The sequence below is a fragment of the Hakea prostrata genome, chromosome 9, assembly GCF_041222555.1.
Source record: "Hakea prostrata isolate BN-2017 chromosome 9, UWA_Hpros_2, whole genome shotgun sequence".
In the NCBI taxonomy this organism is placed as follows: domain Eukaryota; kingdom Viridiplantae; phylum Streptophyta; class Magnoliopsida; order Proteales; family Proteaceae; genus Hakea; species Hakea prostrata.
This window is the reverse complement of record NC_142608.1, coordinates 42803980-42876068: the sequence shown is the minus strand read 5'-3', so window position 1 is coordinate 42876068 and position 72089 is coordinate 42803980. Positions and strand designations below refer to the sequence as shown.

Genomic DNA, 72089 nt, shown 5'->3' with positions numbered 1-72089 from the left:
GGCTGACAACAAGCCTTAGTCAGGGACTTCAAGGCCCAAAGTTCTACCAATTCAAATGGGCTTCTCCCAACTCAAAAAATGGCTCACCTAGCATACAGGAATGCCTTCAAACCATGTCCAACTAGGCTTTAGGTCCATCAACCAAGCTCTTCTTCATCAAGGTGCAATTTCGTCTCTAACACTGCCAAAGTTTCCAAGTATGGACACCATCATCAATTTCCTTGGGTTCTGGGTCAAACACCATGTCTTCCATTGAGATGACCCATAATTTCCTTCTTCCTTCACTTCGGGTCTTCGGACCTACAAACAACAGGGTTTCCGGGTTAAGGTTAGGGCTGGATTTCACATCTTGGGTTCTTTGGTGGTAATTTTGTCACATCCACCCAGGGGGTACCTTATCTGGATCACCCAGTGGAGTGATCCACAGCCCAAAAGATCATGTTTAGGAACGATCATAGTCACTTAGCACAATAACATAATCAAAAGCAAGAACAAATCTTTGTATTCAATTATTTTAATAATAAAAGTCAATAAAGGATCTCAGAAGGATCACAAGGAACATCAGAGTGCAGAAATGATACAAATAGGATAAATAGTCAAAGTGTGAAAAGGAGGGGGGAAACCCATCCTATAATAATAGTGGAAGGTAGATCGACTAAAAAAATAAGGATTTACAACCGGTTCCCAAAGTGACAAGGGAACAAACTAAACTATGGTCTCAATGAATTAAATAAAAGGTTAAAAAGGGAATGAGATGATATCCCATCCCTAGCACCCAAGTGCAAAACCGAACTGCTCCAAATAAGTCCCAATCTTTGACTACTAGTCTTTATCAACTTGTTCACCGTAACCAGTGTGGTGTGAGTCACCAACTTGGTCTTCAGAGTGTTGACTGTCATAGTCAACAGTAGTAGTACCAGCAATAGAGTCTAACAAAAGATGTTACAAAAAGGAGTGAGTTCAAAAGAACTCAGCAAGGCAGTTATTCCATAAAACATAAGCCATATGATACAAACCATAACATGATGCAATATGATATGAAACAGATGATGCAAGTATGATTCTAACTCTATGAATGCTAGTCTCTAAGGTAGACATGCTTTAAGTCATAGCACCATACTTCTTTGGGTAAGTCTCAGTCACTCAAGACAAGGGGGAATTGGGTCCTGCATCCCTCTCGGACAATCCATGGCTGGGGTTTCGGTCACCGCTCTCTCACATCACCATTTGGTCTAAGTATTGGCGCATGTCAAGGTAAAGCCTAGCCCAATGCAAGTCATCTACTTAGTCATATCATGTCAGATCTAGATACGTCCATTCCTCCCATCCCAGGATCCTTTCCAGTATCCTTCACACTAGAGTCATGGATATTACCCACTAGACTCACCAACCCTATAGGTCATCAACAAATAGTAGACGGGAAGCTCTCACGTCCTCTCACAGATATGACCCATCGATCTTCGATCACCCGTGAGCCCAAGTCTATCCATTTGCAACCCTACCAATAAATGGCCCCTTTCGAGTATCCGTAGTATGGTTTATGTCCTCTCACGGGTTGGTTACCAATCTTGACTGCCCATCAAACCATACCCTACCACGGTTCGTTCGGTCTCAATGCCCTTCCGATTCGGGTCTGATACGATAGGGACATCCTATCAAAAAACCACTAGACAAGCCCTATATATGTCATCCAATAATCCGGAAAAGTGTCAATGGGCACCTTCAGAGAACATCCCATACTATTCCCTCCGATGTCCAAGGACAGAAGCGTCAATAGGACACTTCCCAATTCCAAATTATACCCAAACAATCACATGCTCGAGTCCACCATACCATAAATAATTCATACATCATCATAATAGAAGTTAAGTCATAACATCAAAATGATTCATCATATATATAAGTAACAAGAATGACTAATCATTATAACAAGAACATATATAAACACAATGTTACTGTTCTAAAGCATGTACAACAGTTCTATGATATCCAAAGAAATAAAGAAACTATGTTCGCTAAGTTATGAATATCAAGGCATAAGTACATAGCCTATGTATTTATGGCGATAACCATCCTTACCTTAAGTTGAGTTGATGATGATCCAATAGTCACAAAAGAATGATCCAATAATAGTGTTAAGACCCTAAACAAACATAAATGAAAGATTAGAGAAGAAATCGGGAAAATCGGAGGTCGATCGGGTCAAAACGGCGAAGGATACAGTTCAAAAGCATGTTTGGTCGATGCTCTTGGTCTATGGGATCGACCAAGGAGGATCAACCAAGGCAGTCTCAGGCTGCATATTGGATTTTGGTGATTTGGTCCGAAATCGGTCTTTCGGGGCTCGAATCAATCCGAAACTTGGAGGGATGATTAATAACAATGTAAGAACACTACCTAGCAAGTATCATCATATTACAATTGTCACGCCCTCCCAGCCGGTACCCTATCTGGCATACCCGAGAGTGTGATCCACAGCCCGAAGATCAGGTATCGAGTGATCAACCTCCCACATAAACAATAACATAATCATGAACAACCATAACAAGAGTGCGGAAGATAAATCATAGATTCAATAAAGAAAGAATGAATCGTAAACGAAACGGAATAAAAGATATAATCAGAGTGTCAACAGATAAGTAAAGTGAAGCAAAAATCCCACTTTACATCCAGCGGAAAAGTAGCTCGAAAGAATAAACTAGATAAAAGCTAATCCCAGTAGCTAGTACATTGGGTAACTAAATTATTCTCCACTTTGTAGACGACATCCTTGTAAGTATAGATCTCATAAATAGCACAAGGACGCTTCCACTCAATGGTCGGACTAAGCATCGTACGGAGCATAACCACCCGTGGGATCTTCGAGTAATTGTGGTAACCGCAATCACCTTCCCCGGAGATATGTCTCTTCGCCTTGCGCTTCCTCATAGGGACCGTCATAGTATTCCGTACTGCAGGGATAGTCTAACAACATTGTACAATAAAGGAATGAGTTTCAAAGAAACTCGGTAAGGCGCTTAAAATCCATAATAACATAAATGGCAGAATTCAGAACAAACATAAATGCAATATGATATGAGACAAACAATGAATGAATGATTCTAACTCTATGTATGCTGGTCTCTATTGGCAGACATGCTTTAAGTCATAGCACCGTACTTCTTTAGGAAAGTCCACTCACATCCTCAACCATTTAAGATATCTTGGATTCCCTCCAACCATTTAAGATATCTCGGGCGACCGATTGGTAATGGGTCCTTCATCCCTCGGGACAAACCTTGGCGGGGGTTAAGTCAACACACTCTCTCACAACCATTTGGTATAAATCTTGGCGCATGTCGGGGTAATACCTAGCCAAATGCAAGTCTTCTACTTGGTTACATCAAGTCAGATCCAGATACTTCCATTCCTCGTCCCCCGACGATCCTTTCCGGTATCCTTCACACTAGAGTCCTCATAGTCCCTGACTACGGACTCACCAACCCTATCGATCATCCACATATGGTAAACGGGAAGCTCTCACATCCTTTCACGGGTTGGTTACCGGTCTTAAGCGCCCGTGAGCCCAAGTCTAACCATATGCAACCCTACCAATAAATGGCCCCCACAATGTGATTCCTGTCCTCTCACGGGTTGGTTACCGGTCTTGAGCGCCCATGAATCCCCATTGCTACCACGGGTCGTTCGGTCTCAATACCCCTCCGATTAGGGTCTGACATAACAGGACATCCTAGCCAAACACTACTAGACAATCCTATATATGTCATCCAACAGTTTAGGAAGGTGTCCAGAGGGCATCTCCGGAAACATCCCATAATATTCCCGTAGTAGTCCAAGGACAGAAGTGTCAAAAGGACACCTCTCCTTTCCAAACCATACGTAAGCATACACATGCATCAATTCATATCATCACATATATGGTAACTCCATATATGGAAAGAAATCAATATTTACAATCATTTGTATAACATTGGTAAGTAAATCATACATGAATCAATTCAATATGAATAAGTAATGCTACTGTAATCAAAGTTATGCAACAGTAGTATATCATTGTAAGAATCTTATTTAAGAAACATATTAATGATATTCAAATATGGAAACTAGATTCATGCTATCTATGTAATTAAGGAAATAACCATCCTTACCTTTTATAACTCGCAAAGAATCCTAAGAAATCAAGTAAGATCTTGGCAAACTTGAGAAGAAGGTCCTAAACAAGTATATACCACATATTAGGAAAGATCCCTAACAGAAAATATAGCAAAACATCCGAAACGGACCAATTCTGGAGTTGCTGTACTCATTGGTCGAGTGGATTGGTCGAATGGTCCAGTCGACCAATCGGTCGACCAATGCAGACAGTAGCTTATAAAATCAGAGTTTTGAGATATGAAATCCGAATTTGGTGGTTCAAAAGGGTACTAATCAAGGGGTAGACTACATCAGTAGTATTCTAGCATATAGGGGACCTCAAAACACTAATCAAATCAAGGTATCAAGATCCAAATTAGGAAACAAAAAGTTACCATAAATAAATCAAACATGGATCTTGATGAATTTTGAAATAGAAAACAAGGACAAGAACAATAGGAGGATGGATCATTGCTTTCGGTAATGAAAACATGAAAACATGCATAGGTCTTCATGGAATAAGGCTTAGAAGCATAAATCTAAATAAGGAAATAAAACCTACCATATATGTACTATCATGCATCATGAAGAAGACATAGTAAGGTAGAAGAGAACAACTAGAATTCTATGGATTATGGATCATAGAAAGAAAACACAACCATTAACCACTAACATGATCAATGAAAGAAGATCCAAAGAGATCAGAATTCAGATTAGGAAATTAACAGAGATTAAATCATGGTTTGATCATGAATCCTTCAAAAGCTTGCAATGATCATGGTTAAGATCATTGTTCTAGCCTTAAATCCTTAGGATGATCATGAGAACATGTTCCGAGATGTTTGCAACAGAGGATGCAGCATCTCTTCTACTGTCTCAACTCAAAAAGGAAAGAAAAACAAAGATGGAGGAGAAGAAGAGAGAGTAGACATACCTTTTGATGCAAAAAGAAGAGTTCCGACAAAGATCCGCCAAGAAAACTCCAAGGATGCAAGAGAGATGACTTGCAGAGGTCTTTGGTTCGTTCGGAGGGTTTGGAGGCAGCAAATACGAAGTGGACTCGAGGTTAGACTTAAATAGAGCAAGAATCAACCTAATTGCCAAAGACAGCACCCATTGGTCGAGTGGATTGGTCGACTGGCCCGATCGACCAATCGGTCGACCAATGCAGACAGCAAGGCCAAAACAGGGAATTGAAGGCCCAGATCAAATCCAAACCTAAAGAGGTTTTGCACACAAGTCAAGTGACTCACATAGTAGGTAGAAATGCCTTCAAACCAAGATAGAGATCACTCCAAGTCCATCAACTAATTGGATCTTCATCAGGATTCTGTTTCCATAAATAGAACCTCATCATCAACCTTCATGGATTCAAAGCCAGACACCAAGTCCTCTACTGGGATGGCCCAAAGCTGACTTCTTACTTTACTTCGGGTCATCGGACCTACAAATAACAAGGTTTCCGGGTCAAGGTTAGGGCTGGGTTTCACAACAATGGCCCAATTGAAAACCCCCAATTTGAAATCCTATGTTCTATATGCTAAACATCAAGTTTCATAATGAAATCAATGCAATTGTAAGGGAAATCAGGGATTCAATTAAGAGAATGATAAGCGATAGATTAGGAATGATTACTAACATATAATCAGACCTAGCATACAATAGGAATCAGTTTAGGAGATGAAATCATGTTTCTATGAAGGAATTTCATAAGGAAGACAAGGTTAAGAATCGATATGAGATGCATAGTATTGATAGAATGAATGGGGGTTTATAGGAATCAAAAGAACACTAGAAGAGGTGGTTGCAAGGTTGCAACACCTTTTTCGTAGCCCCAACAGCAAGAATAAGATGAGGTAGAATTAGATTAGAGAGAGAGTGAGAGATTACATACCTTGGAGGAGAGATTAGAGAAGAGAGACAATGATTCTTGTAGAAGATCATCACCCAAGCCAAGGAGGAGCTTTCCCACATTCTCGGGTTTTGAAATGAGTAAAATAGGGTTCTAGGTTTGAGGTTTCACTTAAAAAGAGGAAAGGATATCCAAAAAGCAACTTTTTTCTCGAATCTGGGCTGCCTTGGTCGATTCTCCTTGGTTGATGGGATCGACCAAAGAGATCGACCAAAGACAGTTCAGCAGAAAACTCAGAAATAGTTCAGCAACTTTGGACAGGGATTCGGAGGGCTATACGAGGTCAAATTGAGTGGGGTTTTCTCCTACAAGTTAATCAAGAAGTCTAATTTCCAGAAATACTTTCGTATTGGGCACGGGAGTTCATTAGATACTCCAACTAACTCATCCCTCTTACATGTGCAAGCAGGATTCGCCAGACATAGTTCAGCAACTTTGGACAGGGATTTGGAGGGCTATACGGGGTCAAATTGAGTGGGGTTTTCTCCTACAAGTCCATTAAGAAGTCTAGTTTCGGGAAATACCTTTGTATTATGCACAGGAGTCCATTATGTACTTCAACTAACTCATCCCTCTTTGATGCGCAGATTCTCACTAAACACCGACAATTTACTCAAGGGGTATCATCGTCAATGTCCATGGGCTCGGACTCCGACACAAAATCATCAACCAATAGGGTCCACAAGGACAAATTCCATCACTTCGGGACTTGGATCTACACTAAGGGAAAGGTCAGACATGACTTCCTAAGGCTTTCAAAGATAATAACACTGAAATTAAGGTCCAACTTCAAGGTCTAACATCAAACAAGTCTTTCTTTATCCCAAAACAAATAGGGTGTCCTGGTTAGGTTTGGGCTGGATTTCACAAATTGGGTCTTGCATTCCTCTCGGACATTCCATGGCTGGGGTTTAGGTCACCGCTCTCTCACATCACCATTGGTCTTAGTATTGGCACATGTCAAGGTAAATCTTATCCCAATGCAAGTCATCTACTTAGTTACATCAAGTCAAGGTTAGATACTTCCATTCCTCACCTCTCCCGATCCTTTCCGGTATCCTTCCCACTAAAGTCATTGTATCCTATGGCTACAACCAACTCAGACTACGGACTCATTAACCCTATTGGTCATCCACAAATAGTAAATAGGAAGCTCTCATGTCCTCTCACGGGTTGGTTACCGGTCTTAAGTGCCCATGAACCCAAGTCTAGACAATCCCTAGGTATGTCAACCAGTAATCAGGGAAAGAGTCAAGGGCCACCATAGGAAAACGGCCCACACCACCTCCACAGGTGTCCATAGACAGAAATGTCAAAAGGACATTCCCCAATTACAACTTAAGCACAACTGATAAACCATTAATGAGAAAATAACCAATCATTCATAATCAAAATAACAAGTGAATCACATGAGTAAAGTCCTACTGTAGTTACAGTAATTACAGCAGTAATGTAACTATAAGTAAATCATGAAAACAGTAGTATGATCATGCAATTCGAATCTAATATATGCAATCATGAATTTTGGATTATTTGAGAACAACCTTAGTTAATCTCGAAAAACTCCGGAGAAAAGGATGAGGATAGGTCCAAAGTTACCAAAGAAGTCCTAAACCAAGCATAGGTTAAGCATTAGGAACAAACCCTCGAAGATTGGAAGTGAAAGGGATCAAAACAGAGTCACCTTACTGTCACTGACTCCGTTGGTCGGTCAGGCTTGGTCCCTCTAATCGACCAAGGTGATTGACCAAGCAAGTTCTGTATAGATAGAACCCCTAGTTTTTTATCCGAAACTCAACTTTCGGGATTCGAAACACTCCAAAAGTTCAAGGAAAATTCTAAAATAGTAAACTAATATTATCTAGCATAGATTAGGCATCAAGAATGATCATTAGAGTAGGATTCTAATTTAATCAAACTAGGCCTTTTTCAAAATTAATCCGTGAATTCTACAGAAAGGACTAAAGAGAAGAGAATTCACTCTAGGAAGAAAAGAATGGTAAAAATCATAGATAACAATAATCATAGGAATGAATATAGCATGCTTCAGGAATCAAAAACTTAGAATTAATATTCATCCATGAAGATCACATTTGATTTCCCTTCGAAATCATCATGTGTTGATTCACAAAGTAATAGAGTGTATGGATATTCACTCTAGAACTATAGAGATTGGAGGATCAGTCATGGGAATTACATAAGATCATCCTCCTAAATTAATAGGAGAGTAGATCTAATGAGAGGAGTGATTACCAACCTTAAGGAAGAAGATTCACTGAAAAACTTTGAGAATTGGTTGAAGATCATCCAAAACTCCAGTGTGAGTGCTTGAGAGAGGCTTCCCACATTTTCTAAAGGCTTTAGAACATTATGGGGAAGTTTACCACAAAGTTATAATATATAGAGCTTCAAAAACCTAAAAATTCAGAGATGTACCAAACAGTCCCTGTCACTGTTGGTCGGTCATGGTTGGTCGGTCAGATGATCGACCAACACTGACACTAAGGCCCAAAAATCAGGTTTTCTAACTCCAAACTTCAAAATTCCAAAGGGGCTTCTCCCAACTCAATCAAGAGACTTACCTATCATTGAAGGACCTTCCAAAATATGTCAAACTATGGCTCAAGTCCATCAACCAAGCTCTTCTCCAAGAATTTGCAGTTTTCTTCGCAAGTCAAGTAAGGTTTCCATATAGGGAACTCCATCATCAATCTCCATGGGTTCTGGGTCAAACACCATGTCTTCCACTGAGATGGCCCACAATTGTCTTCTACCTTCACTTCGGGTCTTTGGACCTACAAACAAATGGATTTCCAGGTTAGGGTTTGGGCTGGATTTCACAACAACGTTCTAGTCAACTCTTGGTGGCTTCATGCTTTCCCCGCTTCTTTTGTCTCCTTCCAAAACCTAGTAGTTTCTGATCATACGCTGATGGTGGTGGTTTGTGGCTGTGAAATCCCCTATAATCATTACCTGAAAATCCTTATTGTAGGTGTAAAAACCCAGAGTGCAGAAAGAAGGCAACTTTGGGCCATCTAGGTAGAGAGCATTGGGTTGGATTCCGAACCAATGGAATTAGATGGAGATGATGCTGAGTTGGGAGTTTTGTCAAAGTTTGGATGGAGATCTAACTCAAACATTGACGAACTTGGTAGATGGATCAATTATACTATAATGATTTGTGTAAAAGGTCCCAAAAATTAGGTACGACCCTTCTATAGTATAGAATAGGACTAGGGCTGAGCATGGGCTTTCAAGGCCTTGATTTTGCTCTTGGAACAAAAGCTTTAGGGGCTAGTTGATTGCCCTAGGCGACCAACTTGGTTTCAGGTGAAATTGGGCAATTTCAGAATTTTAGTTTTTGAAGCCCTTTTTAATGTGTTTTTGTTCTAAAACATGTCATTATGATTTGAAGTCGTCAAAGAAGACTCCACGAAGGTGAAAGATAGTGTGGAGAGCATCTGACGAACTTTGCAAATGGCGACTTACTTTCTTAAAGATTAGTATTCATCTTCTTCTTTCTAATTATCTTCTATGATTGATTTCTCCTACTGTCTAGACCTAGTTTAAGGCTTCTAGTTACTGTACCAACCTAATTCTTGTACCCTCTAGAGTGAATCCCCATTCACTCTGGCTTTTTCGTAAATCTTCCGGATGGATTTTGGAGAAGACCTAATATGGGATTCATTAGGTTTTCTTTCCTTTTGCTTTGTTTGATGTCTAAACTATGATAGATCATGTTCTAGTATTATTTCAAAATTTTCTAAGTATTTTCGGAGTCTTAGGATCCAATCGAAAAGCCTTGAGACGATTCGAGTTAATTTTGTTTGTACTTGTCACATTCACCAAGCTGGTACCCTATCTGGCATACCCGAGTGTGTGATCCACAGCCCTGAAGATCAGTATCGAGGAAACCAACCTCCCACATTTACAATAATATAATCAAGAACAAAACTAAATCAATGTTAACTATATTAACGGAAAGATCAAGACAATATTCAAAAGAATAACAATATAATCAGAGTGCAGAAAATGATACCAATAAAATAATCAAATGTAGAGTGTCGCAGAAAAATCACTCCACAGTCACAGTGGAAAAGTAGATTGAAAGTCAAAGAAAGATTACAACTGATTCCAAAAATAAAAGGATTAGAAAAGAAGTAATCAAAACTAAACTAGTGTCTCTTCAAGCCTATAGAGAACACTTCTAAAAGTAAAAGTCTTAGAATCCAAATAACACGTAACAAGCACATGGGTATGACTAATCTTGACGCGATACGTCTTTATCTAAGAATTCTTCACATTCGTAATCACCGTAGTCAACACCTTGGGAGTAGTATGCGTCATCCGCTTGTGCTTCATAGTACTGTCCTTCATAGTCGTCAATACATGCAAGATAGTCTAACAAAGATATTGCGAAAAGAAGTGAGTTCAAAAGAACTCAACAAGGCAGTTCATTTCATAACAACATTGTAAACATGATAGCATAACATAACAGATGCAGTATGATATGAGACAATTATTCATGTATGAATCTAACTCTATGTATGCTGGTCTCTATTGGTAGACATGCTTTAAGTCATAGCACCATACTCCTCTGGGTAGGTCTCAAATAACTCTCCCTCAACCATCTCAGTATCTTGGGTTCTCCAATGGTAATTGGGTCCTGCATCCCTCTCAAACATTCCATGGCTGGGGTTTAGGTCACCGCTCTCTCACGCCACCATTTGGTCTGAGTATTAGCGCATGTCAGGGTTAAGCCTAGCCCAATGCAAGTCTTCTACTTAGTTATATCAAGTCAAAGTCAGATACTTCCATTCCTCGCCTCTCGCGATCCTTTTTGGTATCTTTCTCACTAGAGTCAGTGTATCCTATGGCTACAACCAACTCGGACTACGGACTCATCAACCCTATTGGTCATCCACAAATAGTAAACGGGAAGCTCTCATGTCCTCTCACGCATTGGATACCGGTCTTGAACGCCCATGAGCCCAAGTCTACTACTGCAACTCTACCAATGAATGGCCCCCACAATGTGATCCATGTCCTCTTACGGGTTGGCTACGGGTCTTGAGTGCCCACAAACCCACATTGCTACCACAGGTTACTCAGTCTCAATACCCTTCCGAATCGGGTCTAATATAACAGGGACATCCTACCCAAACACTGCTAGACAAGCCCTAGGTATGACAACCAATAATCCGGAAAAGAGTCAAAGGGCACCATAGGAAATGTCCCATACCATTTCCATTGATGTCCAAGGACAAAAACATCAAAAGGACATTCGCCATTCCCAAATCATACCTATACAATCACAACCCCAATTCAGTCACTACATACACAAGCGATATTTCAATATATACAAGAATAAGTATTCATACATGATCAATGTAATAAGAAAAATACATGAACAAGGTCCTACTATACTTAAAGTACTTATAGCAGTAATATCATGATAAGAAACCATAAGAACAGCAATGATCTCATGAAATTCCTAAATTAGAAACTAAAATCATGCAATCTAGGTTATTATGGAAATAACTATCCTCACCTTAAATAGCTTCGAAGAAAATATGGAGGAACAAGAGAATAAGTCCAAGGTTAGCAAACAAACCCTAAACAAGCATAAATACTTCAGTAGAAATAATCCCTAGAAGATTATAGGTCAAACGAATTAAATCGGACGAAGAAATCCATTACTGTCAGATTGGCAACTTGATGGGCAGCTTGGTCCAATTGACCCAGTGAACAGTATGCAACAGAAATTAGATTTTGATCCGAAACTCATCTTCCAAGATTCAAAACACTCCTAAAATTCAAAGGAATATTAGGAACAGCAATCTCAGACTAACTAGCATAGATTAGACACCAAGAATGATCAAAATCATGACTTTCTAAATTGATCAAATAAAGGTTTTCATAGCATATAGTTCATAGACTCAATGGAGAAGCTAGAGAGAATAAGGATTCAATCTAGATGAATATCAACAATAGATCAAGGATAGGAACTAACATGAGAATGGATCTAACATGCTAGAGAAATCAAAACAATAAGATTAGTCATACATTCATGAAGATATCAATGATCCCTTGTATAATCAATTGTAGAGATCATAGAAACATTGAAAAGAATGGAGATTCATTCACAACTGTAGAGATTGAAGAAGAGGTGTTTTCAAGGATGCATAACCATTCTTTACAATCACAAATATGAGAGTAGATCATAGTAAGAGTAAATCGAAAGAGTAGATGAGAGAGTACAATACCTAAATTGAAGAGCAATCAATGAAGAACTTGAGAAATTGCAAGAGTTCTTCAACAACACCAAGGAGAGGCTTTGAGAGAGGCTTCCCACGTTCATCAGAGCTTTTAGAAACTAAAGTGGCTGAAAATCACGTAGTCCTTATTAAATAGAGCATCAAAACCCTAAACAGAAGATCTTATCTAGATTCTGTCACTATGGATTGATTGGTTGGTCGACTAGCCCAATCGACACACCAGTCGACCCAGGTTGACAGCAAGCCTAAGTCAGGGAAATAAAGGTCCAATCCTCATCAAATTCAAATGGGCTTCTCCCAACTCAACAAATAGCTCACCTAGCATAGAGGAATGCCTTCAAACCATGTCCAACTAGGCTTTAGGTCCATCAACCAAGCTCTTCTTCATCAAGGTGCAGTTTCTTCTCCAACTTTGCAAAAGTTTCCAAGTATGGAACACCATCAATTTTAATGGGTTCTAGGTCAAACACCATGTCTTCTACTAAGATGGCCCATAGTTGCCTTCTTCCTTCACTTCGGGTCTTCAGACCTACAAACAATAGGGTTTTCGGGTTAAGGTTAGGGTTGGATTTCATAGTACTCGTAGGCTGGTTGATTGGCTAGGTCACCTCGGGCAACCAGCCTTGCTTTGGTCACCTGCTTTGGTTTTCCCAAGCAACCACTCCAACCAACCACCCTCTACAACTTAGTCTTTGTTTTCCTTATCGATATAGAACCTCTAAGGTTATTTCTAACTTTGAACCAACATGTTAATAGGACTTTTTGGGAAGTGTGAACACTCTTTTACTTCTTTTCAAAGTAGAAAATCATAAGCAAGGTGAGGACATTTGAATTTTTTTTAAAGAACAATTCGATTTACCTAAGAATGAGAAAAATAAAATGGATAACACCCCGACAACGGCGCCAAAACTTTAAAGGATAGGTTCTACCCTGTAGCTCATCGATCGATCTCAACTAACTCGATACAGTAAATTTAATTAATGAAACTAACTGCCATAACACAAGCAACTAACAAAATTAAAAATCCTGAATAAAAATAAAAACCTAACCATTCATCATTCATACATAAGTAAAGACATGGATAAAAATTGATCACAATAAACAAGAAATAATATAATAAATAAAAGAGGGAGTGACCCGAATGTCAGTTCAAGATCGAGGGAAGAGGAGTGTAGCTAAAATGCATTTGAGTGTAGACCTTTTGCCGTAGCTTATAGTCCACTAATTGGAGGAAGAGAAATAAAAATGTGGAAAAGAAATAATATAATAATAAGTAAACATAACAATAAATAAAAATTGTACCTTAACCAAAGAAAGGCATGACTAGGCATCTTTGATCAAAGACCTAGGGCAGAAAGGGAAACAATAATAAATTTTTGAAGAGTAACCTAAATTAAGAATAGGAATGGTAGACAAAAGCAGGAATGGAGGGGAAGAGAACTATTGACAAATACTACTTACTTGCATTGAAATACTGTAATATCGAGAACAACTAGTCAATTTGAGATTCAACCGACCCTAACAACCAGAATTAGACCAAACCAAATTTGAAATTGCTAGACCCAACAAAAAACAAATCTCTCGAAGAAACTTGAGATGGAAAAAAACTTGGATTGCATTGATAAAAATTAAGATTACAGTTGCATAAAAAGAAGGAAGAAACAACTAAAAAGAGCTAACTGCATTGCATGTAAAATGAAAGCCTAAAAATAAAATAATAAAAATTTTGGATTTTGCTTGAGCAACGTAATTAATGTGCTGCTTGGTGTGATCGACGGCCCAAATTCACTACTCAATTCAGATTTAAATATGGACCATTTAATTAACTCGCATGCAAAGTGTTCGTATTTAAGTGAGTTTGAGCAATTAAACAATCTAGATTTAAATCTGGACTGAGCAGTGAATCTGGCCCGTCAGCTACACTGAGTAGCGCATTAATTATGCTGCTCCCAAGCAAAATCCTTTTTTATTCCTTTTGGGTAAACAAAACCTAAACATTGAAATGCACAAAGTATGCAAAGAAAGAGAAGACTTAAACAAAACTAAGGAGAAGGAAAATTGTAAACTAAGTCTAAGTTTTGTAGAGTATTTATAGAGGATTAGTTGGGGAAGTGCAAATAATAATAATATAAGAAAAGGGGAAATTTCCCAAATGGTTAGATTTTAAAAAAGATTTACCCAACAAGATATTTTTAAAAAAGTTATACTCAAAAGGATTCTATTTTTGAAAATAATTACCAAATCCCAAGGTTGCATTTGTTTGCAAATGTGGGGTGGGAAAAAATGGGTGGGAAAAAAAAAACATGTGAGCCTCATGTGTAATGGGGTGACGGAGAAAGAAAGGAAAGGAAGGGATTTTGTGGAAAAGTGTTAAATGTAGGTCCCATTTTTTTTATTTTCCACAAAATCCCACATTTTGTGGGATTTTGAAAAGGCATGGGGTGGAAAAGTTAGCATGCCACCTATCAGACAAGCTTCTTTAAATTAAAGAAGCTCACATTCAGCTTTCCCATCCCCATCAAATAAACAAACCACGCTTTTGGAATTTAATTGAAAAGATTGCTTTTTTTAAAAAAAATTCACCCCACCTTTATTCTAGCATACAAACACAGCCCAATGGAAGGTTAGTGGAATGGTTGAGAATCTCACTTCTCAATGGAGACATTGTAGCTTCAACTTTTGTTGGCGGCATATGTAATATCTCCATTCCATTTCCCTATATATAAAAAGTGTCTTTGTACCCAAAAAAAATCCCAAATTTTGTGATAATTTTTCCCGTTCAATTAATATTCTACCATGAACTACCTAAACTACTCTCCAACCTTTCAGCGCAAACAATGGAACTGATGAATGATAAGAGAACTGAGAGCTGCAAAAGACAAGATGTTGTCGGCCCTAGAATTGCCAAGAGATTGAAGGAATTCTTAAGAGCTTCTCACAAGTTTTTATATAAAAGACTTAAGGGTAATTTGGGCAGCTCATGGTAAAATATTAGTTGGGTGGAAAAAATTATAATGGAAAGAAAAATAATAATAATTACGAGTTGATGTGTCCAAAATCTGCTCAGCCCTTAGATCTCCTTGTGATGACCTGCAAAACGAAAGCGTCAGATGTGGCCAAACCGCTGGGGTCGGGAGTCCACCTCCGAAGGCTAAGTCAGTTGATGAACTTAATCACAAATGGCTCTGTTAGACGCACATAGCTAAGGAATGAAAAACTGGGAAAGTGAACTAGATCCTAAGCCTCTGAGAGTTTACGTCTACCAGTGTGTATATGGATCTGAGTCCTCCTCACCTCATAGGTAAGTAAGGTTTATATAGAGTGTACCTTCGAATCTTCTTCGTTGGATGCATTTGAGCCTTCTTCGAATAGTCGTTGGATCCTAACAGTTAGATCCGTTGAGCGATAGACTTCTACTAGTTTGAACGAGTAGAGGACTCCTGAGATAACCTTACGGTTATTCAATGATTATCCCTTCAATAATGATATGTGACATCCACCAAGTTGTGTCTGCCATCATTAGGGTAATTAACCTAATCCATAAGTCGGATTAGGGCATGCCTGCTGCCGATTTAATTTTCTTCCTCAGCAAGCTATCTTCTGGACCCGGCTCGCTCGGAAGCGAGTCGATTCCCTCCGTCTCGACCGGGGTCGAGGGTCAAACCGAGTACAAACCAGGTTCGATCATATTTCCTCCGTATCACAAGCCCCCCAGACCAAGCATTCGGTCGATCCTGAGGGCTTGGTTTTTAATTGGGTTCTTCGTCAGGCAATAGTCTCTGCATATCCCACTAAATGTCATATCACATTTAATGCGGTGGTCAATTTTCCTCGAGCGTTGTGAGGGCAATGCCATGCGTCTCTTTGCAATCGATCTATCATGGCTCACGTAACCCAAGCGACGGTTTCCGAATGCCTGTTTTGGATTCGTGAGTTCAAACTTTCAAAACGTCTTCAAATCTCGACCGTTGATGCTAAATCAATCTCGATCATTCAGGTCCTCGAACACTCGTGCGGGTGCTTAAAAGCGGTTCGTTGTCTTCGTAGGTTTCATTCTTCTTGTCTGGATTTGAAACTTTATCGTCTGCTTCGCGCCTTCTCGCTCTCAAGCCTTTGCTTCACTGAATCAGTAAGTTTACTGATCCTTTTGCAAAGTTAAACTTCCTGTCTCCAGTTTTTTTTTGTACCTTACTGAAACTAGTAATGGAGGATAATAGGGTTTCTTCTTCCCTGGTACCCAGTGTCAGTAATAGTAGTGGTAACGAAGCTTTTGCTTCCCTTCCTTCCGAGCAGTCGGATAGTATAATAAAACTCTAACTGCCCTCTGGTGTGAATTTGCTGAAGTTTCCCATAAAAGTTTAGAAAGAAAGGCCGAAACTCCTTCTACCTTTCTTGAGTCTGGATCTTCCAAGACTCCTAGGGTGACTGCCGAGTCTTCTAGGCAGTCAAAACAAACTTCCGAGTCTAATGGCGGACCTGGTTACGTTCCCCCTCCTCTTACAAGGAGGAAACCCTTCTTTTGGCAATCCAGGGTTTTGGTTTTCCTTCTTATCATATTAGGGCTCCCAATCCTGATGAGAGGGTTGATTCAACCCTTCCGAGTGAGTTTTCCCTATACATAGATGCACTGGAAAGCGAGGTTCGCTTTCCTTTTTTCAATCCTTTGTTCTCAGCCATTCTGAATCACTGGGACATTTGCCCTGGAATGCTCATTTCCAATAGCTGGCGTCTCATCGTCGGCTTCTTGGGTTTGTGTTTTGAACTTGGCGTTACGCCATCTCTTGCTCTTTTTGTGCACTTTCATCTACTTTCTATCTCCCATCCTCCCGGCTGGGTTGTACTCTCCAAGCGTAATAAGACTGAGCTTGACTGGAGGGGCAACATTCTTGCCAAAGGAACTTGCCCTTCCAATCACAAAGGATGGCGCGAACGATACTTTTTCTGTCATGCGCCTCAATCAGATCTCAACTTCCCGATCTTCGGAAACAATATACTTCATACTCGAAAGTAACCGGGTCCTTCCTTTATCCAAAGAAGACGAGACGGCTGTCAAGACGATCAAATCCATTCCATGGTATCAGGAGATACATGGTCTTGAGGTGGAGTACAACTCCATCCTTCAGTATTGGGGCTTGGCTCATTGTGAGCTTCTTAACCATCATCCTTCAAATTTACAAGAGTGATATGTCTTTTCGTAATTCTGATTCTTGTTCTTCTTTGTAGTGCCTCCAAGAATGAACCTTGAGAACCTTCGGGCGAAGGCTGCTAGGGCCGTTGTGACAGTTGAGCAACGGTCGCCCCGAGCCCTAATTGCTGATCAAGAGGCTTCTGTTCCCTCTCCCGACCCTTCTTACAAGGGTATCAGGAACATCAAGATCGTGGTTGACGCTTCGGGTAAAGGGAATAAGCCAATGGTGGAGAGGTCAAATATCTCCTCCTCCGCTCTAACCAAAAGGAAGCACGATACAGTTGATGGTTCCTCCCACAAAAAAATCCAAAAATACCGAAGATTGTGAGGAGGTCTTCATACCTCAATGGACATTAAAGCGATCGATAAGGTGACACAAGACCCTAAGAAAGCTGCACAATGGAGCTCCCTTAGTCTTCTGCCCTCCGATCGTCAGGATTTTGAAGCCTTGAACGATGATGCCCTTGTTAGTTAGTCCACAAGGTACCGACCTTCCTGATTTTTCATTGAATGTTTTTCATAATTTTTTATGACTTCTTCTGATAATCTCCTCTTCCTTAGGAATGTTGTGTTGAGTTTTTATCAGCACATCGAAGCATTGAGCCGGGTTGATCGCAACGGCTCCTTGCTGCAGACCTGTGAAGAGAATTTGGCCAAGGCCAATTCTGAGATAGACCGGCTGATGGCAGCTACCAAGGAGCTGTAGATAAAGCATGACAAGGAGATGAACTCCTTAAAAAAGGCCCTCGACTCTTCAAAGGCTCGCGCTGTTGTTGCCGAGCGCGAGGCTAAGAAGCATAAAGCAGCTGCCACATTGTTCGGTGAGAGACTTGAGCTTAAGTGCGCGGAGAACGAAAATATTCTTAAGATGGCAGTTCCTAGCAAACCCGAGCATATCAAGCCGGAGCTTCGAAAGGATTGTGTTCGGAAGTACCTGAACAGCGTACCTTTCTCCAACCTGCTGGGTGCCTTCAACATCCAAGCTTACCGCTTGAGGCAGAATGACGTTTGGGAAAAGATTCTTGAATCTATCCCTTCCTTCGATACAACTCCCTTTCGTGAGGTGTGTCACAGAGAGGTCTCCAGGAAGTTAAAAATGGATCTCCCTGACTGGGCTCGGTAAGAGGATGATCCTTTTCCAGCTGACCCAAATATGAGGAATATCTTGCTGACGAACTGCCCCTCCAAGAGGAAAAGTCATAGGCTGCCGTTGAAGAGGATCCTGATAATGACAATCCTGAGGAAGGCTCTTCATAGGACCCTAAGAATGACGACTTGAGAAGGGCTCTCCTGTGCAAGACTCTTCGAGCAACAATGAGGAAGGAGCTTAGGGAGTTACCTCTTTTTTTTTTTTTTTTTTTTAAAGATTGATCCTCCTCATTAATGAATAGATACTTCTTCCATGTTTGCCTTAATATTTCCTCATCTCCTATCGAAAGCTTGTCTTGAAAATCAAAATATAAATGATAAAACTTATCACTTAACTTCATATACCTCGACGAATGATAATCTTGTAAAGATATCATGAAGAGATGTTTGGGAAAGATGCCTTAACCTTTATTCTTCCTTACTCCTTCATTTATTGCAAAGTCCACACGTTTCCCTTCATTTGCTGCGAAGTCCAAACGTTTTCTTGCCTTGGTACACCATTCACTGTTTTCAATGAATTGGTAATACAACCATTATTTAAATGGTGGTGCGACGATTGAAGGTATTCTCATATTAGGTGCCTATTTCCACGTGGCCTTCCTTTGACAGTTGATCTTGCTTGTTGAAGATTTCGAAGCGTTTATTCGATCTGGGCCATTGGTTGCCTTTGGCTCTCAAACGTCGTCTTAATACCTGAGGCTATTTAAATCCTTCGAGGGTACTCTCCATCTATCCTGCTATCTGCAAGTTAGATTTGCAAAAATGACATTCCGTCTTCTGCATCCGTATTCCTCGCACTCCAACAATAGTTCCTATCAGCCTCTGAACAAGTGAGATTTTTGCTATCACCAATCTCTTCTCCTTCCCCCTGAGTAAACTCCACAGTAGTAATACTTGGGGTTTACTTAATGGGTATTCTGAGTAGTTCATATCTGACAGAGAACTAGGGTTTTCCTTTCTTTATTGTGTTATTGGTTTTTTGTACTGATATGGCTTTTTCTGTGTACATAGTGGCTCCCAGAATCGATCTGCACTTTATTAGGGTGAAATCTTGTAAGAAAATCGTTCCAGTATCAGCGGCGGTTGGGGCCAGCGAGGTGGTTTCATCTGGTGAATCCTCTAAGCGTAAGGCGACTGCTGTTGGTGAATCTTCAAGTCAGATTCCCACAGTTTCTACTGATGCCACTCCTACACTTCCTCTACCTGAAGAGATCGCTCGTTCTTCCCGGGAAGATCTTGATCACTCCGTTCTTGATGGTGTTGCTGATGCCCCTGCCGAAGAGATCATTCGGGGATCGTCGAAGGAGACTCTTCGGACATCAGAGGCAACTATGTTGGCATCTGAAGGAGGCGTAGCTCCAGCAGGTGTTGCTTCTATTTCCAACTCTAGAGCTTGTTTGGCATCCTCTGCCTCTCCTTCTTTGGAGCCGGAGGATTTTGCCACTAGGAAGCGTCGTCAGTTGGTGGAGGATGCAACTCACCCTTCTCTTGATGTAGCTCATCCTTCTCATCCTTCGAGGAGGTCTGAATTAGTGTCAAACGAGTTCTTTCCAAACTTCCAGATGATGACTTTATGAAGTCATTGGTGATGTAAGTTTTTCTTCAGTTTTCTTTTGATGATGAAGATTACTCTTTTGCTCCAAACTAACTCGGAAGTTGATTGCAGGAGTCTTACTGGGAACTTCCACAACCAAGTGGAAGCAGCCTCTAAACTCAGTAAGCTGAGTAATGAAGTTTCCAGGCTTCGGGAAGACTCTAAAGCCAAAAATGCTGAGATTGCTCGTCTTAGGAAATTGGCTTGGGAGGTTGCAGAAGAAAAGAATTCGGTGATCGAGCGTCTCCGTTCAGACTTGGATGATGCCAGGGAGAAGATCCGGCAACTGGAGCGAGAAGTTGGAAAGTCAGGAGCCAAGGGATCTGAAGCGTTACCTCAAAGGTAAGCTGTCATTCCTTTGCTCGAATCCCTTCCAACTAACGTTCGCAGAGCCTGCATCTTCAAGTATTTACACAGTAAGCCCTTTGTTGACATGCTGAATGCTTATAACTTGCAGGCGTACTGGGATGGTGAGAAGCAATACTAAGGAAAGATCCTCATTTTGATACGACTCCCTACAACATTGCTTGCCATCCTGATATGTTTACCAACCTGGGTCTTCCTTCTCCTGACTGGACCAAAAATAAGACTGATCCTCCACCTTCTGATCCGGATATTATGCATTATCTTGAGGATTCTTCTGTTTATTCTCCCCTGGAAGGATTCAATTATGAAGAGCTCGCCTTGAATGCAAGTTTGTCGAGGACCATACTTCTTCTGGACAAGCTGGACAAAGAGTATGAAATTGCAAAGGATTTTGTACATACTGAAATGCTTTTGTAATCCCCGTTTCTCCTCTTCTTTTTATTGAATCCATGCTGCTGCTTGACTCTTGTGTTTGTTCTGGCAAAGCTGTGCTGATCTTGTATGATTTCTTAATGATCACCGGTGATGACTTTTTTTTTTGACCGAAGATTGTATCCCAACTCTTGTAATCTCATGTGTATGTTTGATATAAAGGTTGGCCTCTTTCGGTCTTTTGAAGAAATAACTTCATCTTGAACTTTGCTAGTCACAATGCCTTTACTTAAAGATTTTCTGAGAAATACAATAAGTCTGAGAAGGAACTCACTCGGGTTTTAAACCGATGCCTTTACTTAAGGATTTCCGGAGAAATTCAATAAGTCTGAGAAGGAACTCATTCGGGTTTTAAACCGATGCCTTTACTTAAGGATTTCCAGAGAAATACAATAAGTCTAAGAAGGAACTCACTCGGGTTTTAAACCGATGCCTTGTAGAAGGAACTCACTCGGGTTTTAAACCGATGCCTTTACTTAAGGATTTCCGGAGAAATACAATAAGTCTGAGAAGGAACTCACTCGGGTTTTAAACCGATGCCTTTACTTAAGGATATTTCAAAAATTCAATAAGTCTTGAAGGAACTTACTCGGGTTTCAAACCGATGCCTTGCGGAAGGAACTCACTCGGATTTTCATCCGATGCATTGACTTAAGAAATTTCCAAAAAATTCAATAAGTGTTGAAGGACCCACACGGATTTTCATCTGATGCCTTGTAGTTGGATCTTGTTCTTGAATGTGGTGTATGATGCCCCCCAATCAAAAGGTAATTTGTTGAAAACCAATAATTGCATTGATTGAGTTGAAATTGGTTACATCACGAACAAAATTGAAATCATCATCAAGGATAAAAAAATTTGAGATGCCTGGCATTCCACGAACGATCCAACTCTTTCTGGGTGTTGATGTTCTTCAACTTGTAAGCTCCTGAACCGACTGGTTTTACAACCATATAAGGTCCTTCCCAGGAAGGGTCCAGTTTTCTTTGGTGGCGTGGATCTGAAGCTAAGGTATTTCTCAACACCAAGTCTCCTGCCAAGTACCGACGATTCTTTACTCGGGTATTATAATGTGACGCTATCCTTCTTTGATAATGTTGAGTTCGTGCTATTGCCTTTGCCCGAACTTCGTCCAACAAATCAAGACTATCAAGCAGTCCTTGCTTGTTCGCTTTTTCTTCGAACTTTCTGTCCCTTAATGTTCCCGCCATTATCTCCACAGGTGCCAATGCTTCGGACCCATATGCTAACCTGAATGGAGTTTCTCCTGTGGGTGTTCGAACCGTAGTTCGATAAGCCCACAGTACATTATGTAGTTCTTCGACCCATAAGGCCTTGTCAGCCTCAAGTCTTCTCTTTATCCCCTCAAGCAGCGTTCGGTTAGTAACTTCTACCTGTCCATTGCTCTGAGGGTATGCCACTGAGGACATACGATGCTCGATCATGTATGTTCCACAAAATTTCTCAAATTGTGGACAGTCAAACTGGGTGCCATGGTCAGTGATGATAATCTTTGGAATCCCAAAGCAATATATGATTGACTCAAGCACAAATTTCTCCACTTTTTTCTCAGTGATTGTTGCCAGGGCACTAGCTTCAACCCATTTCGTGAAGTAATCAATTGCTACTATCAGATATTCCTGTCCGCCTGATGCCTTGGTGAATTTGCCCATGATACCAATTCCCCATATCACGAAGGGGATGGGATCTAGAATCGAGGTCATGGTTTCCGCTGGGCGCTTTGATACTGTAGCATGAATTTGACAATTGCTACATCGACGAACATACTCCATAGCAACCTCTTGGATCTTAGGCCAATATAACCCAAGTCTCAGAATCTTGTGTGCCAGGGCTCGTCCACCCATGTGAGCTCCACAAATTCCTTCATGGACCTCAGCCAAGGCCGAGTCCGCTCCTTCGGGACCTAGACATCTCATAAGGGGTCCGGAATAAGATCTTTTGTATAACCTTCCATTCTGCATGATAAATCTCGTTGATCGTATCTTGATCAGTCTTGCCTCTTTCAGATCTTTTGGTAGTTTATCATCTCTTAGATATTCAACTATCCGATCCATCTAGCAACACTCTGCTTCAATATAAGAAATTTCTTTCTCATGATAACTTGGAAATGTTATCTCTTCAATGTAGACCAAAGGGTCTAGATTTTTTTCTTTGGCATTGGCTAATTGGGATAGCTCATCTGCCACTGTGTTTTCTGTCCTCGAAATTTGACATACCTTCAAACTCCCGAATTCTTTTTAAAGTGCCCGCACAATCTCTTGATACTTCGCAAGCGAGGCTCTTTAATACCATACTCCCCCTGGACTTGGTTGACAATAAGTTGAGAGTCACTATAAATAGTAACATCTGCAATTGCCAATGCTTTTGACAACCTAAGTCCAGCTATCAGGGCTTCATATTCTGCCTCGTTATTACTAGCTTCGAATGCAAATCTCAATACATATCGAATGATAAATCCTGCTGGACTTTTCAATAGAATTCCAACTCCTGCTCCATCCTTATTACTCGAGCCATCCACATATACCTCCCAAATGGTTGGTATAATGGAATCTTCAATAGTGGTCTCCATTGGTGCAGTAGTTTCTACTACAAAATCAGCTAACGCCTGAGCTTTGATTGTCGTTCTGGGCTTAAAGCTCACTTGGAACTCACTGAGTTCGATCGACCAGGCCATCATCCTTCCAGACAAATCAGGTTTATTAAGAACTTTACTAAGAGGGAAAGTCGTAAATACCTCTATTGGATGAGCTCGAAAGTATGGCCGTAGCTTCTCGGCTGCCGTCATGAGAGCTAAAGCCTGCTTCTCGATCTGCGAATATTGTGTCTCCGCATCAAGTAACACGTGACTCACATAGTAAATTGGCCACTGTTTCTTATCTTTCTCACGAACAAGTACTGCACTAACCGCTGAAAGGGACGCCGCTAGATATAGCTGTAAGATTTCCCCCTTCTCTGGTCGGGACAAAAGTGGTGGCTGTCCCAGTGTTTCCTTCAATTCCTCGAAAGCCTTATGGCACTCTTCAGTCCATTTCGCTTCCTTGCTGCCCCTCAGATCTTTAAGTGCCTTGAAAAATGGTAGACACTTTTCTCCAGATTTTGAGATGAAACGATTCAAAGCGGCAATTCTCCCCATTAAGCATTGTACATCTCGAACAGTTTTTGGAGCTTCCATGTCAATTAGAGCCTGTATTTTTGCTGGATTAGCCTCAATACCCCTTTGTGACACCATGAAGCCCAAAAATTTGCCTGACGAGACTCCGGAGGCACACTTCTTGTCACGCCCTCCCAGCCGGTACCCTATCTGGCATACCCGAGAGTGTGATCCACAGCCCGAAGATCAGGTATCGAGTGATCAACCTCCCACATAAACAATAACATAATCATGAACAATCATAACATGAGTGCGGAAGATAAATCATAGATCCAATAATGAAAGAATGAATCATAAATGAATTAGAATAATAGATATAATCAGAGTGTCAAACAGATAAGTAAAGTGAAGCAAAAATCCCACTTTACATCCAGCGGAAAAGTAGCTCTAAAGAATAAACTAGATAAAAGCTAATCCCAGTAGCAAGTACATTGGGTAACTAAATTATTCTCCACTTTGTAGACGACATCCTTGTAGGTGTAGATCTCATAAATAGCACAAGGACGCTTCCACTCAATGGTCGGACTAAGCATCGTACGGAGCATAACCACCCGTGGGATCTTCAGAGTAATTGTGGTAACCGCAATCACCTTCCTGGGAGATATGTCTCTTCGCCTTGCGCTTCCTCATAGGGACCGTCATAGTACTCAAGACTGCAGGATAGTCTAACAACATTGTACAATAAAGGAATGAGTTTCAAAGAAACTCAAGAAAGGCGATTAAAATCCATAATAACATAAATGGCAGGATTCCGAACAATCATAAATGCAATATGATATGAGACAAACAATGAATGAATGAATCTAACTCTATGTATGCTGGTCTCTATTGGCGGACATGCTTTAAGTCATAGCACCGTACTTCTTTAGGAAAGTCCACTCACATCCTCAACCATTTAAGATATCTTGGATTCCCTCCAACCATTTAAGATATCTCGGGCGACCGATTGGTAATGGGTCCTTCATCCCTCGGGACAAACCTTGGCAGGGGGTTAAGTCAACACACTCTCTCACAACCATTTGGTATAAGCACTGGCGCATGTCGGGGTAAAACCTAGCCAAATGCAAGTCTTCTACTTGGTTACATCAAGTCAGATCCAGATACTTCCATTCCTCGTCCCTGACGATCCTTTCCGGTATCCTTCACACTAGAGTCCTCATAGTCCCTGACTACGGACTCACCAACCCTATTGATCATCCACATATGGTAAACGGGAAGCTCTCACGTCCTCTCACGGGTTGGTTACCGGTCTTAAGCGCCCGTGAGCCCAAGTCTAACCATATGCAACCCTACCAATAAATGGCCCCCACAATGTGATTCCTGTCCTCTCACGGGTTGGTTACCGGTCTTGAGCGCCCATGAATCCCCATTGCTACCACGGGTCGTTCGGTCTCAATACCCCTCCGATTAGGGTCTGACATAACAGGACATCCTAGCCAAACACTACTAGACAATCCTATATATGTCATCCAACAGTTTAGGAAGGTGTCCAGAGGGCATCTCCGGAAACATCCCATAATATTCCCGTAGTAGTCCAAGGACAGAAGTGTCAAAAGGACACCTCTCCTTTCCAAACCATACGTAAGCATACACATGCATCAATTCATATCATCACATATATGGTAACTCCATATATAGAAAGAAATCAGTATTTACAATCACTTGTATAACATTAGTAAGTAAATCATACATGAATCAACTCAATATGAATAAGTAATGCTACTGTAATCAAAGTTATGCAACAGTAGTATATCATTGTAAGAATCTAATTTAGGAAACATATTAATGATATTCAAATATAGAAACTAGATTCATGCTATCTATGTAATTAAGGAAATAACCATCCTTACCTTTTATAACTCGCAAAGAATCCTAAGAAATCAAGTAAGATCTTGGCAAACTTGAGAAGAAGGTCCTAAACAAGTATATACAACATATTAGGAAAGATCCCTAGCAGAATATATATCAAAATATCCGAAACAGACCAATTCTGGAGTTGCTGTACTCATTGGTCGAGTGGATTGGTCGAGTGGTCCAATCGACCAATCAGTCGACCAATGCAGATGATAGCTTATAAAATCAGAGTTTTAAGATATGAAATCCGAATTTGGTGGTTCAAAAGGGTACTAATCAAGGGGTAGACTATATCAGTAGTATTCTAACAATAAGGGGACCTCAAAACACTAATCAAATCAAGGTATCAAGATCCAAATTAGGAAACAAAAAGTTACCATAAATAAATCAAACATGGATCTTGATGAATTTTGAAATAGAAAACAAGGACAAGAACTATAGGAGGATGGATCATTGCTTTCGGTAATGAAAACATGAAAACATACATAGGTCTTCATAGAATAAGGCTTAGAAGCATAAATCTAAATAAGGAAATAAAACCTACCATATATGTAACTATCATGCATCATGAAGAACACATAGTAAGTGTCACGCCCTCCCAGCCGGTACCCTATCTGGCATACCCGAGAGTGTGATCCACAGCCCGAAGATCAGGTATCGAGTGATCAACCTCCCACATAAACAATAACATAATCATGAACAATCATAACAAGAGTGCGGAAGATAAAACATAGATTCAATAAAGAAAGAATGAATCATAAATGAATTAGAATAATAGATATAATCAGAGTGTCAAACAGATAAGTAAAGTGAAGCAAAAATCCCACTTTACATCCAGCGGAAAAGTAGCTCTAAAGAATAAACTAGATAAAAGCTAATCCCAGTAGCAAGTACATTGGGTAACTAAATTATTCTCCACTTTGTAGACGACATCCTTGTAGGTATAGATCTCATAAATAGCACAAGGACGCTTCCACTCAATGGTCGGACTAAGCATCGTACGGAGCATAACCACCCGTGGGATCTTCAGAGTAATTGTGGTAACCGCAATCACCTTCCTGGAGATATGTCTCTTCGCCTTGCGCTTCCTCATAGGGACCGTCATAGTACTCAAGACTGCAGGATAGTCTAACAACATTGTACAATAAAGGAATGAGTTTCAAAGAAACTCAAGAAGGCGATTAAAATCCATAATAACATAAATGGCGAGGATTCCGAACAATCATAAATGCAATATGATATGAGACAAACAATGAATGAATGATTCTAACTCTATGTATGCTGGTCTCTATTGGCAGACATGCTTTAAGTCATAGCACCGTACTTCTTTAGGAAAGTCCACTCACATCCTCAACCATTTAAGATATCTTGGATTCCCTCCAACCATTTAAGATATCTCGGGCGACCGATTGGTAATGGGTCCTTCATCCCTCGAGGACAAACCTTGGCAGGGGGGTTAAGTCAACACACTCTCTCACAACCATTTGGTATAAGTACGGCGCATGTCGGGGTAAAACCTAGCCAAATGCAAGTCTTCTACTTGGTTACATCAAGTCAGATCCAGATACTTCCATTCCTCGTCCCCGACGATCCTTTCCGGTATCCTTCACACTAGAGTCCTCATAGTCCCCGACTACGGACTCATCAACCCTATTGGTTATCCACATATGGTAAACGGGAAGCTCTCACGTCCTCTCACGGGTTGGTTACCGGTCTTAAGCGCCCGTGAGCCCAAGTCTAACCATATGCAACCCTACCAACAAATGGCCCCCACAATGTGATTCCTGTCCTCTCACGGGTTGGTTACCGGTCTTGAGCGCCCATGAATCCCCATTGCTACCACGGGTCGTTCGGTCTCAATACCCCTCCGATTAGGGTCCGACATAACAGGACATCCTAGCCAAACACTACTAGACAATCCTATATATGTCATCCAACAGTTTAGGAAGGTGTCCAGAGGGCATCTCCGGAAATATCCCATAAAATTCCCGTAGTAGTCCAAGGACAGAAGTGTCAAAAGGACACCTCTCCTTTCCAAACCATACGTAAGCATACACATGCATCAATTCATATCATCACATATATGGTAACTCCATATATGGAAAGAAATCAATATTTACAATCACTTGTATAACATTGGTAAGTAAATCATACATGAATCAATTCAATATGAATAAGTAATGCTACCGTAATCAAAGTTATGCAACAGTAGTATATCATTGTAAGAATCTAATTTAGGAAACATATTAATGATATTCAAATATAGAAACTAGATTCATGCTATCTATGTAATTAAGGAAATAACCATCCTTACCTTTTATAACTCGCAAAGAATCCTAAGAAATCAAGTAGGATCTTGGCAAACTTGAGAAGAAGGTCCTAAACAAGTATATACAACATATTAGGAAGATCCCTAACAGAAAAGATATCAAAACATCCGAAATGTACTCAGACCAGTTCGAGTTGCTGTACTCATTGGTCGAGTGGATTGGTCGAGTGGTTCAATCGACCAATCAGTCGACCAATGCAGATCAATAGCTTATAAAATCGGAGTTTTGAGATATGAAATCCGAATTTGGTGGTTCAAAAGGGTACTAATCAAGGGGTAGACTACATCAGTAGTATTCTAGCATATAGGGGACCTCAAAACACTAATCAAATCAAGGTATCAAGATCCAAATTAGGAAACAAAAAGTTACCATAAATAAATCAAACATGGATCTTGATAAATTTTGAAATAGAAAACAAAGACAAGAACAATAGGAGGATGGATCATTGCTTTCTGTAATGAAAACATGAAAACATGCATAGGTCTTCATGGAATAAGGCTTAGAAGCATAAATCTAAATAAGGAAATAAAACCTACCATATATGTAACTATCATGCATCATGAAGAACACATAGTAAGGTAGAAGAGAACAACTAGAATTCTATGGATTATGGATCATAGAAAGAAAACACAACCATTAACCACTAACATGATCAATGAAAGAAGATCCAAAGAGATCGGAATTCAGATTAGGAAATTAATGAGAGATTAAATCATGGTTTGATCATGAATCCTTCAAAAGCTTGCAATGATCATGGTTAAGATCATTGTTCTAGCCTTAACTCCTTAGGATGATCATGAGAACATGTTCAGAGATGTTTGCAACAGAGGATGCAGCATCTCTTCTACTGTCTCAACTCAAAAAGGAAAGAAAAACAAAGATGTAGGAGAAGAAGAGAGAGTAGACATACCTTTTGATGCAAAAAGAAGAGTTCCGACGAAGATCCGCCAAGAAAACTCCAAGGATGCAAGAGAGATGACTTGCAGAGGTCTTTGGTTCGTTCCAGAGGGTTTGGAGGCAGCAAATACGAAGTGGACTCGAGGTTAGACTTAAATAGAGCAAGAATCAACCTAATTGCCAAAGACAGCACCCATTGGTCGAGTGGATTGGTCGACTGGCCCAGTCGACCAATCAGTCGACCAATGCAGACAGCAAGGCCAAAATAGGGAATTGAAGGCCCAGATCAAATCCAAACCTAAAGGGGTTTTGCACACAAGTCAAGTGACTTACCTAGTAGGTAGAAATGCCTTCAAACCAAGATAGAGAGCACTCCAAGTCCATCAACAAATTAGATCTTCATCAGGATTCTGTTTCCATAAAAAGAACCTCATCATCAACCTTCATGGATTCAAAGCCAGACACCAAGTCCTCTCTTGGGATGGCCCAAAGCTGACTTCTTACTTTACTTCGGGTCATCGGACCTACAAATAACAAGGTTTCCGGGTCAAGGTTAGGGCTGGGTTTCACAGTAAGGTAGAAGAGAACAACTAGAATTCTATGGATTATGGATCATGGAAAGAAAACACAACCCTTAACCACTAACATGATCAATGAAAGAAGATCCAAAGAGATCAGAATTCAGATTAGAAGATTAACAGAGATTAAATCATGGTTTGATCATGAATCCTTCAAAAGCTTGCAATGATCATGGTTAAGATCATTGTTCTAGCCTTAAATCCTTAGGATGATCATGAAAACATGTTCAGAGATGTTTGCAACAGAGAATGCAGCATCTCTTCTACTGTCTCAACTCAAAAAGGAAAGAAAAACAAAGATGGAGGAGAAGAAGAGAGAGTAGACATACCTTTTGATGCAAAAAGAAGAGTTCCGACGAAGATCCGCCAAGAAAACTCCAAGGATGCAAGAGAGATGACTTGCAGAGGTCTTTGGTTCGTGCCAGAGGGTTTGGAGGCAGCAAATACGAAGTGGACTCGAGGTTAGACTTAAATAGAGCAAGAATCAACCTAATTGCCAAAGACAAGCACCCATTGGTCGAGTGGATTGGTCGACCGGCTGCGCCGACCAATCACCGATCAATGCCGACAAAGAAGGCCAAAACAGGGAATTGAAGGTCCAGATCAAATCCAATCCTAAAGGGGTTTTGCACACAAGTCAAGTGACTTACCTAATAGGTAGAAATGCCTTCAAACCAAGATAGAGAGCACTCCAAGTCCATCAACTAATTAGATCTTCATCAGGATTCTGTTTCCATAAATAGAACCTCATCATCAACCTTCATGGATTCAAAGCCAGACACCAAGTCCTCTACTGGGATGGCCCAAAGCTGACTTCTTACTTTACTTCGGGTCATCGAACCTACAAATAACAAGGTTTCCGGGTCAAGGTTAGGGCTGGGTTTCACATTCTCCCCCCTTAAAGAAATTTCGTCCCCGAAATTGAAAGCGTACTGTGCTTCCAAAGAGGTAAGGAAACTTCTCCTTCATGTCTTCTTCCCTTCTCCCAGAACTTTCCCAAGAATAGGGGTATGGTTCTTCCACCGAATCTTCACCAAAGGAATGGCGCGATTCCGCAGCTCGCTTGTCCTTCCTATCCAGGATTTCGGCCGGTTCTTCATCATAGGTCAAATCAGCACTAAGTCCTTCAGTGCTTGCTGCAAAATGTGTTCCGGATTCTCTATGTATTTTCGGAGCATCGAAATATGGAACACATTGTGCACACCAGCAAGAGACGGAGCTAATGCTAATCGATACGCAACAGGTCCAACCTTTTCCAAAATCTCGAAAGGTCCAATGTAACGAGGGCTAAGCTTTCCCTTAACATTGAATCTCATCACACCCTTCATTGGTGAGACCTTCGGAGAAGACTTTCTCTCCAACTTGAAATTCCAAATCGGTCCTTCTCTTATCAGCATAAGATTTTGTCTCGATCAAGTGAGACTTAATCCTTTCTCTTATCATATCTACCATAGCACTTGTAGCTTCAATCATCTCAGACCTAAGACTTTTCTTTCACTGTCTCGGACCAAAGACAAAGGTGTCCTACAAGTACTACCATACAAAGCCTTGAATGGAGCCATGCCTATTGTTGCTTGATAACCGTTGTTATAGGCAAACTCAACCAAAGCTAGGTGTTCATCCCAATTACCACCCATATCCACCACACAAGATCCGAGCATGTCTTCCAATGTCTCGGATTGTCCGCTCGGATTGTCCATCGATCGTGGATGATGAGCTGTACTCAAGTTCAATTGGGTTCCCAAGGCCTTCGCAAACTATTCCAAAACCTTGAGGTGAACCTAGGATCACGATCCGAGACAATACTCAATGGCACACCATGCGCATCGAACCACATTATCCACATAAAGCCCGGCTAGCTTATCCGAGTATGAGTGATCTTCATAGGAATGAAATGGGCTGATTTGGTCAACCTATCAACAATCACCCACACAAAGTGTCATTGCCTTTACTTGTCCGAGGCAAACTAGTCACAAAGTCCATGGAGATATCTTCCCACTTCCAACTAGGAATAGGAAGGGGTTGAAGTAATCCAGATGGAGGTTGTCGAACGGCTTTCACACGTTGGCAAGTCTCACACTTGGCAACAAAATCATCAACATCCGCCTTTAGACCAATCCACCAAAAATGTTCCTTCAAGTCCTTGTACATCTTGGTGCTTCCGGTGTGTACAAGAAAGACCGACCGGTGTGCTTCCTTCAATATTTCTTTCTTAACTTCTTCGTTGTCGTGCATGCACACAGTCTTCCTCTAAACAACAAAGCACCATCCATGGATATACCAAAGTCGGGGTCCGACTCGGGATTCGAAGAAATCTTCTCAACTTTGGTCAAAAACTCTTGATCGGAACTTCGCAGAGCAACAATCTTATCTCTAAGACCAGATCTTGCCGTCATGGCGTAAAGAATAAAATCAGAATTCTCGTGGACGATTTCCAAATCAAAACTCTCAATAGAAGACCACAATGGTAAACTCAAAGCATTCAAATCCAAAGTCTTCTTCTGGTTCTTCCTACTAAGAGCATCAGCAACAACATTTGCTTTCCCGAGGGTGATACTCGAATATCACAATCATAATCGGAGACTAGTTCCAACCATCTCCTTTGTCTCATGTTCAACTCCTTTTGGGTAAAGAAATACTTCAAACTCTTATGATCCGTGAAAATGGCAATCTTCTCACCGTAAAGATAATATCTCCAAATCTTCAAAGCAAAGACAACGGCGGCAAGTTCTAGATCGTGAGTGGGGTAATTCCGCTCATAATCCTTCAATTGCCGAGAAGCATAGGCTACGACCTTGCCATGTTGCATCAAGACACAACCCAAACCAATCTTTGACGCATCGGTATAAACTGTCATACCACCGGAACTATCGGGTATAGTCAAAACCGGGGCACTTGTCAATCTATCTTTCAACTCTTGGAAATTCTTCTCACAAAGCGCCGGACCAAACAAACTTCTCTTCTTTCCTGGTCAACTTAGTCATAGGAGCAGCCAACCGAGAAAAGTTCTCAATAAACCTTCGGTAGTAACCCGCCAATCCAAGAAAACTTCTTATTTCCGTTACTGACTTCGGTCTCTCCCAATCAGCGACGGCTTGGACCTTTTCGGGATCGACACGAATACCTTCGGCTGAAACTACATGACCAAGGAAAACCACTCTCTTAAGCCAGAAATCACACTTGCTAAACTTAGCAAACAACTTCTTTTCTCGCAACCTTTGCAAAGTGAAACTTAGATGACTCGCATGCTCTTCTTCGCTCTTCGAATAGATCAAGATGTCATCAATGAAAACAATCACAAACTTATCAAGCACATCATGAAATACTCGGTTCATGAGGTCCATGAACACCGCAGGAGCATTGGTCAATCCGAAGGGCATGACTCTAAACTCGTAGTGACCATACCGCGTTCGGAAAGCCGTCTTGAAGATATCACTAGACTTCACTTTCAATTGGTGATATCCGGACCTTAAGTCAATCTTCGAGAACACAACTGCACCCTTCAACTGATCGAAGAGATCATCAATTCTGGGCAGCGGATATCTATTCATGATAGTCAACTTATTCAACTCACGGTAATTGATGCACAAGCGCATACTACCGCTCTTTCTTTTGACGAACAAGACCGGAGCTCCCCAAGGTGAAACTCCCTTCTCTTCCTTAACTTTTCCCACCTAGTGTGTCACCTTGGTTTCCAAATCAGAAGCAAGATATCCAAGAACATCATCAACAACTTGCTTCCACTCTTTACTTAAAATCATCAAAAATCCACTTGACCAAATGATTTGAAAACTTAAATCATGCTCAAATATATCCATATAGTCATCAAACAATATTCCATAAGGCAAAAATCACATTTTCCAAAAATTCAACAGCAAATGAGGTCACCGTGACCATTGGTCGAGTGGTTGGTCGAGTATTGACCCCCGACCAATCAATCGACCAATGAAGACAGTAATGCGAAAATTCGCATTATAAGCCTCATTTCCACATTCCAACCTCATTCTAACTTCTTCCAAAGGTGAGAGAGCTCTAGGGAAAGTCTCCAAGAGTTCCCACAAGTGTTCTTGAGGTGATTTAGTGCTTCAACAACAACACCACAACACACCATCTTCACAAACAAGGTAAATCTCTCATTCTTTCTTCCATTTTCATCTTCTCATGCTTGCATTTCAATAAAACCATGCTTTACTTGTATCCAATGCTAGAAATCATGCTTAGGAATGCTTAGAAACATATTCCCTAGGTTTTAAACACAATGACATGCATAGACAACAAGTTTTAACACATTTGGTGCTCATCTCGCAAAGTTTTATACCGAAATCGATATCTTTAGAAAAATTTCGTTTTCTCTCAAACCGCTTGAAATTTTCGCACGAGATCAAATGCTACATGCTCAAGATGACACTGTAGATAGGTCCATACAATTTGATTTAACCAATTTCAACTTTTCAAAAATCCAATTTTGACCTAAAATGCAAAATCCCCAAATTTCCTTCTTGCTGAATTTTTCGCTTTAATCCATGTTTTCGATCGATTTTCATCAAAACAACTTCATAGACATGAAATTCCAAGTATTGTGCACATGCTAGTATGTTCAAATCAAATTTCCCCCAAATTTGAAATTTTCCGAAAAATTACGAAAATACCCTTTTGGCTCAAATCTTGAAATAGCACTAATTGGAAATGTCTCTTGTCTCTTCCACAGATACATCATGCAGAGGGGAGGACGAGGAGGAGGTAGAGGTCGAGGTCGCATCGTAGGTGCTCTTAGGGGCAGAGGTCGGGTTCCTTTCGAGCCTAGAGAGGAGGTTAGGAGACCGGACCTATTTGACACACCTCGAGCCGAGTTTCGTACGAGGCCTACTTCAGCTATTGTAACATCGAGATGGGGCGTCTACTTCACTTACGCCAGCTCAGAGCCTTTAGGATCCGGCAGAGGTTCGACACTTTACAGTGGACTCACCTCTTCACCGAGGATTTGCCGGTATACCCGGAGCTAGTGAGGTTGTTCTTCAGCAACCTTACTTACACAGAGGAGGCTCGGGGCCGGGGACATCCACTCGGACTTGTCCTCGGGAGCAGTGGTCCTTCGGACTCGGATTCGCTTCTCTACCCGGACACCGGCCGAGATCTTGCAGGTCCCTTACTATCCACGGCAAGTGTGTGTGGATACCCGCAGGAGCAGATCCGGACAGCCATCCGATGCCGTACGAGCTTCGCGAGATATGCTCTACGCTATGGGATAGCCGCCGATGCTTCACACCATGGACTAGCGGACGGATGACGGGTTCTCGCACGTATTATCGGTCGCATAGTCGGCCGAAACATCATGCCGAAAGCCGGACATCACCATCGGGTCACGATGATGGAGGCCTTGGTCATCTACCGCATCTACATGGGCTTCGAGATCGATCTCTCCTACATCATTCAGCAGGTCATGCTTGGACTTAGTTCTGCGGCCTAGCATGCGGAACCTTTGCTATGGGAGGCTTCGACTTTGATCTTCGGGCATTTCGGGGTGAGTTTCGAGGATACTCCGATGGACACTAGATCACGTGGATACCCCATTGGGACTCGGACCATTCGACGGATGAGACTACATCGGTTAGAGAGATCTCCTGGTCCGGAGGGTGAGGATGATGATGAATCGGAGGATGAGGATCAGGGATCGAGGATGGAGGAGAGGATATCGGTCCCGATAGTGATGATCAGGCCGGAGATGATACAGATATGCGCGAGGCTGAGCCGTGCATCACGAGTTTCCTTCATCACACTTCGAGGCGGCGGCCCTTCACATGCGGTTCCGGAGACTTCGGATCTTGGTGCACAGATGAGATCGATGACTTCCATGCTAGAGAGGATGGAGGTCGGACAGAGCAGATGTACGAGAGGATGGAGTCTCGACGGATAGGATAGAGCATCGGGTGACTCAGCTAGCGAGAGGAGTTCGAGCATATAGAGATCGAGTAGATCACCTAGATAGACTGTACTTTAGGATTTTCCATTTATGCATTTCAGATGTAATCATTGTAAAAACTTTTGAAATTAATGAAGTTCATTTTGTTTCTCTTTAATTATTGTATGTTATGCACTTTTCTTTTCCTTGCATTAGTGTCATTTGTTCAAGTATAATTATGGTATGTTATTCGAAATGTTCTGTTATGCCTCAAAGTTCAAGTTTCTAATTCTGTGTTCTATTATTCACTTCTAAGAGTAGAAGAGTCATTTCAGATCAATGACTCAGAATGTTCAGTTGTTGTCTTTTGTGGTTAGGATCTCCTCGAACCTTGGGCTCCGATACCAATCATCACGCCCTCCCCCACCCGGTACCCTATCCGGCATACCCGAGAGTGTGATCCACAGCCCGAAGATCAGGTATCGAGTGATCAACCTCCCACATAAACAATAACATAATCATGAACAATCATAACATGAGTGCGGAAGATAAATCATAGATCCAATAATGAAAGAATGAATCATAAATGAATTAGAATAATAGATATAATCAGAGTGTCAAACGGATAAGTAAAGTGAAGCAAAAATCCCACTTTACATCCAGTGGAAAAGTAGCTCTAAAAATAAACTAGATAAAAGCTAATCCCAGTAGCAAGTACATTGGGTAACTAAATTATTCTCCACTTTGTAGACGACATCCTTGTAGGTGTAGATCTCATAAATAGCACAAGGACGCTTCCACTCAATGGTCGGACTAAGCATCGTACGGAGCATAACCACCCGTGGGATCTTCGTGAGTAATTGTGGTAACCGCAATCACCTTCCCTGGAGATATGTCTCTTCGCCTTGCGCTTCCTCATAGGGACCGTCATAGTACTCGGTGCACTGCAGGATAGTCTAACAACATTGTACAATAAAGGAATGAGTTTCAAAGAAACTCAGTAAGGCGATTAAAATCCATAATAACATAAATGGCAGGATTCCGAACAATCATAAATGCAATATGATATGAGACAAACAATGAATGAATGAATCTAACTCTATGTATGCTGGTCTCTATTGGCGGACATGCTTTAAGTCATAGCACCGTACTTCTTTAGGAAAGTCCACTCACATCCTCAACCATTTAAGATATCTTGGATTCCCCTCCAACCATTTAAGATATCTCCGGGCGACCAATTGGTAATGGGTCCTTCATCCCTCAGGACAAACCTTGGCAGGGGGTTAAGTCAACACACTCTCTCACAACCATTTGGTATAAGTACTAGCGCATGTCAGGGTAAAACCTAGCCAAATGCATGTCTTCTACTTGGTTACATCAAGTCAGATCCGAGATACTTCCATTCCTCGTCCCCGACGATCCTTTCCGGTATCCTTCACACTAGAGTCCTCATAGTCCCTGACTACGGACTCACCAACCCTATTGATCATCCACATATGGTAAACGGGAAGCTCTCACGTCCTCTCACGGGTTGGTTACCGGTCTTAAGCGCCCGTGAGCCCAAGTCTAACCATATGCAACCCTACCAATAAATGGCCCCCACAATGTGATTCCTGTCCTCTCACGGGTTTGTTACCGGTCTTGAGCGCCCATGAATCCCCATTGCTACCACGGGACGTTCGGTCTCAATACCCCTCCGATTAGGGTCTGACATAACAGGACATCCTAGCCAAACACTACTAGACAATCCTATATATGTCATCCAACAGTTTAGGAAGGTGTCCAGAGGGCATCTCCGGAAACATCCCATAATATTCCCGTAGTAGTCCAAGGACAGAAGTGTCAAAAGGACACCTCTCCTTTCCAAACCATACGTAAGCATACACATGCATCAATTCATATCATCACATATATGGTAACTCCATATATAGAAAGAAATCAGTATTTACAATCACTTGTATAACATTAGTAAGTAAATCATACATGAATCAACTCAATATGAATAAGTAATGCTACTGTAATCAAAGTTATGCAACAGTAGTATATCATTGTAAGAATCTAATTTAGGAAACATATTAATGATATTCAAATATAGAAACTAGATTCATGCTATCTATGTAATTAAGGAAATAACCATCCTTACCTTTTATAACTCGCAAAGAATCCTAAGAAATCAAGTAAGATCTTGGCAAACTTGAGAAGAAGGTCCTAAACAAGTATATACAACATATTAGGAAAGATCCCTAGCAGAATATATATCAAAATATCCGAAACGGACCAATTCTGGAGTTGCTTTGTACTCATTGGTCGAGTGGATTGGTCGAGTGGTCCAGTCGACCAATCAGTCGACCAATGCAGACAGTAGCTTATAAAATCAGAGTTTTAAGATATGAAATCCGAATTTGGTGGTTCAAAAGGGTACTAATCAAGGGGTAGACTATATCAGTAGTATTCTAACAATAAGGGGACCTCAAAACACTAATCAAATCAAGGTATCAAGATCCAAATTAGGAAACAAAAAGTTACCATAAATAAATCAAACATGGATCTTGATGAATTTTGAAATAGAAAACAAGGACAAGAACTATAGGAGGATGGATCATTGCTTTCGGTAATGAAAACATGAAAACATACATAGGTCTTCATAGAATAAGGCTTAGAAGCATAAATCTAAATAAGGAAATAAAACCTACCATATATGTAACTATCATGCATCATGAAGAACACATAGTAAGGTAGAAGAGAACAACTAGAATTCTATGGATTATGGATCATGGAAAGAAAACACAACCCTTAACCACTAACATGATCAATGAAAGAAGATCCAAAGAGATCAGAATTCAGATTAGAAGATTAACAGAGATTAAATCATGGTTTGATCATGAATCCTTCAAAAGCTTGCAACGATCATGGTTAAGATCATTGTTCTAGCCTTAAATCCTTAGGATGATCATGAGAACATGTTCAGAGATGTTTGCAACAGAGAATGCAGCATCTCTTCTACTGTCTCAACTCAAAAAGGAAAGAAAAACAAAGATGGAGGAGAAGAAGAGAGAGTAGACATACCTTTTGATGCAAAAAGAAGAGTTCCGACGAAGATCCGCCAAGAAAACTCCAAGGATGCAAGAGAGATGACTTGCGAGAGGTCTTTGGTTCGTTCCGGAGGGTTTGGAGGCAGCAAATACGAAGTGGACTCGAGGTTAGACTTAAATAGAGCAAGAATCAACCTAATTGCCAAAGACAGCACCCATTGGTCGAGTGGATTGGTCGACTGGCCCGTCGACCAATCAGTCGACCAATGCTGACAGCAAGGCCAAAACAGGGAATTGAAGGTCCAGATCAAATCCAATCCTAAAGGGGTTTTGCACACAAGTCAAGTGACTTACCTAATAGGTAGAAATGCCTTCAAACCAAGATAGAGAGCACTCCAAGTCCATCAACTAATTAGATCTTCATCAGGATTCTGTTTCCATAAATAGAACCTCATCATCAACCTTCATGGATTCAAAGCCAGACACCAAGTCCTCTACTGGGATGGCCCAAAGCTGACTTCTTACTTTACTTCGGGTCATCGGACCTACAAATAACAAGGTTTCGGGGCAAGTTTTGGGGTGGGTTCCCCACTCCCCCCTTTTTCTTTTTTCTTATATTTTTTTTTTAGTTAAAAAAAATATCTCAGTTAAATCTGCAATGTGATTTGCTCTTGTAAAGCTCTTTACTAGCATGTCGTCAACATAAGCTTCAACATTCTTCCCGATTAAGTCAAATCTTGTTGACGGCCCTCTGATATGTAGCTCCTGCATTTTTCAGGCCAAATGGCATGACTTTGTAATAAAAGCTTTCACGATCAGTCATGAAAGTCGTAAACTTTTCATCATCCTTATTCATAAGGATCTGATTATACCCTGAGTAGGCAATGAAACTCAAAGTTTCATATCCTGCAGTCGCATCTATCAAGAGATCAACCCGGGGTAACGGATAGCAATCTTTAGGGCAAGCCTTCTTGAGGTCAGTGTAGTCTGTACACATCCTCCACTTCCCATTCGCCTTCTTGACCATTACCACGTTGGCTAACCAAGTTGGGCATTCAATTGGTTCTATGAAACCAGAATTCTTCAGTTTTTTCGACTTCGCCCCGAACGGCCTCGTATTTTTCAATGGAGAAATTTCTCCTTTTTTGGATAACTGGTTTCACCTTTGGATCTATCCGAGTTTATGCTCTGCTGCGACAGTCCGATCAATTCCTGGCATGTCTTCGGCAGACCATGCGAATACATCACTATTTTGTTGAAGAAAAAACTTCAACTCCTCCTTGAACTCCTCCAGTTGCTCAGACCCAATATAAGTAATCTTTTTCTCATCCTCGTTACACAGCTGGATTTGCAACATCTTTTCTACTGGCTCGGGCCTTTGCATTTCTGCTTCTTCCCGATCATCTCGAACTTCTATAGGTAGGGCCGTCACCTTCTTCGGGCCCTCCTTGTCCTTCAAGTAGGCAACATAACATTGCCGAGAGATCCTCTGATCAGAGGAAACTTGACCAATTCCCATGTCAGTCGGGAATTTTATCTTCAGGTGTTTCGTTGAAACAATAGCACCTATCTTGGACAAAGATGGCCGTCCGAGGATAACATTATAAGCTGGAAGTTCCCGAACCACCAAAAAATTGATTCGGACAGTAGTCTCCTTGGGAAAACTTCCAATAGATAAATCCTACTGGACAGATCCTTCCGCTATTGCAGACGATCCTGCAAAGCCATATAAATGCGTGGATGACGGTTCCATCAAATCCTCATCCACCTTCAACTTTTGATACACTTCATAAGAAATTAGGTCAGCTGTAGACCCTGTATCAACTAAAACTCTATGTACCTCTCGGCGCGCAATCTCTACCTTGATGATTATGGCATCATCATGAGGTAGACAAACGCCTCTTTCATCCTCCTCGCCAAAGGTGATGGAATCTTCACTATTTGGCCTCTTCCGCTTCTGCGTCTCTCCGGTTCCAACAAATTTAGACTTTGTCTTTAACCTCCGGAGTGATTCGGGTTCTGAGCCTCCGAAAATTGTAAGGATCGGTGACCGAGTGGCATCAATCACCTCCTTACCTTTTTTAGACTTCGGAGCCTCCTTCGGTCGTTTTGAACTAACCGAACGATCCCTTTTAGGGGCAGCCTCACGTGGCTCCTCTCTTCTTCTGCTAACAAAATTGGACAAATGTCCCTGAGATATTAATCTCTCAATATCTGCTTTTAAATGACGACAGTCATTAGTATAATGACCATAATCCTTGTGGAAACGACAATATTTTTCTCGATCCTACTGCTCTCCAGGCTTCAAAAGAATTTTAGGTGGCCACTTCAAAATATTTTGCTTCTTAATTATGTTCAGAATATCAGCCCGAGGAGCATTCAATGGAGTATACTCACTTTTACCGGGAGATCTCTGCCGCCAAGCCTGAGGCTTTCCAACCCGATCTCGAACATTCTGCTTTGGCTTCTGCTTTTACTCAGGAGCCTTCTGTTCTTTAGTGGAGGCTTTGTTGTCTCCTTGGCGCGCATCTAAGATCTCCATGACTTCAGCCTGCTTTTGGCATCTCTGTACCAGCTCAGCATAAGTTGTAGGCATATCCTGTAGTAATAGCTCCATGAGTCTTTGGTTAGTGCGTCCAGTGAATAGAGCAGTTTTAGCTACTTGCTCATCCAAATTCTCTATCTCCATTGTTACTCTATTGAATCTTTTCAGATACTCTCTGATCGATTCGCTCTTTCCTTGTCTGATGGTAAACAAGGTTTCTTTTGTCTTCTTGACTTGGATTCCACTCTGGAACCGCCCTATGAATTTGCATGCCAACTCATCAAAGTTTACGATCCTTCCAGATGGGATGTTCGAAAACCACTTTTGTGCTGCTCCGGTTAAAGATGAACCAAAAACCCTGCAGAGAATTTCATCAGAATTACCGGCAACTGCCATAGTCTGCTGATAATAGCCGATGTGGGCCGTAGGTTCTCCGGAGCCATCGAATGTAGAAAAGGTAGGCAAACGGAAGTTGTGGGGAAACTGATATCCTGCAATTGGCTCGGCAAAGGGGGTTTTCCGAATAACTGAATAAATATCATCAGTTATCCTTCCTCTAGCCAATTGTCCTAGTTTTTTTTATTGATATTGGCCAATTCCTGACTAATATGAGTCGAGTGATCTTCTGCATTACGATCACTACCTCGAACAACACGATCATCATGCGCTATTCGATCATCATGAACGGCCCATTCATCACGAACATTCCGCTCATCGCGAACTGCTCGATCATCACGAACGGTTCGTCTAACAGTCGGTGAGTGAGTCTTCACTCCTGTATCCAACCTTGTATTTGAATCGGTCGTACTTTCCTCTGATCTGTCAAACCGATCGTCCTGCCTAGGTTGATCATCGATTCTCCTAGGCCCTCGGTCACCTTCACGAAAGTTCTGACCGATATTCCGATCTTCAGTCAATCTTTGATCTCGTGGCAATACACGCCTCCCTGAATCACGATGATCAGGTTCTTGTGGTAATACCACTCGTCTGGTTAGCATGCGGAGTGCTTGACTCACCTCCAAAAGTTGAATCTTTAGCTGATTCAATTGATCTTGGAATGTCTCTGGAGGATCATGTCCTCCTTGACCACCATCTACCTCAAGAGGTGGTAGACTTCCCTGGGGAATATCTGGATTATTCTCTCCAGGAATTTGAACACCAATATCACGTTGTGCAGCGGCTACCGCGGCTGCTGCTGATCTAGTCACCATAGCTTTATAAGTCTTTCCCACAGACGGCGCCAAATGATGCGTCCAAAATCTGCTCAGCCCTTAGATCTCCTTGTGATGACCTGCAAAACGAAAGCATCAGATGTGGCCCGACCACTGGGGTCGGGAGTCCACCTCCGAAGGCTAAGTCAGTTGATGAACTTAATCACAAACGGCTCGTTAGATGCACGAGCTAAGGAATAAAAAGCGGGAAAGTGAACTAGATCCTAAGCCCTCGAGAGTTTATGTCTACCAGTGTGTATATGGATCACCTCGTAGGTAAGTAAGGTTTATATAGAGTGTACCTTCGAATCTTCTTCGTTGGATGCATTTGAGCCTTTTGCGGATAGTCGTTGGATCCTAACAGTTAGATCTGTTGAGCGATAAACTTCTACTAGTTTGAACGAGTAGAGGACTCCTGAGATAACCTTACGGTTATTCAATGATTATCCCTTCAATAATGATAAGTGACAGCCGCCAAGTTGTGTCTGCCATCATTAGGGTAATTAACCTAATCCATAAGTCGGATTAGGGCGTGCCTGTTGCCGATTTAGTTTTCTTCCTCAGCAAGCTATCTTCTGGACCCGGCTCGCTCGGAAGCGAGTCGATTCCCTCCGTCTCGACCGGGGTTGAGGGTCAAACCGAGTACAAACCATGTTCGATCATATTTCCTCCATATCACTAGTAAATATGGAAAATGGTCAATTTTGAGAAAAATTGGAAAAAGAAGAATAATTAGGAAAAAAGAAAGTGCAAAGAGAAAGAAAATCAATTTAGGAAAGAAGTAAAATATAATAAAATAAATGATTTTGTAAATCTTTGGATAATATGCAAAATTGGAAGGAAGTCTTAATCTTTGATTACTTTGTGGCTAACATGTCAATTGGCAACTCAAACAAATTAAAACTAGACTAAACCGGCCAGTTATAGCCCGAACTAGCCCAGACTAAACCTTAATGGACTGTGTTTAGGTTGATGGGGAAAAACTCGAATGGTTTCGAGCTGTTTGGGCCACCCGTTAGCCCAAACCAAATGGCCCAAATCAGCTTGTCAGTGAAGTATCTTTCTAACTTAACTCTACAATTCATATTTTAAGTAGCTTAACATTTTTTTTCCCTCTCTTCTGTTCCATCGATTAAATTTCTTCTTTTAGCAGCATAGTTGTTTCCATCAATCTAGTTTCTTATTTCCTTCTTCCATTACCTCTCAAATATTCCCTATTCTAATTCAAGTGGAGAAGGAAAAAAGAAAAGAAAGATGAAAATCAATAAATTGTTAGCCATGGAACAGCTTTTGTTGTTCATTGATTAGCACAAACCGCTATACCCCGAACCCAAACTATATCAAACTAAAACCAAATCTAAAATATTATTTTGCAAATGGGTTGTGTTTGGGCTTGGTTTTTTTCAACCTGAAACCTTTTAAGCTCAAACCGAAACCACCCAAATCGCACTACTGATACCCCTACTTGTGGCCCCCATATGTAAAACTTGGAATTCCTTTTTTCGCAGGGGAAAAAATCCTAAGCTCTTTATTGTAAATAGTTTCTTTGGAATGATTGATCTGGCCCAAGCTTGCATTTTGATCTACATCTAGCCCGTCATGCTTAAAATTGGGTCTTTTTTACAATTAAGAAATCAAATGGGCATATTTACATGTAAAATTGCATGTGTCGCACTTGATAATCCAAAATATCTCCTAAATTCCAAAGAAATCCTAAAACATGCAAATATAACAGAAACCCCAAGGTAGCTCCCATTCTAAGTGTGGAAAATGCATACTTTGTGCCCTAAGATTTCATACGTACATAAATTTGCTCATCAGATTGAAACTTTAGCAACATAATCTCATCTTCACTGGTCGATAAGACCAGTCTGCCCACTAAAATAATTCATTATGCACATTGAACCATTTTAGTTTGCATAATTTGAACAAAACAATTGTTTTGCATGGTGTCTTTCCTATTCTCATCAAATCCATATTTTCGCCTCTATTTGTGGCCATCTAAAATTGGTGTTACATGACAGTAACTATATCAATTAATTACCTTAAAAGTAATACTATAAGTATCGTTCAACCTCTACTTAAAAATCAATTAATTATTATTTATTCCATTATAATGGTGGTGATTCAACACCAAAGTCGAGGACTCATGTTTTAGCTTAGGATCTTTGCAAATTATTGTATTACGAAATTCTAGTTCAATCATTTATAATAGATTGTATTAAAATTGGTGTTACATGACAATAATTATATCAATTAATTACCTTAAAAGCAACACTATAAGTATAAGTATCATTCAACCTCTACTTGAAAGAATGCAAAGAAAAACTCTAATTTTGATAAGTAGGTTGCTTACCTTGATGGGTAAGTCTTATGTATTTATAAATAACCATGGCCGTTGTATAAGATTCTTTTACAATATTCAAATTTGAATTCAAATTTAAAAACTTGAATCCAAAACTTGAATTCAAAAATAAAATTCAAACCATAACAAATCCGTTATGGTCTTTCATCCCCCCCTCAAACTCTGCATTGGCAGGTGCAAGAGTTTGTCTCTATGCTTGAAGAAAGCTTGTGATGTTAAGCCCTTAGTAAACACATCTGCAATTTGATCATCTGACCGAACAAAGTGCACTTTTATGGTGTTGTTCTGAACCAAGCCTTGGCAAAATGATAGTCCACTTCTATATGTTTTGTGCGAGCATGTAACACTAGATTTGTAGCCATTTGTGTTGCAGACACATTATCACAATAAATTTCCATTCCTCTTGGAAGTTGTACTTGCAAATCACGTAGAACATAAGAAAGCCATAGTAACTCAGATGCTATGACACAAGGGATTTGTACTCAGCTTCCGTACTTGATCTAAATAATGTAGGTTGTTTTTTGGAAGACCATGATAATAAATTATCCCCAAGAAAAGTGCAAAACCCACTAGTTGATCGGCGTGTGTCTGGACATCCTACCCAATCTGCATCAATGTAAGCAGCTATGAAAGAAAGTTGGGTTGGTTTTAAGAGAACACCAGCACCAATAGTATGCTTGACATAACGTAAAATACGTTTTGCTGCTTATGGATAATCTTCTGTGGGAGATTGCATGAACTGACACACTTGATTAACTACATAGGAGATATCTGGTCTAGTGATCGTCAGATATTGTAAGGCTCCTACTAATTGTCTATATGGTGTTGGATCAGGTAGGGGATAACCTGTTGTTGATGATAACTTTGTTCCAACCAAGGTTTAAAGTATTGGTATCGAGTATCGTATCGGTCAGGTGATTTTGACAGACGTATCGTCTTGTATCAAGTATTGTATCGTTTTGACTAATGTATTTTAGTGTAATTCAATGGAGACACGTATCGAGATGTATCGTATCGGTTAGGTCAAATATGAATACGTATCGGTTAGTATCGTATGGTATCGTGGGATACTTTAAACCTTGGTTCCAACTGCAATTGAGGTTGTGCATGTTGAAGTCTCCATTCTTGTAGACATTAATAAATTGATGGAGTATTTACTTTGAGTGAGTAAAAGACCATCTGAACTTCGATTAGCCTCAATTCCCAAGAAGTAATGCAAGTGTCCCAAATCTATCATTGCAAATTCTTTGCTTAGGCTTTGAATAACCTCTTGAATTGCAACTTCATTAGCTCCTGTCAGTATTATATCATCTACATATAACAGCCATTGTACCATGGGTTTTGCATGTAAACATGGAAGAATCTACCATGCTTTTCTTGAAACCTTCTCCTTGTAGGTATGTTTTGAATCTGTGAAACCAAGCTCATGGAGCTTGTTTGAGACCATAAATTGCTTTTTGTAGATGACAAACATGTGTTGGTTTAGATGTGGAAACAAACCCCTATGATTGTTCCATGTAAACATCTTCTGCTAAGTTGCCATTCAAGAAGACATTTTTCACATCAAGTTGATGTATTGGCCATGACTTTGAGAGTGCAACGGTTAATATTGTCTATCAAGACTTTGTATTCTTTTTGCATTGCATCAATCCACTTTGGGTCTTTTGAGGCTGATTTGTAGGTGATAGGTTTAGTTGGGATGTTGGAGATGGTGGTAAAAAAGGTTTGAGGTATTGGGGGTCTAATAGTGAGTAAAGAGAAAGGGGTTTCTGGTTTGGCGGAATTAGTTTTACTCCTAGTAATCATAGGATGAGATTGTTGGGGCTGTGGTTGGTCTATTGTTGGTGGGGATTGATTAATATCTTGGGTTGGATCTGCCATTGATATGGCTAGTGATGATGTTGTAGGGGATGTTTGTGATGGTTGGTTGTTTGAAATAGGTGAAGAAGAATGTCAAGTGAGTGGAGTCACATTTGGTGGGGTTTGTGGGATGAAAACAGGTAGTGAAATAAGTTCGACTAGTGATTTGTTTGATGATTGGTGTGATGGGGGATTTGAAAAGGGAAATTCTTTTTCTTCAAAAATAACATCTCTAGATAAATATACCTTGCCAGTGTCCTTATCTAAGCATCTATAACCCTTGTGATAAAGACTATAACCAAGAAAGACACAAGCCTTGGACTTTGGTGATAATTTGTCTTCTCTGTAGGGTGTCAAATTGGGGTAACAAAGGCAGCCAAAAACTCTCAATAAACAATAATCTGGTTTTAAGCCAAACAGTGCTTCATGAGGATATTTTCCTTGCAATACCGGTGTAGGTAACCGGTTTCTTAAATAGACAGCAGCAGTAAAGGCTTTTAACCAATATTCTTTGGGCATGTGAGCTTGGAAGGGATAAACCCATCTATGTAATGTGTCTATGTTTTCTTTCTGAAACTCCATTTTGTTCTGGAATATGAGGACATGAAATCCTAGATACAATGCCACATTCATCAAGATAGTTTTTGAAAGCTCCCCTTGTTAACTGTAAGGCTCCATCACTTTGAAAAAATTTAATATAAGTAGAAAGCAAGTTTTCAGCCATATTCTTAAAATGCTTGAAACAATGAATTGCATCACATTTAAATTGCAGAGGATAAAACCAAGTAAATCGACTGAAATCATCAATAAAAATAATATATGAATTGAATCCACTAATTGGCAAAGTTTTAATGGGACCCCACAAATCACAATGAATAAGCTGTAATGGTTGAGTAGTTCTACTAACTGAAATAGAAAAGGGTAATTTTTTATGTTTGCCAAGTTGGTAAGCGTCACAAATTTTATTGGATCCACATGTTTCAAAGGAATTAAATAAGACATTATTTATGAAATGAATAAGTACTACAGAAGAAGGGTGGCCAAGTCGGCGATGCCAAATATCAGAAGGAGCTTTATTTCCATAAATAGCCAAAGGAGGCACAGCATTGGCCGAGAAAGAACACAATTTATCTTTGACTGGACCCTTCAGTAGAGTGATGCCTGACTCCAAATCCTTAACACAGAAACCCCATGGGAAAAATTCAACAGAACAATTATTGTAAGATGTAAGTTGAGAAATGGAAATTAAATTCTTTGACAATTGGGGAACTATTAGTATGTCATTAAGAGATAAATGATTTGAATTTGTTTTCAAAGTTGAGGAGCCTATATGAGTTATAGGGAGTTTTTTACTATCACCAACTGAAACCTGGTCTTCTCCTTTGTAAGTGGCAGATCATTGTAGCGTGGCTGGATCAAATGACATATGATTGGTAGCACCTGAATCCAGTATTCACTGTGCATCATTTTGTGGTGTAATGTGTTAGGTATTTTGGGTAACATGTAAACTAGCATAAGGAATGTGAGGTGGTGGATTAGGATTATTTCGGCTCTGGGCATAACGAAAATAGCATCTATTGGCCGAATGGCATTGTTTAGCACATATTTGACATTTTAAGGAATTAGTATTAAAGGTGTTTTGGTTTGGTCGGTTTTAGGAATTTTGAGATCTTGGAGGGCCATTTGATGAATTTAGGAAGTCAGATCTAGGTGGGTTTCAATTGTTGGGTGGATAGGAATTAATACTATTATTAGACCAACTAAATTTAGGCTGATCTGTAACAAGTAATGCAGTAGGGGAATGGGAATCAATTAATATTTATTGGATGTTCCCATAGCCACGGCGTAACCATTGCTTATGAGTAAGTAGTTTTGCCCTTAGGTCGGTAAAGGCAACGGGTGGGGTAATATTTTCCACAGTGATGATGAAAGTGAGATAATCCAAACCAAGACCATTTAATATATATGCTATCAAGTCATAGTCATTTACCTTGTCATTAATTGCCACTAAGGAATTAGCGATGGACTTAATTTTGTGAAGATAGTCTGTAATTGTGCTCGTTCCTTTATTGATTATCTGCAATTCACTGCGAGGATAAGTCCTTCGAGCAGTGGACTGTTGTTGGAAAAGTTGTGCAAGAAACTCCCATATATCTTTCGTTGTTTGAAGGCCAAGAATATGAGAAGAAAGAGACGGTGTGAGGGTGGCATTGATGCATGCTCGAACAAAATGATCATTCTTTCTCTAGGTTTGAAATGTTGGATTTGGCGTTTGAGTTCCTCCAATAGTGGCAATTTGATTTGGCATTGATTCAGTGCCATCAAGATGATGCATAAGATCACAGGTAATAAAAATTGAGATAATTTGCTCCATCAAGCTTGACATAAACAAGGTTGGAGAGATTGGTAATGGGGAATGGAGTGTTAGCAGTGGCCATTGAAAATGTAGTGTTTTGGGGGAAAAAAAAGTCTCAAAACCTTAGCTCGGTGAGTTTGTATTAGTGGGGGAAGGGGGAGATATTACTAATATAGGTGCCGCCAGATGGGTGCAAATCCAAGACCTCCTCATGGGAATCTGGGCTTTTAACCGCTCAACTAACCCACCATTGGCTCAAAACCTTAGCTCTAATACCATGAAAAAATGCAAAGAAAAACTCTAATTTTGATAAGTAGGTTGTTTACCTTGATGGGTAAGTTTTATGTATTTATAAATAAACAATGCTGTTGTACAAGATTCGTTTACAATATTCAAATTTGGATTCAAAATTAAAAACTTGAATCCAAAAATTAAATTCAAAAATCAAATTCAAACCATAACAGATCCGTTATGGTCTTTCACTACTCAGTTAATGATTTATTCCATTATAATGGTGGTGATTCAACACCAAAGTCGAAGACTTCCTGTTTTAGCTTAGGATCTTTGTAAATTACTGTATTACCAATGTCTAATTCAATCATTTATAAAAAGATTGAATTACAACTTCCCAACACAATTTCATCATGACCTGCCTGAATGATAGTCCAAGTAAAAAAAAATTCATTATGAACACTGTAGAGCTTTTGTTAGCATAACTTGAACATTAGAACTGTTTCACGGATCAAGTTTGCAAATTTTCCTACACTAATATAGTTTTCTGATCAAATCCATATTTGCACCTCTACTTGCTGCCTTGTAAATTAGTATGTCATGTCAGAAATGCGTTTCCTGTTACCCTATTACAAGTAAAATGAAATCCTTTGAGGTTACAACAATAGTACCATATGTTTACTCAAACTACTGTCAGACTAAATATTCTATTACACACAAAGAAGAAATGGGGTAACTAGAACCAGAGCGCTTTCATTCGACTCTTGCAAACGTATACAGAAACATCATAAACATCTACCATCCCATGGGCCTAAACGATGAAAATTAAAGAACGCCGCGTAGGGAGGAAGAAATGAAGAAGCTTATAATTAAGCCTGTTAATCGTAAACATTTCACGAGTTTACAAATTCAGTCTTGTGGTACGTACACAGAATGGGAATGAAGAGAGAATGAAGAGAAGTTCATCTTACACCTCACCATCCCAAAGTTCCTCCAGCGACTTGTAAGACCCATATGGTGAAACAAATGTCTCTCCTGAAAAACCCTTCTTCTGCGGAATCTGGCTAATCTTGTCTCGATCTTCCTTGCTAAGTTTCCAATCGAAGATTTGAAGGTTTTCTCTCATTCTCTCCTTGCTAAAACTCTTGACAACTAGACTTACTCCTTGCTCGTAAATCCACCTCAATGCAATCTGTTTACATGGTTAATAATGTTCATCTATCAAACAATATGGTAATTTAAAACTACCAAGACCATCTTAATTTCAATGTGTTGCTTTCTTCTAAATTTTAGAGTAGCGCGCAACAAAGAATTTAGTGATTGCACGTTCGTACCTGTGCAGGGCTCTTCTCCCTAGCTATGGCAATTTCCTTGATGATTGGACTCTCCATGACAGCAGAAGAACCCCAATATTCTCCGTATGCTCCCAAAGGCGACCATCCACTCACATGGATCCCATTCTCACTGCAAAAATCTCTCAGCTTTCTCTGCTGCCATGAAGGGTTTGTTTCCACCTGATACAATCAATGTTCCCATCATCATTACAAGTGTTCTAACATCAGTCAAAATTATAAAATTTGGTATCAGTAAGGCACCTGATTCACAGCGGGAGGGATGGTGGCGTGGGCTAGAAGTTGGGAGAGCTTCTTGCAGGAAAAATTGCTCACACCAATAGACTTTGCCAGGCCTAGTCTGCAACAATCTTCCATGGCATCCCATGTCCCTTTCATATCAAAGGTAAGGTGGTCCTCCTTCAGAAAAGGGAACATGACTCCTTGTTTCAACCTCACCGGCCAATGTACCAGATAGAGATCCACATATTCTAACCCAAGGTTCCTATTACAAAATGAAAGAAAGTCTATGTAAGTGCTTCAATTCCAAGACTATGGTCTACATGGCATAAATTTTAGTAAGTTCAGTTAAGTGCAAGTGCCAAAACATCATTAATGCAGTTATTAACTGGAGTGTCTTCTGGAGTGCCGGGAGGACTAGATCATGTTCAGTGTCGGTGACCCATAGCTTGGAAGTAATGAAAACCTCACTGCGGTTCTTGATCAGCCCTCGCTCAAGCGCTTGAGATATTGCTTTGCCGAGAGGCTCTTCTGTTCTGTAAAGAGAAGCAGTATCAAAGTGCCGGTAACCAGCCTCGATGGCATCAATGAAAGTAGAAGTTAGAACGTTGGGGGGCGGGAGGGGATCGCATGCTGTCCCCAAGCCTATAAAGGGCACTGTATGTCCAGAGTTGAGAACAACCTCTGGTATCATATCTCCTCTCATGACTTAGTGCTTCAGATTGGAGATGTTGGAGTCCATATATGGGCAGCCAGGTTGTAAGTGGATTTTATTTATTTAGGAGGATTTGAAGAACAATAAAAGTTGAGCAATAATGAGGAGAATCTTTTAGGGTTCGCTGTGAAAATTACACTTTAGATTGCGAGTTGGGATCTTCTTTTTATTATCTCAATGGGTAAAAGATTGTGTTCCGCTCACACCCCTTGACCATGCTTAGAATGGGCCCCTCTACCAGTCATGATAGACGATTCCGACTCTTAGCTTATCCGATTATTGTATCTTTTTTTCTTGGGTCATCAGACAGAGGCGTAGGTGACCTGAACCATGGGTCCTTTTAGGAAATCTGACTCTGGAAAAGACTCAGATAGACCGGCTGAACTGAGCCAATAGACCAGCATGCTTGAAATATAATATCTTTGCATTCATGGTATTATTGTTTTTCCTTCTTATGATGGTTATTCGTCCTGCCAATAAGTTGAGTCAAGTGAAGCTTGCTACGGTGATTCAAAGTACAGCATGGCTCAGTTGGTAGGTTTTCTAATTAAAAATTGAGGCATTTGTAGAATGTTAAATCTTAAAGATGAAGCTTGAAAGTTGATAAGCCAACCTGGAAAACTCTGGAGAGAGTTTGAACAGCACAATGAGATTGGGCTAAGTGAAGGAGAGGATTATATTTTGGAGGAATCCAAGTATTCAAGTTTTGCATTTCTTCATTTCGGGAATTAGTTTGACTTCTTGACTAAAGATTGTACACCTACTCTCCACGATTTACAAATTTTATGGAGATTGGAGAGCATTAAAATAGAACTCAGAGATAATATATTGTAGAAAGATTTGGTCTCTATAATTGAACCAAGACAAAGAAAACAAAAGAACAGGAATTTCATAAAATGAATCTCCCATGAATTGTACTTTGACATTCTGTTTGATCAAATGAACTTGCGCTATAAGCTATCGCAAGAATCATGGTCCCTATGGTCTAATCTTAGGGTGACTTTAAAACATCCTTTCTGAATGAAGATTATTCATACCTATCTCCTAGAGAATAGTGAAGCTGTCCATTTCTTTATGTTGCAATCGACCATGCAGATCGTAATCAAAATGAAGATAATGGTTTTTTTTAGGAAATATTGCACTATTTACTTGTTCCAGACAAGGATTTTCTCGTCTCCCTAATGTTATTTTCCCCCGTAACTGGGTTGGAATATATATTATTTTGCACATATGTGCAGTTTGCTTCATCAATATGAGCAGAAATGAGAAGAGAACTGCCTTCATCATCCCTCTTAATTCCTTTTGAACAGCCTGTACACTAGGGCTGCCTTTGCACTGTCTTAGGCCTGCCCCAATCCTGAGAGTAGTGTGGTCCATGCATGAAGCCAACCTACTTTAGGTTGCTTATTGATAGAATAACCGAAAGGGATGATCAAGGCTAGAGAATATTTCAGGTTTAAAAAAAGCCACGCATGTTATTCAAGTTCATCAACTGCAAACCGCATCATATTGGGAGCAAAGATTTAAGGTTTTCATTAGTAGTTTTGGGAGAAAGAACTGGAAAAGGTTTCAGAAACAACACATTGCAAATAACCATAACTGGAAACCATTTTTTTATCAAAAAATGAAAAACTATTTGGTAAACATTTGACATGATTAAGTATGGAATAAAAAATTTCCTGGTAATTATCTTGAACCAAATAATTTAAACGATGGTCGAACATATTCATCCTTCACCCATGGTCTTAGCCTATAATTGTTTAGGTTTTCCTTTCCTTTATTCATTTAATTCTACCTTCCAAGGTATTAAATAAAATCCAAAACCAAGCACACGACAAGCTGCAATGCATCTGCATGCAATTTTGAAACTTTCCTCGGACAAATACCAAAAAATAAAGGTTGTTTTTTTCTTGCCATTGATGATCCATGGTTGGAGGGACAGCAGCTATGCAGCAGAAACAGAGGAAGAAGAATGAAATGGATGAAAGCTGGATTTAGGACCAACCATGAGAAAGAAAGATCGTTTATCCATTTTACCCTTAAAAAGTCCATGTGCTAAGTGAGGTTCAGCGCATAAATGATTAGAGTTGTTTTTGTTTTTGCCACAGAATCCATAATAGACTCAAGGACCATTATGGCTTATGGAGTTTTTTAAATTCAATCAATGAAGTATAAATTGAAATAGAGTCCACAAATCAAACCAAACCCACAAAAATCTTGTGTAGCTAAGTTAAAAATGGATAACAGAAGGATATTTGATTTAAAAAAAAAAAACCCTAGAGTTTTCTCTGTTATTTCATATATATATTATATTTCTAAGTATCTAACAAAACTGTATTTAAGGGCTATATCCAAACGAATCGTATATTATTGGAAAAACACTGAAATTCAATAGGCCATAGCAACCTTTAGAGGGCATGAGATATAAAGAATGACTTTATCCAGTGGAAGAAAATTGAAATATGTTAACGCTAAATAGAGATTAGGCTTACAGAGCAGCACCCAAGAAAGAAGATGAGAGGGGAAAAAGCTGAAAGCTTGTTAATAGAGTGAACCCCATGTAGAACATGTGAGAGATGGGGACCGGTTAACAGAGGACAAAATTCATATATATGGAGAGAAGGTGTCTGATACCTTGATGATACATATATATTGCCACTTACTGGAAATGTTATTTTGGGGAAGTGGGTTTTTTATTTGGTCCCCTACTCCCCTACTAGAATATCATTTCAAATTCTTGAGGTTTTCAACTCCAGGTAACACCCAACTCCCTTTCCTCCAGTAGGTCCTCTTCGGTTTTGCTCAAGATTGTAGACCACCGAGACACTGCTCTACAGGTAATCCATATAAACCTTCCAGTGTCCAGACTGCTCCCTAATATTCTGAGATTCGAAATAATCTGATATGAGAATCTTACCTGCCAAAGATCAAATTTCCCCAGAAAACAAAGCATATTTTACAACAAATGAACAGGCAAAGCATATGTTGGACTCCATCATCTAGCAGTTTTGGCAATTCTGGCACGTAAGTTGAAGCTTAAATTTTGTGAACAAGAAGACATCCAAAAGGTGTTAGATTTATGCATCCATCCAATCCAATCAATTGGACTTCATTCAGCCTGGGGTATTTTTCCTTTTAATTTTTTTTTTGGGTAATAAAACTCTTGAGTGTTTTTTTATGTTATCCACTTACAGTATTAAACTATTCTTATGGTAAAGTACTATTTCTCTTGTCACATCCAGCCAGTCAGTACCCTATCTGGAATACTCAGAGGAGTGATCCACAGCCCTAAGATCAAGTTTAGGAACGATCATATCCATTTAGCACAATAACATAATTAAAAGTAAGAACAAATCATTGTATTCAAGTAATTTAATAATAAAAGTTAATAAATGATCACAGAAGGATCACAAAAGAATATAAGAGTGCAGAAAATGATACCAATAGAATAAATCAAAATGTAGAGTGAGGTGGAAACTCACTCCACAGTAGCAGCGGAAAAGTAGATCAAAAGCAAAAGAAAGATTACAACTGGATCTCAAAAGGAAAGGAAAAACAAAACTAACTAAGGTTTCATCAAATCTATAAAAGATCAAAAAGAGATTGAGACGATGTCCCATCGCTGACACACAAGTGCTAAAGTCGAACTAATCCTGATAAGTATCAATCTCGTACTGGTAGTCTTCACTGACGTAGTCACCGTAGCCAGTACCTTAATTGAGTACATATGAATCATCAACTTGATCTTCATAGTATTGACCATCATAATCAACAGTACCTGCAGATAAGTCTAACAAAAGATGTTGCAAAAAGGAGTGAGTTTAAAAGAACTCAGCAAGGCAGTTCATTCCATAATAACATAATAACACATGATAGCAAATTATACAGAATGCAATATGATATGAAACAGACAATGCAGATATGCTTCTAACTCTATGTATGCTGGTCTCTATTGGCAAACATGCTTTAAGTCATAGCACCATCTCCTCTGGGTAGGGTCCAAAATCACTCTCCTTCAACCATCTCAGTATCTTGGGGTTCTCTGGTTGGCAATAAGTAATGAAACATTCTTGGACAACCTTGGTTGGGGTTTAGGTCAACACTCTCTCACGCCTCCGTTTGGTCTGAGTACTGGCGCATGTCAGGGTTAAGCCTAGCCAAATGCAAGTCTTCTAATTAGTTATATCAACTTAGATCCAGATACTTCCATTCCTCCCCTCATGGGATCCTTTCCAGTATCCTTCTCCCTAGAGTCAGCATATCCTATGGCTGCAACCAACTCAAACTACAGATTCATCAACCCTATTGGTCAATTACATCAAGTTAACAGGATGTTCCAATATCTTCTTGTTGGTAATAACTCCATATATCTCAATTCGATTAATTGATGGGAAAGATCCTTACCTGGATTCGCTTTCCTAAATTATAGAGTATTAAATTGGATCCACGTCCTCGTTCCTCCACCAAAGCTCCACCGGGGTGATTCCACAAACACTAGGAAAGGGAACAAGTTCCACAACCCAAATGCCGTGTGCAAAGGATGGAAGAGTGATCTAAAGCAAGGAACTTTTTCGTGTGTTTCTAGGAGAGAGGGAGAGAGAGAGATGGGAGCCGCCTCTTTTCTAGAAAACTCACGCAAAAATAATGTAATCACCCAAGTGATACGATGGTTACAAATATATAACCTATATTTTGTAACCACCCTAATAGTGAGTTTCCAATATTGCCCTTGGGCATATAATTAAATTAATAATTATAAACTCCCAACATCTCCCACTTGCACAAGGGCAAGTGTTAATCTCTCTTTCAAAGTGTGTCCCAAACACAGATGTATATCCCATATATACACATTCGATCTCTCTGCTATGTATCCCAGATACATAGACCACCTATGTCCCAGACACTAACATCCACAAGTCATACTGGTAAAATGGGTTGTGCGACAGGTGATATATCTGCACGCGTGAGCCCCAAGCTAGAAACCTTCACAGAAGGCCAGAATGGCACATCACTCAAAGAAACAAATCAAATAAGCATTAGTATACCACAGTGTCTTAAGTTTATTCAAACTCATCAGACTAAAGATATCTTGATCCCTCTGAGAGATCACCTTCTTGTCCTTAAAATGTTCACTACAGTAACACATATAGTTGGCATCAGCAAACACTTTTAGGGTGCAGTTGAATCAAATCTTTCCTTTCACCCCAAACCATCACTATACTTAGGATTGACTCCTTTCCCGGTAATGCCCCTTTAGGTCAAATCAATCATGACCATAGGTAACACCCCAAAGTAGCCACATCAACCCTTCGTTTCATGATGTCGTCGAAAGTCACTAAGAACACTAACGGACCATAAAGTCCAAGACTCACACAATGAGTGGAGCAGGGATCCATTCTTTCATTTCCAATGATCGCTAAGCACACATAGAAGGACACCCTTGCATTAATATTTGACCTAAAACTGGCCACGACCACTATACGCTTTTTCAAATACACCTTGACCAAAACAAGAAACAACGTTACCTGAAACATGCAAAATTCGCCAAACCATTAACCCAATGCGCCAAGCCAAAAAGGAAAAAAAAAATCCAAATGCGTTAGAAAAACTATGCAACTCATTCACACCACCCACCAGACCTTCACATCCCAATCTGGCTTGTCTATCTCTCTCTTTGGTGGATTTGAATCCCACTTTGGATTTAGAATAGGATGGGCAAGAAAGAGAAGTGCACGCAATAAGCTTGTGCTCTCTACAACAACATGGTTCATGGCAGAGTTGTATTCTGTGAGCCATGCCTTTGGTTTTGGCAGGGCGAACGTAGAGAGAGAGAGAGAGAGTGTCTAAAAATAGATGAAATATTCAAAATCTCAACTTCCATATACAATAGGACGTATGTCCCTCTCAACACCATACAGGTTATAGTCTAGTCGCAACCTCTTGTGCCTAACCCGAGTTTCTTTATTGTCGCCACCCTAGCGCCACATAAAGTACTCGCACTTGGCTCCTATAGGCAACACGAATAGTGGGAACATTTTTGAAATCCAACCCTATCCTAACCCTAAACCTGACCCGGTTGTTTTTAGGTCCGATGACTCGGAGTAAAGGAAGAAGCCAACTGTGGGCCATCTCAGTAGAAGATATGAAGTTTGACTCTGAACCCATGGATGTTGATGTTGGTGTTCCAATCTTGGAAGTCTGTGCAGAACTAGAAAGGGAACTGCACCTGTCTGAAGATGAGATTAGTTGAAGGACTTGGAGTATTATCTAACTTGGTTCAAAGGCATTTCTACACTCTAGGTATGTCACTTGATGTGTGTGTAAAAGCCCTTGAGGTTTAGTGTCCATTTGATCTTCCATTTCCCTGTTTGAACTTTGCTGACCTAATTGGTCAATTGATTGGTCGACTGGTCCAGTCGACCAAGCATTCGACCAATAGTGTGTTAAATTCGAGAAACTCCAATTTTAGGGTTTTTCACTCTCTATTTAAACACACTTCATGTTTTTTAGTGTCCTTTGCCTCCAAAACACTCTGAGAACGTGGGAAGACTCGTTTGAAACTCTCTTCGGTGATTTTGAAGATTCCTTTGCAAGATCTGAAGTCTCTCATCTCAGATCTGCCAATTCAAGGTTAGTAATTCTTCGGTGTTATGATTTATTTCTCTTTAATCTTGTCCTTGTTTGAGATTGGGAAGAAGATGCTGCATTCTTGCAACCATCTCTTCCATGATCTCATTCTTTTCTTTAGGGTTTATGATTAGCATAGAGATCTCAACCCTAATTCTTGTAAGATCCGTTTGAAACCCTAGTTCTTCTTATGGATCTAATTTCTTAGCTGACCGAATCTAATTTTCATGACATACTTGTATTTGATTCTGATTACATTTTTCTTGGATGAGATCTAAATCATCCCTTTGCTGTGATTTCCATAGTTTATTTTCATCGAATTCTAGGGTTTTCACCCAATTGGAGAAACCATGATTTTAATTGGAAGGTAATGTTTTTTTATCATTATTAGTGACCGATCTTTACTCCCTTAGTGTTAGAATACTATCCTAAAGTTTTCCTCCAAGTTTCGTGAAGTTCCGAACCCTGTAGATTGAGTTTTGGGTCAGAATTCCCGTATTTCCTTCGTATTGACTCTGTTGGTCGACTGATTGGTCGACTGGGTCAGTAGACCAATCAATTGACCAATGAAGACAGTAGCTTTGTTTTTCGCTCAGCTTGATTCGTTTGCTCTCTAATCTTTTAGGCATCTTTCCTAATGTTATATCTATGATTGTTAGGGATTTGATTGCTAAGTTTGGAGCCTCTCTTGTTGATCTTTGGATTATCTTCGATGATAATCAAGGTAAGGACAGTTATTTCATGATAACATAGATCGCGTATCCCTTGGTTTCTAATTTAAGAAACTCTGAGTTTAACTACTGTTCTTATATTTTATACTTCTGATGTACTACTGTAAATACAGTAGCACTTCATTTATGTCTTCTTTTTCATTATTCATGATTATATGAAATGCTTAATATTACATATTGTTTAATGAATAGATTATGCTTTTACATTCTCTTTGTATGATGAAGTGTCGATTTTGTATGTCATGACTAATCTGAGAATGTGATTGAATAGGTATGGTTTGGGATTGAGAGGTGTCCTTTTGACACTTCTGTCCTTGGACATCAACGGAAATAGTATGGGATGTTTCCGGGGTTGCCCATTGACACCTTCTTGAACCATTGGTTGTCATACTTAGGGCTGTCTAGCAGTGTTTGGCTAGGATGTCCCTGTTATGTCGACCCTAGTCGAGAGGGTATTGAGACCGAATGACCAGTGGTAGTAATGGGGATTCATGGGCGCTCAAGACCTGTAACCAACCCGTGAGAGGACATGAATCACATTGTGGGGGCCATTTATTGGGAGGGTTGCATATGGATAGACTTGGGCTCATGGGCGCTCAAGAACGGTAACCAACCCGTGAGGGGACATGAGAGCTTCCCGTTTACCATATGTGGATAACCAATAGGGTTGAGGAGTCCATAGTGTAACAACCCCCGTATCTCTAACCCGAGATCCGTATTTCAGGTCTGAGAACCTAAAGGTCTAGTTGGGTAAGTTTGTGGAGTGTTCAGATAGAAGTCCATGATCCATACCCTGAACCCATGGATTTGGATCCTTTGTCTGAAGAGCCTGCCTTGCCTGGTATTTGGAATTCTGGAAGACAAGTGTTGTTCGGAGATGTCCGGAATGAAGGTAAGATCTCCCCCATCTCTTCTTTAGGGCTAGGTTGGCCTTGGTTATCAACCCCCTAGCAAAAGCACCCTTGTATGGCAAATTACATGGGGGCGGTTGCTAGTGGCGGTCGATCAAACCAAGCGACCGCTTGGAGCGACTGCTTGGAGCGACCGCCCGGTCTGTTTTCAGAGTTTTTACCCTATTTTGCCCCCTGACTTCTATAAAAGGTAACCATCGTCTAAGTAACGAACATTTTATTCGTGGTTGCTAAATTTGGAGGTTAGATGGCTGCGGGGAAGTTTCGAAAGTGGATATGAAGTGCTGGCAGTGACTTGGAGATCAGTCCTTCCTTTTTTCTGGCTTTCTAACGTGAGGTAATGAATTTACCCTTTATTCTTTACTCTCTTTGTCTGTTAATTTAGTGTTAACCCATCCCCTCGTCATGGTGGTTACCCTCTTTGATCATTGTGACTCTCTTTCCAATCTACTTGAGATGAATTATCCATAAACGAAACCTTGTTTTCGTGAGAAGGATAATCCAGTCAAGGGGAGAGTTCTGGGTAACCCAATGATCGTAATTGCTAGGATTTCCTTCACCCTTTGGCTTTGGGAGTATTAGATTTGAGACTTAGGTCATGATTACTCGAAATTCGGATTGAAAATGAGTGATCAGAAGCCTGAGTTTTGGATTAAAACTCTCTGTTTTTGGGGCGGTCACTAGTGGCGATCGCTCAACTTAAGCGACCGGCTGGTAAACAGTGACCAAATGACTTTTGGTTTTGATCCATCTTGATTAAATTAACTTATATAACATTGTAACACTGTGTTTAGGTATACTCTGATTGAAAAGAAAGTCTTGTAATAGTTAACGGATCTCTTTTTACGGACAATTTACTTATATGCAGGTAAGGACAACTCATCCTATCTTTTGAATAGACTTGAAATATGCTAATCTAGTGTCTATTAGAAATTGTATTTCTTTATATATGCTGTTGTATTCATGTCTTAAATATAAATCTTGTTATTTTACTGTTGTTTGTCTTGTTTACATACATACTGTGTTGATTATGAATGTTATGTATGGATGATAGTTCGTATATTGTTCTGATGGAAGAGGTATCTATTTTGGGATATCTTAGCTAGGGATATCAGAAGGCTGTGGAATGGGACACATGCCTGCTGATGTCTCCAGCATTGTCATTACTATTTGATGACATTATTAGGTAGAGTCTAGAATTGCATGGCTAGGTACCCCACATGCTACTACCCTTTCGGTAGGGGGATTGAAACCGAGTGACCCGTGATGACAGTGATATGACGTTGGTCCACTGTTAGTCATGTAAATGGTAGGGTTGCATATGTTAGGGTTGGGCTCATGGATATCCAAGGATCGGACCAGGTGTCGTGAGGAATCATGAGAACATCCGCCCCAATAATATGTGGATGACCATAGGGTTAAGGAGTGGAGTCCAACAGCGGTAGCCCGTCCGTGAGGATTCTCTCTCCTAGGTTGCAAAGGATACTGAACCGAGTTGGTTGGTGCCATAGGGAATGTATCTGGACTTCATGTAGACATGTAACCAGTATGACCTTGCATTGGATTAGAAACTCCGACATGAGCCAGTACTCATTACCAATGGTCGTGGTGAGAGAGTGTTGGCTTAACCCCAGACATGGAAATGAGAGTCAGGTGTGGACTTTCCCTTTTTCCCAAGATCCCTACAGAGGTAGCCAGTCCTTGCTGGATCAGAGTGATGAGACTTACCCAGAGGAGGGTTGGTGTATATCTTAAAGCATTTCAACTATTAGAGACCTGCATAGTTAGAAATCATAGTATCATTCATACTTTGCATTCATTACTTATCTAGTTTATTCTCTGTTCGAGCTACTTTTCCGTTGGTTGTAGAGTGGGACTTTTGCCTCACTTTACTTATCTGTCTGACACTCTGATTATATCTAGTATTCTGATTTATTTATGATTCATTCTTTCCTTATTGGATCTATGGTTTATCTTCCGCACTTTTATTATGATTGTTCATGATTATGTTATTGTTTATGTGGGAGGTTGATCACTCGATACCTGATCTTCGGGCTGTGGATCACACTCTCGGGTATGCCAAATAGGGTACCGGCTGGGAGGGCGTGACTGATTGGTATCAGAGCCCAAGGTTCGAGGAGATCCTAACCACAAAAGACAACAACTGAACATTCCTGAGTCATTGATCTGAAATGACTCTTCTACTCTTAGAAGTGAATAATAGAACACTGAATTAGAAACTTAACCTTTGAGGCATAACAGAACATTTCCGAATAACACACCATAACTATACTTGAACAAATGTCACAAATGCAAGGAAAAGAAAGGTGCATAATATACAATAATAAAGTGAAACAAAATGAACTTCATTAATTTCAAAAGTTTATACAACGATTACATCTGAAATGCATAAATGGAAATCCTAGGGTACAGTCTATCTAGGTGATCTCCTCTCGATCTCTCGTATGCTCCGAACTCCTCCGCTAGCTGAGTCACCCGATGCTCTATCCTATCCGTCGTGACTCCATCCTCTCATACATCTGCTCTGTCCGACCTCCATCCTCTCTAGCATGGAAGTCATCGATCTCATCCGTGCCCCAAGATCTGAAGTCTCCGGAATGCATGTGAAGGGCCACCGCCTCGAAGTGTGATGAAGGAAACTCGTGATGCACCGGCTCAGCCTCGTGCATATCCGCATCATCTCCGACCTAATCATCACTATCGGGACCGATATCCTCTCCTCCATCCTCCGACCCCCGATCCTCATCCTCCGATTCCTCATCATCCTCACCCTCCGGACCAGGAGATCTCTCTGATCGCTATAGTCTCATCTCGACGAATGGTCCGAGTCCCAATAGAGTATCCCCGTGAACCGGTGTCCACCGGTGTATCCTCGAAACTCACTCCGAAATGCCCGAAGATCAAAGTCAGTAGCCTCCCATAGCAAAGGTTCCGCATGCTAGGCCGCAGAACTAAGTCCATCATGACCTGCTGAATGATGTAGGAGAGATCGATCTCGAAGCCCATGTAGATGCGGTAGATGACTAAGGCCTCCATCACCGTGACCCGATGGTGATGTCCGGCTTTCGGCATAATGTTTCGGCCGACTATGTGACCGATAATCTGTGCAGAGTCCGTCATCCGTCCGCTGGTCCACGGAGTGAAGCATCGACGACTATCCCATAGCGTAGAGCATATCTCGCGAAGCTCGTACGGCATCGGATGGCTGTCCGGATCTGCTCCTGCGGTATCCACACACACTACCGTGGATAGTAAGGAACCTGCAAGATCTCAGCCGGTGTCCGGGTAGAGAAGCGAATCCGAGTCCGGAAGACCCTGCTCCTGAGGACAAGTCTAAGTGGATGTCCTTGGCCTCGAGCCTCCTCTGTGTAGGTAAGGTTGTTGAAGAACAACCTCACTAGCTCCGGGTATACCGGCAGATCCTCGGTGAAGAGATGAGTCCACTGCAAGGTGTCGAATCTCTGCCGAATCCTAAAGGCTCTGAGCTGGCGTAAGTGAAGTAGACGTCCCATTTCGATATTGCGAAGGCTGAAGTAGGCCTCGTACAAGAACTCGGCCCGAGGTGTGTCAAACATGTCCGGTCTCCTAACCTCCCGTCTAGGCTCGAAGGAACCCGACCTCTGCCCCTAAGAGCACCTACAATGCGACCACGACCTCTACCTCGTCCTCGCCCTCCCCTCTGCATAGTGGGTATCTGTGCTACCTTAAAGATTTGAGCCAAAAGGGTATTTTCGTAATTTTTCGGAAAATTTCAAATTTGGGGGAAATTTGATTTGAACATACTAGCATGTGCGCAATACTTGGAATTTCATGTCTATGAGGTTTGTTTGATGAAAATCGATTGAAAACTTGGATTAAAGCGAAAAATTCAGCAAGGAGGAAATTTGGGGATTTTGCAATTTAGGTCAAAATTGGATTTTTGAAAAGTTGAAATTGGTTTAATCAAATTGTATGGACCTATCTATAATGTCATCTTGAGCATGTAGCATTTGATCTCGTGCGAAAATTTCAAGCGGTTTGAGAGAAAACAAGATTTTTCTAAAGATATCGATTTCGGTATGAAAACATTGCGAGATGAACACCAATATGTTAGAACTTGTTGTCTATGCATGGCATTGTGTTTAAAACCTAGGGAATATATTTCTAAGCATTCCTAAGCATGATTTCTAGCATTGGATACAAGCAAAGCATGGTTTTGATTGAAATGCAAGCATGAGAAGATGAAAATGGAAGAAAGAATGAGAGATTTACCTTGTTTGTGATGATTGTGGGTTGTGGTGTTGTTGTTGAAGCACCAAATCACCTCAAGAACACTTGTGAGAACTCTTGGAGACTTTCCCTAGAGCTCTCTCACCTTTGGAAGAAGTTAGAATGAGGTTGGAATGTGGAAATGAGGCTTATAATGCGAATTTTCGCATTCTGTCTTGATTGGTCGACTCATTGGTCGACTTGGTCAATCGACCAATCACTCGACCAATGGTCACAGAGACCTCATTTGCTGTTGAATTTTTGGAAAATGTGATTTTTGCCTTATGGATTATTGTTTGATGACAATATGGATATATTTAAGCATGATTTAAGTTTTCAAATCATTTGGACTTGTGGTTTATGTTGAAACTTCGAAATTCGGTATTTTGATGTTCTCGGTTTTGTAGAATGGTTACTCTGAGAAGTGGGCGTGGTGAATCCAGTGGTCAAGGAGGTGGTGAAATACCTCAGGGAGGTGGTGAAGTACCTCATGGAGGTGGTGAGATACCTAATGTTGATCAGGGTACCCATGAGATACCTGGTTCCCCGAATGTTGGAAGTTTCCGAGATATTGCCAATATTATGGGCAATATGAAGCAGCAAGCAGCAGCGGTTCAACCAGATGTTGGTGGGTTTCATGACTCTGCATAATGAGACCCGAGCTAGTGCTAATGTGAATCCTCATGCCGCAGTCCTGAATGCGGGAGGTTTAGCTTGAACTCCTCATACTCGCTTGATGGAGAGTTTTTCGAAGATGCAAGTACCCACTTTCCACTGCGAGTTACCAAGGACCCCTTGTTCCCTAACAAGTGGCTTCGTGAGTTGGAGAAGGCTTTCCGACATCCGCAATGCTCGGAAGCTCGGAAGATTCTGTTCTTTGAGCAGAGGTTACAACAAGAAGCCGATGCATGGTGGATCTCCACTCGCCTGTTTTGGAAGGTTTGCATGCAGGAGTTGTAACTTGGGAGTTGTTTAAAGAGGCTTTTTGTATGAATTACTTTCCCGAGGCGGTGAAAGATGCGAAGGAAGCTAAGTTCATGGTTCTTACTCAAGGATCTCTGTCTGTGTTGGAGTACCAACGAAGTTCGAGGAGCTTCATTTCTTTGCTCCGATTCTCTCGAAGGATGACCTCACCAAAGCAAAGAAGTTCTTCAAAGGACTGCGCCCCGCCATTAAAGCTTACCTCACAGTCCAGCCGATAGTGAGCTATGCTCAAGTGGTGCAGAACTCGAAGAAGTTGGAAGAAACGAGAGAAGGAAAGTGCTCGTGTGCAAAAGCCCACGGCATCAAGGAATTCTGGTTTGGTGGATCGTAATGACCGTCGTTTTGTGAGACCTACACCCTACCCCACTCCTACCTTTCGGGCTAAGAGTGTAGGTCGAACACGGGTTTTCAGCAGCCCGGCCAGTTTAGACAAGATGGCGGAAACCGACCACCAGCGAGTCCAAGTGCAAGTGCAAGTGCAAGGCCTTTTGTTCGGAAGCCCCCTCTGTTGCAGCCACCCCCGTTGGATCCAAGCAATCTGTTTGCTTCTACCGCAAGCAAGCTGGTCATTTCGCTCGTGCTCTGTCCGAAGCGGCCTACCCAGCAGCCTGCTCCGGTGGTGAAGAGTGCTCCTGCTCCTCCCTCCGGTAGAGTTTTTAGTATTTCAAGTCTTGAGCAGGATCCAAGCCATGAAGTGATTACAGGTGCATTGTTAGTTGCTTCTATTTCTGCATTTGTCTTATTTGATACGGGTGCATCTCATTCGTTCATGTCATCTGCATCCATCAAGAAAACTAACCTAATCCCTGAGAAGTTGTTTAGTTGTTTATTGATTAGTACACCTATTGGTCCTGTTGTGAAACTAGATAAGGGGTTATCTAAATGTCCTGTGTTGATTGGTGAGAAGAACTTGGAAGCCAATTTTGTAATTCTTGACATGAAGGACTTCGATATTATTTTGGGAATCGATTGGTTGACAGCCCACAAAGCTGTGTTCCATTGTTCCTCAAAGAATATTCAGTTCCATATTTGTGGAGGTCCGGTCTTAGAATTTCAGGGTGAAAAGAGAAGAGTTTGTAAGAAGGTGCTGTAAAACCCAGCCCTAACCTTGACCCGGAAACCTTGTTATTTGTAGGTCCGATGACCCGAAGTAAAGTAAGAAGTCAGCTTTGAGCCATCCCAGTAGAGGACTTGGTGTCTGGCTTTGAATCCATGAAAGTTGATGATGAGGTTCCATTTATGGAAACTGAATCCTGATGAAGATCTGATTAGTTGATGGACTTGGAGTGCTCTCTATCTTGGTTTGAAGGCATTTCTACCTATTAGGTAAGTCACTTGACTTGTGTGCAAAACCCCTTTAGGATTGGATTTGATCTGGACCTTCAATTCCCTCGTTTTGGTCTTGCTGTCAAGCATTGGTCGACCGATTGGTCGATCGGGCCAATCGACCAATCCACTCGACCAATGAGTGCTGTCTTTGGCAATTAGGTTGTTCTTGCTCTATTTAAGTCCAATCTTGAGTCCACTTCGTATTTGCTGCCTCCAAACTCTCTGAACGAACCAAAGACCTCTCGCAAGTCATCTCTCTTGCATCCTTGGTGTTTTCTTGACGGATCTTCGTCGAAACTCTTCTTTTTGCATCAAAAGGTATGTCTACTCTCTCTTCTTCTCCTCCATCTTTGTTTTTCTTTCCTTTTTGAGTTGAGACAGTAGAAGAGATGCTGCATTCTCTCGTTGCAAACATCTCTCGAACATGTTCTCATGATCATCCTAAGGATTTGAGGCTAGAACAATGATCTTAACCATGATCATTGCAAGCTTTTGAAGGAATCATGATCAAACCATGATCTAATCTTTGTTAAACTTCTAATCTGAATTCTGATCTCTTTGGATCTTCTATGTTGATCATGTTAGTAGTTAATTACTGTGTTTTCCTTCCATGATCCATAATCTATAAATCTTTAGTTGTTCTCTTCTACCTTACTATGTGTTCTTCATGATGCATGGTAGTTACATATATGGTAGGTTTTATTTCCTTATTTAGATTTATGCTTCTAAGCCTTATTCCATGAAGATCTAAGTATGTTTTCATGATACCTTTACCTGAAGCAATGATCCATCCTCCTATTGTTCTTGTCTTTGTTTTCTATTTCAAATTCATCAAGATCCATGGTTGATTTAATTATGGTAACTTTTTGTTTCCTAATTTGGATCTTGATATCTTGATTGGATTAGTGTTTTGAGGTCCCCTATATGTTAGAATACTACTGATGTAGTCTACCCCTTGATTAGTACCCTTTTGAACCACCAAATTCGGATTTCATATCTTAAAACTCTGTTTTTTTAGGCTATCGTCTCGCATTGGTCGATCGATTGGTCGATCGGACCAGCCGACCAATCCACTCGACCAATGAGTACAAAGCAACTCCAGAATTGGTCTATGTTGGATGTTTTGGTATCTTTTCTGTTAGGGATCTTTCCTAATATGTTGTATATACTTGTTTAGGACCTTCTTCTCAAGTTTGCCGAGATCTTACTTGATTTCTTAGGATTCCTTTGCGAGTTATAAAAGGTAAGGATGGTTATTTCCTTAATTACATAGATAGCATGAATCTAGTTTCTATATTTGAATATCATAGATATGATTCCTAAATTAGATTCTTACAATGATATACTACTCGTTGCATAACTTTGATTACAGTAGCATTACTTATTCATATTAAATTGATTCATGTATGATTTACTTACCAATGTTATAAAAGTGATTGTAATTATTGATTTCTTTCCATATATGAAGTTACCATATATGTGATGATATGAATTGATGCATGTGTATGCTTAAGTATGGTTTGGAAAGGAGAGGTGTCCTTTTGACACTTCTGTTCTTGGACTACTACGGGAATATTATGGGATGTTTCCGGAGATGCCCTCTCGGACACCTTCCTAAACCGTTGGATGACATATCTAGGATTGTCTAGTAGTGTTTGGCTAGGATGTCCTGTTATGTCGACCCTAATCGGAGGGGTATTGAGACCGAACGACCCGTGGTAGCAATGGGGATTCATGGGCGCTCAAGACCGGTAACCAACCCGTGAGAGGACAGAATCACATTGTGGGGGCCATTTATTGGTAGGGTTGCATATGGTTAGACTTGGGCTCACGGGCGCTTAAGACCGGTAACCAACCCGTGAGAGGACGTGAGAGCTTCCCGTTTACCATATGTGGATGATCAATAGGGTTGATGAGTCCGTAGTCGTGGACTATGAGGACTCTAGTGTGAAGGATACCGGAAAGGATCGTCGTGGACGAGGAATGGACGTATCCGGATCCGACTTGATGTAACTAAGTAGAAGACTTGCATTTGGCTAGGTTTTACCCCGACATGCGCCAAGATTTTATACCAAATGGTTGTGAGAGAGTGTGTTGACTTAACCCCCGCCAAGGTTTGTCCCGAGGGATGAAGGACCCATTACCAATCGGCTGCTCAAGACCGGTGAAATGATCCGTGAGAGAATCCAAGATATCTTAAATGGTTGAGGATGTGAGTGGACTTTCCTAAAGAAGTACGGTGCTATGACTTAAAGCATGTCCGCCAATAGAGACCAAGCATACATAGAGTTAGATTCATTCATTCATTGCTTGTCTCATATCATATTGCATTTATGTTTGTTCGGAATCCCGCCATTTATGTTATTATGGATTTTTAATCGCTTTACCGAGTTTCTTTGAAACTCATTCCTTTATTGTACAATGTTGTTAGACTATCCCGCAGTACCGAGTACTATGACGGTCCCTATGAAGAAGCGCAAGGCGAAGAGGCATATCTCCAGGAAGGTGATTGCGGTTACCACAATTACTCAAGATCCCGCGAGTGGTTATGCTCCGTACGATGCTTAGTCCGACCATTGAGTGGAAGCGTCCTTGTGCCATTTATGAGATTTACACTTACAAGGATGTTGTCTATAAAGTGGAGAACAATTTAGTTACCCAATGTACTTGCTACTGGGATTAGGTTTTGTCTAGTTTATTCTTTAGAGCTACTTTTTCCGCTGGTTGTAAAGTGGGATTTTTGCCTCACTTTACTTATCTCTGCTTGATACTCCGATTATATCTATTATTCTGATTCATTTATGATTCATTCTTTCTTTATTGGATCTATGATTTATCTTCCGCACTTTTGTTATGATTGTTCATGATTATGTTATTGTTTATGTGGGAGGTTGATCACTCGATACCCGATCTTCGGGCCGTGGATCACACTCTCGGGTATGCCGATAGGGTACCGGGCTGGGAGGGCGTGATGATTGGTATCGGGAGCCCAAGGTTCGAGGAGATCCTAACCACAAAAGACAACAACCGAACATTCCCGAGTCATTGATCTGAAATGACTCTTCTACTCTTAGAAGTGAATAATAGAACACCGAATTAGAAACTTGACCTTTGAAGCATAATGCAACATTTCCGAATAACATACCATAATTATACTTGAACAAATGTCACTAATGCAAGGAAAAGAAAGGTGCATAACATACAATAATTAAAGAGAAACAAAATGAACTTCATTAATTTCAAAGGTTTTTACAACGATTACATCCGAAATGCATAAATGGAAATCCTAAGGTACGCCTATCTAGGTGATCCGCTCCGATCTCTCGTATGCTCCGAACTCCTCTCGCTAGCCGAGTCACCCGATGCTCTATCCTATCCCGTCGTGACTCCATCCTCTCGTACATCTGCTCCCGTCCGACCTCCATTCTCTCTAGCATGGAAGTCATCGATCTCATCCGTGCTCCAAGATCCGAAGTCTCCGGAACCGCATGTGAAGGGCCACCTACCTCGAAGTGTGATGAAGGAAACTCGTGATGCACAGTGCTCAGCCTCGCGCATATCTCGCATCATCTCCGGCCCGATCATCACTATCGGACCGATATCCTCTCCTCCATCCTCCGATCCCCGATCCTCATCCTCTCGATTCATCATCATCCTCACCCTCCGGACTCAGGAGATCTCTCCGATCGCCGTAGTCTCATCCGACGAATGGTCCGAGTCCCAATAGGGTATCCCCGTGATCTAGTGTCCACCGGTGTATCCTCGAAACTCACCCCGAAATGCCCGAAGATCAAGGTCGTAGCCTCCCATAGCAAAGGTTCCGCATGCTAGGCCGCAGAACCAAGTCCAAGCATGACCCGCTGAATGATGTAGGAGAGATCGATCTCGAAGCCCATGTAGATGCGGTAGATGACTAAGGCCTCCATCACCGTGACCCGATGGTGATGTCCGGCTTTCGGCATGATGTTTCGGCCGACTATGCGACCGATAATCCGTGCAGAACCCGTCATCCGTCCGCTAGTCCACGGAGTGAAGCATCGACGGCTATCCCATAGCGTAGAGCATATCTCGCGAAGCTCGTACGGCATCGATGGCTGTCCAGTATCTGCTTCCCGCAGGTATCCACACACACCGCCGTGGATAGTAAGGAACCCGCAAGATCTCAGCCGTTGTCCCGGTAGAGAAGCGAATCTGAGTCCGGGAAGACCCCCGCTCCCGAGGACAAGTCTAAGTGGATGTCCTTGGCCTCGAGCCTCCTCTCGTGTAAGTAAGGTTGCCGAAGAACAACCTCACTAGTTCCGGTATACCGGTAGATCCCCGGTGAAGAGATGAGTCCACCGCAATGTGTCGAACCTCTCGCCGAATCCTAAAGGCTCCGAGCTGGCGTAAGTGAAGTAGACGTCCCATCTCGATATTGCAAGAATCGAAGTAGGCCTCGTACAGAACTCGGCCCGAGGTGTGTCAAACATGTCCGGTCTCCTAACCTCCCGTCTAGGCTCGAAGGAACCCGACCTCTCCGCCCCTAAGAGCACCTACGATGCGACCACGACCTCTACCTCGTCCCCGCCCTCCCCTTTGCATAGTGTATCCGTGAAAGAGACAAGAGACAATTCCAATTAGTGCTATTTTAAGATTTGAGCCAAAAGGGTATTTTCGTAATTTTTTCGGAAAATTTCAAATTTGGGGGAAATTTGATTTGAACATACTAGCATGTGCGCAATACTTGGAATTTCATGTCTATGAAGTTTGTTTGATGAAAATCGATCGAAAACTTGGATTAAAGCGAAAAATTCAGCAAGAAGGAAATTTGGGGATTTTGCAATTTAGGTCAAAATTGGATTTTTGAAAAGTTGAAATTGGTTAAATCAAATTGTATGGACCTATCTACAATGTCATCTTGAGCATGTAGCATTTGATCTCGTGCGAAAATTTCAAGCGATTTGAGAGAAAACGAAATTTTTCTAAAGATATCGATTTCGGTATAAAACTTTGCGAGATGAGCACCAATGTGTTAAAACTTGTTGTCTATGCATGGCATTGTGTTTAAAACCTAAGGAATATGTTTCTAAGCATTCCTAAGCATGATTTCTAGCATTGGATACAAGTAAAGCATGGTTTTATTGAAATGCAAGCATGAGAAGATGAAAATGGAAGGAAGATTAAGAGGTTTACCTTGTTTGTGAAGATGGTGTGTTGTGGTGTTGTTGTTGAAGCACTAAATCACCTCAAGAACACTTGTGGGAACTCTTGGAGATTTTCCCTAGAGCTCTCTCACCTTTGGAAGAAGTTAGAATGAGGTTGGAATGTGAAAATGAGGCTTATAATGCGAATTTTCGCATTCTCTGTCGCATTGGTCGACTCATTGGTCGACCGGGTCACTCGACCAATCACTCGACCAATGGTCACGAGACCTCATTTGCTGTTGAATTTTTGGAAAATGTGATTTTTGCCTTATGGAATATTGTTTGATGACTATATGGATATATTTGAGCATGATTTAAGTTTTCAAATCATTTGGACTTGTGGTTTATGTTGAATCTTCGAAATTCGGTATTTTGATGTTCTCGGT

The 72089-nt window shown here is 40.8% G+C and overlaps 1 protein-coding gene across 1 annotated transcript; it reads right to left on the bottom strand.

The window, feature by feature from the left end:
• Positions 1-49864: 49864 nt before the first annotated feature.
• LOC149005268 (rhazimal reductase 1-like) lies at positions 49865-51683 on the bottom strand. Its single transcript, XM_089168311.1, has 4 exons — positions 51344-51683; positions 50979-51219; positions 50718-50897; positions 49865-50575 (listed from the first exon to the last, which is right to left on the bottom strand). Exons 1-4 carry the CDS (start codon positions 51658-51660, stop codon positions 50351-50353), a joined length of 963 nt encoding a protein of 320 aa, XP_089024437.1. The 5' UTR covers positions 51661-51683; the 3' UTR covers positions 49865-50350.
• Positions 51684-72089: the final 20406 nt, after the last annotated feature.

Coding starts and splice junctions, on each gene's coding strand:
- LOC149005268 (XM_089168311.1), bottom strand. CDS start 51,660: ATGAGAGGAGATATGATACCAGAGGTTGTTCTCAACTCTGGACATACA. Junction 50,898..50,978: donor TCCCTCCCGCTGTGAATCAG/GTGCCTTACTGA, acceptor TGATTGTATCAG/GTGGAAACAAACCCTTCATG. Junction 50,576..50,717: donor GGGAGAAGAGCCCTGCACAG/GTACGAACGTGC, acceptor CCATGTAAACAG/ATTGCATTGAGGTGGATTTA.